At 35.5% G+C, this 72089-nt stretch overlaps 1 protein-coding gene and 1 long non-coding RNA gene across 26 annotated transcripts; both read left to right on the top strand.

Annotated features, from left to right (window-relative positions):
• The first annotated feature begins 5715 nt into the window (after positions 1–5715).
• LOC131646243 (uncharacterized) lies at positions 5716–7636 on the top strand. Of its 2 annotated transcripts, none has more exons than XR_009297363.1 (4): positions 5716–5952; positions 6496–6702; positions 7109–7188; positions 7282–7636. It is a non-coding gene; the product is annotated as an uncharacterized LOC131646243 (long non-coding RNA). The 2 variants fall into 2 exon arrangements; XR_009297364.1 differs by having other exon boundaries at positions 7109–7184.
• A 3544-nt stretch (positions 7637–11180) lies between these two features.
• Positions 11181–36390, top strand: LOC131651144 (nucleobase-ascorbate transporter 7-like). 24 transcript variants are annotated; one of them, XR_009298372.1, is made up of 10 exons: positions 11190–11731; positions 13273–13392; positions 14031–14203; positions 14283–14383; positions 14516–14559; positions 14654–14713; positions 14800–14973; positions 15060–15109; positions 15201–15295; positions 15384–15599. XR_009298372.1 is itself a non-coding variant. In XM_058920810.1 (8 exons), the coding sequence occupies exons 2-6, from the start codon at positions 33499–33501 to the stop codon at positions 35444–35446; spliced, it is 558 nt and encodes a 185-aa protein (XP_058776793.1). In that variant the 5' UTR covers positions 32433–32988; positions 33446–33498; the 3' UTR covers positions 35447–35671; positions 35763–35853; positions 35942–36390. The 24 variants fall into 24 exon arrangements, 6 of the variants coding, with proteins under 6 accessions (XP_058776798.1, XP_058776797.1, XP_058776793.1 ...); XR_009298374.1 differs by lacking the exons at positions 14800–14973; positions 15060–15109; positions 15201–15295; positions 15384–15599 and adding exons at positions 34829–35002; positions 35422–35465; positions 35616–35671; positions 35767–35853; positions 35942–36390 and having other exon boundaries at positions 11185–11731; positions 14283–14713; XR_009298371.1 differs by lacking the exons at positions 14800–14973; positions 15060–15109; positions 15201–15295; positions 15384–15599 and adding exons at positions 34829–35002; positions 35422–35465; positions 35616–35671; positions 35763–35853; positions 35942–36390 and having other exon boundaries at positions 11186–11731; positions 14283–14713.
• Positions 36391–72089: the final 35699 nt, after the last annotated feature.

Below are 72089 nucleotides of genomic sequence, written 5' to 3' on the forward strand. Positions count from 1 at the left end.
TTTAAAGCTACACTTATTCAAACCCCCCCTTTCTAAGTGTTTTTCTATCCTTCAATTGCGACGACCCTTCAACCTCCAAATGAAAGGGTTCCTGCCCTCTTATGGCATGGATAGACCCTTTCACCCTGAAAGGCTAAAAGAACTGATTTTCTACATTATTAAGGTAATTGCCCCTAATTGCGTTGCTCTGGCTAAAAACATTTTCATATTCTTTCTCATAAACCTTCAAAATGGCTACGCTCATTTAAGAGCTAAAGTCCATATTCACTTCTTCTACATTTCTGAACGAAAAAGAGCAAAGCAATTAAGAGCCCATGGAAAACCATGGATGCAAAGGATGCTTTTTAAACCTTCCTTTTGCATAAATTACCCCCCGAACTCAGTTTCTTTTAAAAGGTTTTTCCTGTTCTTTTAGCCTTTCTGAATATTTGGATAAAATAAAAGTCGGTGGCGACTCATGCTTAACCGCGACATTTCGATATAAAAGTCAGTTCACCGTATTACATTTACCATGAACCAATTTGATGTCATCATAGCATAAAGGGCCTTTTTTTTCCGTGAGCATCATCCTTAAATAAAACAATTCGCATGTGCTTTGAGGAACCCAAATAAGTCGAGCAATGGTATACCCACGTTTCCTTGGTTTCCAACTTCAGCTTCGTTTATGATCAACAAATTTAGAAACAAAGTCACCGTAAGTTAGTAATCTAGCTTCTTCGTAAGTTTTGTTAGCCTCAAACCAAGATGTAAACATTGACTCGGTTACACTTGGTTTGAGTAGAACATCACCAACTTGCTCATAGTCTTTGTAGTAAACAGATTTTTCACCTTCCGTGTGAAAGTACAATCTCTCTATGGCTGGTTTTCGATCGTGTATAGAATAAGAAAATATCCTCCAACATGCCTCACTCGGGGAGATGTATCGACAATCCAAATATTGCTTGATCTCGTCGACGTTGTTTTTGTCAGAACCGTGTATGACAACAGAAATTCGATCAGAACCTTTGTTTATGTATTTGAAAAGGTATTTGATAGAAGTACTTTGATTGCACCATTCCATGTTAATGTGGGCTTCGTACTTCAACAATAAACTTGGGTTGTGAGGAGCAACATGACCACTATGAAATATGACCATGTTTTTATCAATTGTGTAACCGTTGTTTCGTCTCCTATGAATAGGATATCCATCTTGGTCGACTATAGTTGTTGGCTGAAATTTTTTGGGGAAGTACTTGGAGCATTTCCTATCTTTCATGCAAGGTGAGTTAACATTTGCCAAACCCTAAGGACCATGAACCATATGAGATTTTACCAAATTGTACAACCTAGGTTGTGTTAATGGATTGGGCACTTCAGCACTAATTATCTTGTCAATGTCTTCGAGTCTTGGATATTTGTTTGAAGGATGCAAAAAAATTAGAATATGGGCATGTGGCAATCCTCTCTTTTGAAACTCAATGGTGTACATATCTAGCATTCATAGATATAAGAAAATTAGCATAGTATTGTAGTAGCAGTAGAACAACGAAGTAAAAGAGAAGGGAAAGAATAAACTCACAAGCAAGAACTTTTCCTAGTACACCTTTCTTGGTTAAATCGGTTAGCAATTGATCAAGCTAGATTTTGAAAATTCTTGAAATGATGTCCGGCCGATCTTGTGGTTTCAAATGAAGAGGACCAAGTACTCTTTAAATCTCAGGCCAATTTGGGTTGCAGGTAAATGTAATGAACAAATCAGGAAACCCAACTTTACAACAGATAACCATCCCATCATAGTACAATTGATCCATAAACCTACGACCACCGACAAAGGATGATGGCAAAACAACTCTTTTTCCTATGCTTGACCCAAGATTTTGACTCTGATCACCTTCCTCGTTTAGAGACTTATACTTGGAGACCCTAAGTTTTGGTTGATTTTTTTCTAAGCCATTCTAACTTTTCCGATTCTAGCATTGTGTAACCATCGCACAAAAATTGTTGGAACAACCTCCGTGAAGATAACAAAGTCTTAGCCTCACATAACCTGGTTTGAATGCCAAATGCAAGTCATTCTCTAATGGTAAGCCTATTTCTTATGTTGTTTTCATAGCTGGGCAAGTCTCTATGAGCTACATCAGGCCTATAACCATTCTCACCGTACGGAAAAATCAAAGGATATTGAAAAGCCATGTAACCTGCATGAAGCTCATTGATTCTCTGAAGTTGTCCTCCTTTTGTTTGCATTATGATATCCCTCATTTCTGCTGTGTCAATATCACCGACTACCAAGGCTGCAACTTCCGAAACAGTCGGTTTATTATATACTCTCCCATCTGTGGATCTATCGGAAATTAGTCTCAGCTTCAAGTTTTGAGTTTCACCATTATCCAACCATTGCCTTGCCATTTGAAAACTTATAGCACGAGGATTGCATTCATACAGCATATTAGATAATTGTTGAACAACCATTTCATCAATGTTTTTTGAGTTCCTGCCATGGCATATCATAATGGTAATAAATTCTAGGACAAATCAAAAAGAAAATAAGTTATTGATGAAAATTAAAGAGGGTAAAGTAGGAAAATTTAAAAGAGTTGTAATAAATAATATATAATAAATATAGAATTGCTTTTGGAGGAGAAGAATTGATTCTGAAAAAGTATTCAAACAATAGGAAAAAAAACCAATTATCAAGTTGAAGTGGACTAGAAGTGCTTTTGGAGCTTGTAAAAGTCAATTCAGACATGCACTAAGTTAGTTTTTAGCCGATAAACTTATAATGTATAACTTTTAAATCAGATGATAGTTGATTCCAAATAAGATAATTGATTGAATTTGTATTTTTTTTTAAATTAAATGTTGAACTAACTTATACTTATAGAATAATAAGTTTAATAATTTTTTCAATTAAAATAGTAACTGGAAGCTCTGGATCAAACTCATAATTTGGATTAATATTATTATTTGGCATCCCAGATTCAAGTTCCAGTATCTCAGCTTCAATAATCTTCTCTTGTTCATGCAAGTGCTCTATGTACTCAACTTTAATAATTGAAGCCTTGTCCATCTACAACAACAAAAATTGTCACCATTCATCTATGATTAGTAGTTTTAATTAATGGAGCACTAAAATGAATTAGCGATGTCTATTACCATGTATTGGCTGTGAGTCAATGTGTTGTAACAAATGTAAAAAGTTATTCGGTGAGCATCCATATTTTTGTCCTATTTAAACTATGGTGTAGGAATTACTAGTATTTATTAAAAAATTTCATTTAGTTCGGCACGTAGGTTGATAGAAACTTACATAAATAATGATACTAGTACTTGTGAAAATATTGTCATATTGTCTTCCAATTTCTAACCAACACATGAATGCTGACTGTAAAATTCAGTTGTCATTTTCACTACCTGCTTTAAACAAGTGGCTTCCAATATTCCAAACTCCAAAGCCATGCTTTATGGGAATGGATCCCCTGACTTTAGAGCGGGAAAGTCAGGATGACTTTGGATAGAATTCATTCGTTGGATCAATTCTGTGAACCATAAAGCAACACGTGTCATGTTATTTATTTTATTTTTGAACATCAAAACAAAACACATCACAGTCAGCAGTACCGCAAAAACATTGATTCAACCGATTTTTCTCTCAACGAGACTCTGCTGCTTCCTCAATGTGACTTGCACCGCTTCACTAACCTATGCGCCACCATCAACCTTCTGTATGTTGCCGACACATTGCCATCAACATAAGATCTACTGATTTTGTGTTCTCCTCTATTTTCTGTTGAAAATATTTGTTCAAAGAATAAATGGAATTGAGAAATATGGCACATCAAAAAATGAATTATAGTTTTATTTAAGGGAACAAATTGGGTCTTTCGTTTATAAACTAAATCAAGGATAGAGTTTATAATATAATCAAAAGAGAAGAAACATTACTGCAAACACATGAAAAAAAGCAGTTTTAAAACAACAAATACAAGATGCAGGAAGAATGAGTATAGAGTAGCTCTTGAAGTTAATCAAGGAACTATGAGAAAAACTTAAGAAACAATAAATTAATTCAAGCAGGATGGAAGGAAATAGGAACGACAACGTTTACTGGTAGAAGACGCAACTATTCCTTTTTTTTATTCAGTTTAAGTTATTTCATTGGACACGTGTTGCTTTGTGGTACACACAATTAATCCAACGGATGAATTCTACCCAAAGTCACTCTGACTTTCCCGCTCTAAAGTCAGGGAATCCATTCCACTAATGTTTGTCTGATAAAGTATGATAGCTAGTATTGTACTTCCTAATTTCTCGAGACTACAAATAAATATTAAATTATGTTTAATTGTTTTTTGACGTCCAAGATTTTTAACTCAATGTTCTCATCTGTTAATTTTTTTTCTTGGAAAGCTAAATGTATATTATTAACAACCCAACAAGCATAAGTAATGCTGAGGGATTAAATCCAACAAAAGCAGGGTGCAGCTACTTTGCATAGATAAAAATCTATGCATCGTGCATAGATTATTATGGACCCTTGAATTATTTGATCAAATTCTAGACATCAATTGTTATTACTCAATACTCAATGCTCAGCACTCAATACCCAATACTCAATACTTAATACTGGATTAAAAACATGATCCAATGACTTATGTAGGCTTATGCATGGTGCATAAGGAAAATCCTTATGCATATTAGTCAAAGCTCACACCAGTACAGAAGCAATAACCATACAGACTCATCATAAACACAACTTTCTTATAACAGAACACATCCCTAACCAAACCAGTTATACAACCTAATATCATCCTCCCTAATGCCCGTTACTGTTTTTTAAAACCATGGTTATATGAACTATTTAACACAACTGAAGCATTATCTCTTGTGTTTATAGAATTCATGATATCTTTCTTAATTTTAACGCTTACACAATGTCACGCAGTTGCAATCACAGTGATTTATCTTATTATAATAATATTTTCAAAGCATCATATTGTTAAGGGAAATGCTAACAAGTGCTCCAGAGGTACTCTTTAAGAGCTCAAAAAAGTAACTTTTTCTTGGAAATATACGTAATTAATGCATCGAAAATTGAAATAGTAAACTTTTTAAAGAATATTTTCTTTAAATAGAATGCTTAAAGAGTGCCCCTGGAGCACTCGTTAGCACGACCCTATTGTTAATGCTACTTTCTAATTAATCTGACTTATAATATAATATTGTTAGTCATTTTTATAAAGTTAATTACTAAAAAATTAAATTATATGACTTCAAACTACATTAAAATATAATGTCTTACGCGTTTCGAGTGACTTGTAATCGTCACTAATTGACTCATAACTAATGCGCTCGCACTAATCTCCCTTTCAATATATATTGTCATGCTATCTCCAAGAAACTAATCATCCATCTCCTAGAAACTAATTATCTATCTCCAAGATACATCTCCGAAAAAATACATGACAGTTAAATCCAACGTTTATTTTGAATTTTTAGTACTTTTGGAGATATATCTCCGAAAAAACCACAAAATTGATGTTTTCGGAGATTTATTTCCGAAATCTAAAAAAATCTGAATAAAAAAAACTTCGGAGATGCATTTCCGAATCTGAGATAGTTTTTATTTTTCAGCAGGGATTCTCCCTCGTAGAGGAGTCTAAAAAAAAAACTCTTTAATTTACTCAAAGATTCTATAAATTATGTAAATCCTAACCATCACTTTGGACCCGCATAAAATATGTTAGTTTACCTAAAATCTGTAAATCCCAAGTAACTTCTGAAAAAGGCTGAAACGTGTTTACAATTTACGAGGGCTGCCTTAAGCAAATTGTTACCGTTGGGCTGTACCAAATGCACTATATTATACCCATTGGTTTCACTTTCTCAACAGACCCATTTCTCCCATCTGCTTGCTCTCTATCTTTCTTCTCTGTTACCACTTCCTCTCTAACTTTCCCAGCAGACCCTAAGGTATCACTTTTTAATTTTATTTCTTTAATTAATTTATATATTTAGTTTGTATAAATTTATTAATAATCTTTATTTTTTGTTTTGTGATTTTAGATACTTTTAATATCATCTAAAGCAACTAAGAAATATGTTGTGTGTTCATCCAAGTACATATTTTTTCTATTTTTTCTTTAAAATGTTTATTTATATTTGTTGAACTGTGGTGTTGTTTAAAAATAAATTTGTATTGTACAATTATTTTTTGTTAAAATTTTGTAGTGACATTATATGTGTTAATATTCCATCATCATCTCTACACCAAGGGTCTAGTCTCCATGTTTGCTCTAGAAAATTTTCTAACGAAGAAGACACGTTATTTATTTTTTTTACCTTCATTCTAGATCTAGTTTCAACTTTCAACAAAGTAAAAAATTTATGTTTAACCAAAGTTTCAAAAGGATAGCGTTTGCGTTGTTTAGTTTTAAGTAATATCTTGTCTGATTCAGTTTGGGTTTAGGTTCATCTCTTTCGATTGACTTCTTTGTTTTGAAATGAGTTTTTTAGTTCTGTTTTTGTGAGTGTCACCCGGTGAACTCAACCGGTAACCTGCCACCGGAGAGAACCATCATCCGCTAGAACCACCATGTTTCTAAAAGTTACACTTCTCTTCGGTGAACAAGTTTTCCTTACATCTCAATTCAAGCAATGGGATCCAGGAAGAGAAAACAAAAGCTCTATTTACAGCAACTTTGATTTCCTTGATTAATGAAGGTTAGATTACAAAGTTCTTAGTATGGCTCTCTTTTTAATTGCTATTGGGATATTGATGCTGGTTTCTTTTTTCATTTTATCTAGTTTAAGAGTTTGTCATTTGAATGTTTGTTTTGAGATATTGATGCTGGTTTATTTTGTCATTCTCTAAAAATATATAACATAGATTTACACATAATTAATCATTTTTTTTTATTAATTAAAAATTGAAATAAAAGTATCACACTCCTCTATTAAACCAACCATCACGACAATTAAAAAGAAAATTAAATTTTAAATAATTTTTAATTTTCTTACTATTTATTTCTCACCATTGGTAAATATTATTAAGCTAGTCATTATAATAATTAATTAATTTCCGCTGTGAAACAAAATACTTACTATAAAGTGTTTTTCTTATACGCAGGAAAGTTTGGAGCTTTTTCTTTGCCTCCATCCCAACTTCTATACTTGCAGCAGTGTATTGTATTTTATTTATTTACGTGAGTATGTAATCAACTAATTTTAACAATCTTATTCTTATTAGTCTTAATTTTATCTATTTTATTTTTCATTTTTTTCTTTTCATTTTTAACACAGGTTCAGGCGGTGTCTCAACTTGCTTTTGTATTGTGATTTGAACAACTTTCGAAGCGGTTTATCTTGAGTTTCTCTCTGTTTATGGGTTTCTCCATACCACATTATACTGCATACCAAAGCTCGTTGGATATGTTTGCATTCTTTCATCGCCATAATTAGAGAAACCGAGACGCCAACTAGTGGGATCGATAACTGATAGTAGGATTGCCAAGTCTCTCCTTTTGTAGTGTTATTGTTGATTATTGTATTAAGCTTTATAGTGTTATTGTTGATTATTGTATTAAGCTTTATTTCATATGATTATATGTATATGTTACATTACTTGCAGTAGAATATATATTTACAATATATATTACTTGCTAGCTGTATCACTTATCCTATAAATTTAGATATGTTAATATACATTAATTCAATTGTGTTTGCTTCAGTTTTCTTCTGCATTATACACCAACATTTAAATATATGCATATTTTTCTACTATTTTCAAAAGCTCTTTTATTAACATTCAAGTCCTGTGTTTGCTTCAGTTTTCTTCTGCATTCTACACCAACATTTAAATATATGCATATTTTTCTATTATTTTCAAAAGCTCTTTTATTTAACATTCAAGTCCCTTATTAGTTAGAAACACTTTTTAGTTAGAAACACTTTTTTGTAAGGTTTAAAATGAAATTATGTTAATTTATTAGATTTTAACATTATGATAAACTATAATGTAAGGATTAAAATCAAATGTAATAAGGTTTAAACACTACTATAATTTCTTAACTTTAGCATGATAATAAAGTCTTTTTCATTATCAGTTCCTACAGAAGCTGAACCAACTTGATCACCAACAATAGGTATAGTAGTATGAATCATATCCCTGTCAATAAGTTTTCAACAGGAACAAAGAAGTGAGTAATTTCCTATGACTGAATTATGTGTGAATGAATGTTAGGCTACTTTGAAAGAGTAGTGTGTCAATCTCGGGGAATAGCAAAATATCCAACATGTGGCGTTGTGTGACGGTGTGTGCAGTCCCATGTTTTGATATATTATACTTTGGACATGATACATGTATTTTTTGATATGTCGAGTATGAGTATTTGTATCTGAACGATGTTTCATAGATACAATAGAAAACGAATTATACCTTAATCATATTGGTACTAAACTCATAATTATAATCGAACACATTACTATTGACAGAAGATAGTAAAATATGAATACAATTCCTAAGAAATCAACAAAGACAATCAATACAACATGTCATATTTTCATACATTGTTTAACTGTTTTTGAAACAAAAAAACTATGATGTCTTATAATCTTTTCAACCATAAGATTGAATGATATGTCCCTTAAGTATACAGTAAGACATAAACTCAGGTAAAAATTGGAAAAAACTCAATCGATTTGTGAACCTGACACAAACCTGACCAAGCTTAATGGATTTTCTAACACCCAAGCTGCCATTTTTTGTAATGAGTATCTCCATCAAGGTCCTGCAAGAGCAAGGAGATGTGTAAGAATTATTCATATATATAGCAATAATGACAAGGGATGAGCCCATTAGTAGGTATCAGAATGAAAATAGAAGAGATTAAAGATGTTACTACACAAAAGAGATTGATTAAAGAGAAAGAGCAACATATTTCATTCCATAAATCTCAAAGTCACCACGCCCCACCAAAAGCATTTCAAACAAGAACATTGGTACAACAAATCACACATTAAAAATCAAGAAGGTGACCCACCATTATGTACCTGTTACAAATACAAAGCCATGATGTATCTGTTACAAAATAGAAATATTCACACCAAACTCAAGCATTTGTCTTGGATAAAACTAGCTAGCTTCCCTTTGATGACAGGGAAAAAGATTCTTAAAAAGAACAAACTTGTAATCCCAACATTAACCCTAACAACACCAAACTAGCCTCTTTTTTTTTAAGTATAAGTGTATTAAACACTGGAAATGAGCATAAGTTATACAACAAAATGATAAGCTTTAAAATATTATTTAAAAAATATAAACTATGAAAACTTGTAAAATTTAAATTAGGAAAAATGAGATACTTGATGTTTCCGCTAAAATACTGTTTCCACTAATAATAATGTTTCCTCTAATAAATTCAATGAATTATTTATAGGCTTTGTTTGGTATAATATAGTTAATAATTAATAAGGGTGTGTTTGGATTGACGGTGGATATAATTGATTCTAAGAGAATTGAGTTTGGTAGAATTGATTTTAATATAATTGAGTTTACAACCTATTTAGGGAGAGAAAAGAGTTGAATTATTTGATAATCTCTTTCGGAACATGTTAATCTTTTTTTGACGTCTCATTTTAATTTTTCAATAATTATTAGGGATGGCATTTTGGCCCATCCCCAGTGGGTACCCAAAAAAAACCCATATCGGATAGGGTAAATAAATACCCATAAAAATGGGTATGGGCACGGGCACGGGTAATTACCCATTAAAATATGCGGGTATGGGTGCGGGCACGGGTACCTTACTACCCAACCCGCCCCATACCCACACTACATATTTCTATAATGTCATTTATATTATTATATAAAAATGCATGATTCTAAATTTTTTTAAAAATATATCGCTATTAAATCATTATACATTTTAATAAAAGTGTTTATTTGTTTCTTAACTCAACAATAACATACATAATTTTTTTAATATTGTTAAAAAGACTTAAATTATATGATATTTTGTAATTAAACGATTTAATTTTACTATAAATGTGGGTAAATGAGTAGGGGTATGGGCATTGAGGTATCCACAGGATACGGATACGGGCATGAATATTGATACCCACGCGGGTTAGAACTCGGGTACGGGAATTTTTTTAAACTGCGGGTATGGGGACGGGTACTATAGTACCCTGCCAAAACCCTGCCCATTGTCATCCCTAATATTTATATAGTATTATGTTAGAGTGTGATGGCACTTCATATTAAGATGAGTTAATTTTTTTATTTCTGAACAATAAGTTTAAAAATCAATTTTTTTAAAATCAATTTTTTTAAATAGAGATTCGATGGAGTAAAAATTATCATTGTTTTTCAAAATAAAAACCAATAAAATAAAAATATTCTAGTAGTATTAAATTGAAAAGAGACAAACACACACATAAGTTGATATGGAGGACCATGACAAAAACCACATCAGTGAGTCATCACATCATGTGGGTCACACACCCCAATGCAATAATTGATCCCTCATAATGAAGGATAAGGATTGTCTTCAATGAATATTTAATTGGAGGAAATAAAGTGGACATCCACCCCATTGATTTGTTTAAAAAATATTTTTATTGTACTTAAAAGAAGAAAAAAATTGAAAAGGTAGGATTTTACTGCAGATAAAAATTATGGGAGAGAATCTCCTCCCTATGATGAATGTTGGTGATATCAGGACCACCTATTCCTGTAAAAATACTCATTAGTTATTTTATGAATATTTTTTTTCCAACATATTTGATGAAAATTTTGATAAACTATTTTAAGTTTTTAAAATCTATATCTATACATAAAATTATAACAACAAATTTTATATCAAATTTTGATGCACTAAGTATTTTTTTAATCAAATTATTTATTAATAATTTTAGTTTTTACGGTTAATTACAAAAACTTTATATTTTAAGTTACATTTATAAAATAATTCAAAGGTGAAACCTAAATTTTTGTAAGTAAAAATAATTTTATAATAATAAAGAAGGAAAAGAAAATTATATATATATATATATATATATATATATATATATATATATATATATATATATATATATTTCCCAATTGACATCAAAATTATATATATTTGCAAAATGCCCTTTCTCAATTTTTATATTGACAAAATTTTACAACCAAAGAATACTTATCTACTAGATCAAATATATATATTCTTATTCTTATACCATCACCTCATGTTTTGTGATAGTTAATTCATTTGTTCACATGTGGAGCAACCTACCCTTTGATGTTCTATCCTCCATCTTCTCTTTTCTCTCCCCAGATTCCTTAGCAAGAGCAAGATCATCTTGGATCAAATTATTTACAGACTCATCATAAACACAACTTTCTTATAACAGAACACATCCCTAACCAAACCAGTTATACAACCTAATATCAACCTATTTTTTTGCGTTGTTTAGTTTTAGGTAATATCTTGTCTGATTCAGTTTGGGTTTAGGTTCATCTCTTTCTATTGACTTCTTTGTTTTGAAATCGAGTTTTTTGTTCTGTTTTTGTGAGTGTCACTCGGTGAACTCAACCGGTAACCCGCCACCGGAGAGAACCATCATCCGCTAGAGCCACCATGTTTCTAAAAGTTACACTTCTCTTCGGTGAACAAGTTTTCCTTACATCTCAATTCAAGCAATGGGATCCAGGAAGAGAAAACAAAAGCTCTATTTACAGCAACTTTGATTTCCTTGATTAATGAAGGTTAGATTACAAAGTTGTTAGTATGGCTCTCTTTTTAATTGCTATTGGGATATTGATGCTGGTTTCTTTTTTTATTTTATTTTATTTAGTTTAAGAGTTTGTCATTTGAATGTTTGTTTTGGGATATTGATGCTGGTTTATTTTGTCATTCTCTAAAAATATATTACATAGGTTTACACACAATTAATACATTTTTTTATTAATGAAAAATTGAAATAAAAGAATCTCTCATCTGTTAAATTAACCACCACATGATAGTAATTAAAAAAAAATTAAATTTTAAATAATTTTGAATTTTCTTAGTTTTTATTTCTCACCATTCATATATATATATATATATATATATATATATATATATATATATATATATATAGCCCTGAGCACGGGCTCGCGGGGCGGGAGTCCAGGGCCCCATAATTTTAGGGGCACCAAATTTTTGTATCCCTATATATATTAAAAGAGAATTTTCTATTATAAAAATATTTGCTAAAATTTATTTTTTTCAAAAATACTGGCTAACAAATATACAGGGGCACTACAAAGTTAAAATTAATAAAATTAATAAAAGAATTAAATGCTAAGGCTAGTGCTGAAAAGATTGGGAATGAAATGGAGATTGAATGTGTGTTTATTCAAAAACAATAAATTCATAGAAAACAACACTATGATGAAAATCCATCTCAACCCCCATAATTGAATCTTGAGTCCGCTGAAGAGTCTTTTCAAAATTACTATTTCTTATATATTGTAGATCAAACAATTGACTCACTTGATAGAAGATTTGAGCAGTATAACACATATGAAAATATTTTTGGATTCTTGTTTAGTATTGAAAGGCTTAGATTATTATCTGATAGGGACTTGAAAGCATGTTGTAAACATCTTGAAACTTGTTTAAAACATGACGATTCTCTTGATCTTGATGGTGAAATTTTGTTTGAAGAATTGAAAGTTATTAGAGAAGTTTTAACAGTTGAATCAAATCAAGTTGTATGATATTGAGTTCTTTAAAGACTTTTAATTGTTTTCCTAATGCATGCATAGCTTATAGAATAATATTAACTATTCCTATCAGTGTTGCATCTACTGAGAAGAAGAAGAAGAAAAAAAGTGTCTTTATAGTGGTTTATGTTTTGATGTAGTATAAACATTTATTTAAAGATCCATACTTGTATTCTTTTTGCACAATGTCAAATGAAAATGTGTTTTTCATCAAATTATTTCTTTTATTCTTATGTATTTATTGTTTAAAAAAAATTTATAGGGGCACCACTCTTTTGATTCGCCCAAGGCACCCAAATTCAAAGGACCGACCCTATATATATATATATATATATATATATATATATATATATATATATATATATATATATATATATATATATATATATATATATATATATATAATGAATTTGTAATTATTTAATTTTTGTTTTCACATATATATATAATAAATTTGTAATTATTTAATTTTTGTTTTCACATATATATATATAATAAATTTGTAATTATTTAATTTTTGTTTTCACACCTAAATCAAGATTTGGATTTGCCACTACTCGAGCCTTTTTATACACCACCACAGCAACAAAACGAGAACGCAGAAGCCATTGATTATGATGAAGAGGTTGTAGACTGTGACCTGACTACTCCTTAATGGGGTTAGTAGCTTCAATTATGCTTTGTTTTGATAAATTCTTCTTTTGCATATAGTCTTCATCCTATCTACTTTTCTTTGCATATACTTTGATTAAAACTCATGCTTATATAAGACCATATATTTCCTAGTAGTTGAAAATTTAAAGAAAAAACCTAAACATAATTAGATTTTCATTTAAAATAGATTCTCATTTGGTTGTGAATTTGGATCTGGAAATCCAAAATTTTGCATAATATGAACTGAACTCTCCAATATTTTCTAAGTAGCTTTTATTTTTGTTTAAGGGAGTTATACCTTTCTATTTATTGTGAATGTTGATTTTAAATTTTTGATGTTATTTTAGGAATGTATATAGTCTTAGGCTTTTATCATTATTTGGTAATGCTAAGGAAGACAGTTTTAATTCCTACAGTTTTAGTTCCTCTAGGGGCGCGATGTAAGTCTTTGTTGTTTAAGTTATTTATATATATATATATATATATATATATATATATATATATATATATATATATATATATATATATATATATATATATATATATATATATATATATATAAAAGAATCAAGATTGATTTTTGATGATGTTGTTTAATATTTTTAACTCTAAAAGCTTTTAATTTAACTTTTTTTTTAAATAGTTAGAAAAAGTTATGATGATTCATAGTCTATTGTCTTGGGAGCAACCACGTTTGTAGAGAGTTTTTTTGGAACTCGTCTACCCATGATCATCGGTGCTTCATATACATATCTATCCATCATCTTGTCAATTATCTTGGTGGATACTCATAGCGATATTGAGGATCCTAAAGAGGTTGGTTCATGATAAACCTTTTTATATATTTCATTAATTTGCTCTTTTTTTTTTACTTATTAATCTATCTAATGTGCAGAAATTTGTGAAAATAATGAATGCAACACAAGGTTCCCTAATGGTTGCATCGACCATGCAGATGGTTCTTGGATCCACTGGCGGTTGGTGCCATGTAGTCAGGTTGGTTCAGATGTGCATTTAAATACTTATTTTAGATGTTGTAAATATTGAGAATTATTTAGCTAAAAACATCTTTGTATAATCTGCTATATTTTTTTAAGTTTTTGAGTCCTCTCTCTACTATTCTCTTAGTTTCTCTATCAGGTTTTGGCCTATATCGGTTCGGTTTTTCCATGGTATAGTCTTATATTTACGACCTATGTTTTCATTCATTTACGAATTAAAATTTCTATAATTCATGTTTTCTTAATTGTGACTTTTAAATCTCAGCTCGTATGATGTGTCGAGATTGGACTACCTGAGCTTGTAGTATTACTGATATTCACGCAGGTTCATCTTTATTCTTACTTTTACTTTATTTCTTTCATATTTCACATGACAACTATATTCTAAAGTACTGATGTGTTTTTGAGCAGTATCATCCTCATAAGGAGAGGAGACCGACATATTTTTATCTTGGATCGCTTTACGGTCATATTCTCAATTCTAGTCGTGTGGACTTATGTCCACATTCTCACTTGTGCTAGAGCTTACAAGCGTTCACATTCTTATAAGACTGACAGTGCTGAAATTAATAGTGGTGCATTATGGTAAAAATCATGTCATATTTTTATATGATAGAGAACAATAAATTGGTATGTCAAAATAGGTGACATGTCTCTTTTAAATTTCATAGTAGGAAATTGTATCAGCAACTATAAGGGGGACTGGAGTGTCAACTTCTATGTAAGTTCTTTATTCAAACTACAATATATTTTTCTTATTAGAGTAGTATGCCCAAATAATTTTAAGAAACAATTTTTGAGTTTTCGCTCAGATAGAATGTGGGATTGCTGGCCATGACACGAGTTGGTAGTCAAAGAGTTGTTCGGATAGCAGCTGGATTCATGATTTTTTTTTTCTCCATTTTTGGTAAATTTATGAAGCTAGTCATTATAATAATTAATTTCCTCCTTTGGGAAATAAAATACTTACTATAAAGTGTTTTTCTTATCCGCAGGAAAGTTTGGAGCTTTGTTTGTCTCCATCCCAGCTTATGTACTTGCAACAGTGTATTGTATTTTATTTATTTACATGGGTATGTATAATCAATCACATTGGTACTAAACTCATAATTATAATTGAACACATTACTACTGACAGAAGATAGTAAAATACGAATGCAATTCCTAAGAAATCAACAAAGACAATCAATACAACATGTCATATTTTCATACATTGTTTAATGGTTTTTGAAACAAAAAAACTATGATGTCTTATAATCTTTTCAACCACAAGATTGAAAGATATATCCCTTAAGTATACAGCTAGAAAAAAAACTCAATCGATTTGTGAACCTGACCAAGCTTAATGGATTTTCTAACACCCAAGCTGCCATTTTTTGTAATGAGTATCTCCATCAAGGTCCTGCAAGAGCAAGGAGATGTGTAAGCATTATTCATATATATAGCAATAATGACAAGGGATGAGCCCATTAGTAGGTATCAGAATGAAAATAGAAGAGATTAAAGATGTTACTCCACAAAAGAGATTGATTAAAGAGAAAGAGCAACTTATTTCATTCCATAAATCTTAAAGTCACCACGCCCCACCAAAAGCATTTCAAACAAGAACATTGGTACAACAAATCACACATTAAAAATCAAGAAGGTGACCCACCATTATGTACCTGTTACAAATACAAAGCCATGATGTATCTGTTACAAAATAGAAATATTCACACCAAAGTCAAGCATTTGTCTTGGATAAAACTAGCTAGCTTCCCTTTAATGACAGGGAAAATGATTCTTAAAAAGAACAAACTTGTTATCCCAACATTAACCCTAACAACACCAAACTAGCTTTTTTTTAAAAGTATAAGTGTATTAAACACTGGAAATGAGCATAAGTTATACAACAAAATATAAAAACAGAAACAAAATTAGAACTCAAGCAAGTAAATACACTTAAAACAAGGTTTACAATCACATGCTGAAAGTGTAATATTCAATAGTTTTATCTCAACAACCAATTTGATGAGGCACCAAGTCCTCAATTCCCACAAGGCAATTCGAGATTCTAAAACATTAAACTAAACATACATTCTAATAGTAGTTGGAAATTAAGAAAAGTATGGCATTCACCTTCATAAGCTAATATGTTAAAATAATATATCATAAAATTAGACTCATAAAAAATACACAATTATGAAAATAAAACGAGAGAAACTAGAACTAACATGAATCATGGTTTGTTACTTTACTGTATATGAAATCACCTTGTGTTCTGTTCCAATTGGATCTCCAATTTGGATGGTGAAATCCTTCTGATCTGTATGAATTAGAAATTCATTTAATACTCAATTAGAACTATACATATTCCAAAATCCAAATATGTTAAAATAACAGAGAAAATATAACTGGAAGAACAAGGTCATATTAGTTTTAATTTAAATTTCCTTAATGTCAGAACAAATCATGAATGATATTCTCAAAAGAATGAGTGTACACACTGCAAAAGTTTATACCTAGGTTGGAATCGCAAAGATGGAGAGAGACGAGAAAAGATCATATCTAAACCTAACCTTAAATATGCATTTAACTAATAAGTAATAGTAAGAAATGAACAATACAAGATGAACATTGTGAGACAACTTACAAGAATCGTGAACCGAAAAGATCATATCTAAACCTAACCTTAAATATGCATTTAACTAATAAGTAATAGTAAAAATGAACAATACAAGATGAACATTGTGAGACAACTTACAAGAATCGTGAACCGCAAAACGAGGATCTGGAATGAGCACAAAGGGAGATATAAATGTGAATGCGTGATGAACAAGAAAGAATCGAACAAGGACATAAAGAATAAGGAGCCGTATGGAAAAAATGAAGTTAGTTACTGTACCGAAGAGAGCCTAAGCCACAAATGATGATCTGATCCTCGAGAGATAATAAACACTCGAAATGAAAGTATTTATATAGTTACGGGTTCATGAAGAGGTTGGGATCCAGTGATTTGGTGGCCGAAGAGAGGCGGATAAAGATGACAACGACGCTAGGGTTTTCTTTAGGGGAAAGAATGCTTTGTGTAAACAATGGATAAGAATTTTTTTGTGCGGTTAAACAATATGAGATTATTATTATTTTTTTATTTACTAACATATTTGAATAGACAGAAAATATCTTTAATTTTATGATTTAGGTTTCAACTATCTACCTAAGTACGGAGGATAGACATAAAAGATTGACTTTTGACCAAAATCTTTCTTATTGTTGTTGGATTCTGGCGTGGCAAGTAAAGTAATGGCAAAAGATTTGATGTTTCAAATTGGAAGTCTTGGAGGAATAATTTTCAAATTGCTTTTGAAAGGAAGAAAAAGCTAAAATCTATTTGCACTACAATACAAACTTTCAGTCTTGTCCAAAAGAATCCAAATTCCATTCAACATTCATATCATTACATGTTTAAGAAGCTATTACAAGAAGTTTTCATCTTACAAACTAAAACGGAACAAGAAAGCTAGCATAACCTGTACATGAAACTCCAACCAAACTGATTCAGCAACTAATGGACCATTCAAGTTTATCCAGCACATGAAGCTTATCCTTCAAACCACCACCGATTCAAAATACAATCCTGCACAGAGAACCAAACCAAAACCTGCAGAGTAAATAAAACCATGAAGAGACAATCAACTTTCAATGACCATACATAATAAACCTAACCTAAATTTCAGTAACCCTTAATCTGTTACATCCTAAAAGCTAACTAGCTTTGTTTTAACCTAACCCCTAATTGCAACCTTTCAAACCCATATTAAAAAAACCTCATACACCCAAGCAGATCCACCCTCCCTAGATCCAGCGACCAACTTTGGAGTGTGGATTTCAACAAAGCTTTCAGCTAATAAAAATGGTCCGAACGCATTTCCAACTAGAGACTGGATGTAGAAAATTCCTTGATTAGCCGGTGTTTGTAGGTCATGTACTCTAAAGTTCAACCGTGTATCCTAATTCACACGAACAAATTGTTCCCCAGCCTGAATAGCCTTCTCGATTTCAGCTTCACTTCGGGCAGCATCCTCAAGATTAATCAGCAGGCCTTACTCACACAGTACAGTTTGCTAACTTGACTTTCAACTTTTTGCTGCATCAGAAAACAAGAAAGTGAAGAGAAATAGATGAAGTAAAAATTCTGCAGCCATAAGGGAAGCATTCAAACACAATACAAAAAAATATGCAATTCCGCAGCACCTATAACAACATGAACCGGATAACCGTCGCCCACAACATCTTAGAATGTTGAACTCGAGCCAAACTTCTGACTCTTCTAACCTGTTTAAGCTAAGTCACCACATGCACTTAACCAAGCTACACGCACCTCAGTTTCCTACTATTTACCTTCGACTAACGGTTTTAGTTAATTAACATTCATTCATCCTAAAGTAACCTACTGACATAATTTATAACTGCTAAACTATCAACCGACTCGATTCATAAACTCACTCTAACTAACTGAGTTCCATGTAACAAACTCTCAATCACACTTCAAGCGACTCATAACGGAAACACTCCCTCTATACAACAACTTCATCATCACAACGACAACTCTTCACACCATTCTGCCACTATCATACTCAATTCAACTCTTTGCAACGCACATTCCTCAACCGCATCCATCACCATTTTCACGCATCAGCAAAAGCCTCTACTCTCACCATACTCTCCTATTCCTTCATCCTCAAGTAGCAAGAACGCAACAACACACCATCTCAGCACAGAATAAAAAACGCAAAAAGAATTTGAGAAGAAGGGGAAGGAAGAAAAGGAAGTCCTCACCTGAAGCATCTATAATCTTTATCTCTAGGTTTCTGGTGATTTCGCAGCCGTTGAAGCACCACAGGAGTGTCTCCGGTAGGTTTCGGTCGAGATTGAGGAGATTTGAGGGTCGGATGGATAAAGGAGGAGGATAGGGTTTTAAAGATAAGAGTTTAGTGGTGATAGGAACTCCGCCCCCGCCTGGACGATTCCCGACCGACCTGGGAAAGAAGAAGAAGGTTCGTGCGTTTCGCAGAAAGATGGGGCCTTTCTCATCCCTTTGCCCCTCTTTGCTGCGCATATGGGCCTTGACCCATTCAACCTCTCTGGCCCAAGGACAGTGCACCTCTCTCATCTCCATCATTAAGAAAAGACAATTTATTTATCCACCCTTCTTGGATGAGAACCACCGCTTAAAATCTCATAATACTTCTGACTTCGGAGATGCATCTTCGAAGTAATTTTTTTCCATATTTTCACAGAATTCGGAGATGCATTTCTGAAAACACTCATTTCCACATTTCTATTTATTTCGCAGATGCATCTCCGAAATATGCTCTGAGATTTTCTTTTTATTCAAATCAATGATTAATCTCATTTTTTAAATTAAACCACAAAATAAAACACGTAAATTAGAATAAAATAATAATATTATAAATAAGAAAAATAGTTGTACGAGATCGTGCTCAGTGTCAAAATAATAATACAATCCGAATACAAAAAAGTCAGTAATAAAACATAAATAGGAAACTGCTACTGAGTATGCCTAACCCTAACTCCCTAGGACCTCCTCTGCCGCCTATTCGCCGCCGCACCAGCCGCGTCACTGACCATCCTCTCCATAATAGCAACTGCCTCTGGACCGCCCTGCTTAATAATACTTATGTCCAATTATTAGCTGAAGATTTTGACAAGTAAATGTTCTTGTAAATGTTTTAAAATTGGCTGCGTTTTATGGAAAAAATTCCTGTTGTATGTGTATGGAATTGTGCAGGATTGTATGGTTGAGCTAGTACAAGTTTTCGTTGGATGTCATGCTCGACGTCATGACATATGTGTCTGACAGCAATAGCTGTTACTTTTTAGTTATGATGTTTTCTTATTTTCTCAGACTACTATTTAGGAAACTATATATTGTGTGCTGTATGATTTGTGCTAAAATATCTCGGATTACAGCTTATGAGAACACCCTGATGATGTGGAAATTAGGTTAACTTGGTTAACCCTAATTTATGTGTGGAAGGCCTATGGCCCAAGTCCTGCTGACTATAAGAAGAGTGCAAATCTTACTTTCAGAGGCAGAGTTTTTTGAGCGTGAAGATCATTATACTCTCTGTGTTTCCACCGTGTGTGTTTTTATTGTTACTTGTGATCCAAGCAATTATCACGTAGATGATTGCTTTGGAGTAGGGTGTCTTTGAGGTTTATGTACTTTGTCACTTTAAGCTTTTAAGCACGAGTGTGTGTCTCTTGATTGAAGCTTTTAAGCAGACTAAGGTGTGTTTTTGAAGTATGTCTTCTCTCTAATTTGTTTAATGTTTGTTTGTAATCACTACTGTGATTGAGGGGGAGTGAGTGGAGATACTCAGGTCTAGGAATAAATTGTAATTACATTGGGTAGGTCTTAAGTGAGGAGTTGTAAACGGGGGAGTTTAACTCCAAATTAATTCTGCTTATATTGGATTCCTTCCCTGGCTTGGTAGTCCCCAGAGTAGGTATTGTTGTATAACGAACTGGGTGAACAATTTTTTGTGTTATTTACTGTTTTTATGCACTTTTGTTTTAACGTGTTGTTATGTGTAATTGTGGATGTCATAGCATCCAGTACGACATTGCGTGTGAGTTACTAGAATTTTCAATTGGCATCAGAGCAGGCACCCTGTCTGTTTAATCTGGGTGAGATCTAGGGAAAACAAATTTTGGTACTATGGACAAGAATGAGGGAGAACTGGCTTTAGGAAACTCCTAGACTATAAATGCGATGTTCAATGGAAACGACAAAAATATACTCAGACGTGTGCAGCACTGTGATCTGGCCAAGGATGTGTGGGATATTCTCAAAATAAATCATGAAGGCAAAGGGATCCAGTGCCATGGATGTGAAGGCTGTGGGCACATTAGAGCTGAATGTTCCACCTATCTTAAAGAGCAAAAGAAAGGGCTAACTATCACTTGGTTTGATGGAGACTCTAAGAGTGAGTTTGAAGAAGAAACTGCACAACACATCACATCACTAACTAGTGTTTGTGCATCTGATGATGATTCCAATGAAGATGAACTGACCTTTGATGAGCTTGCAGCCTCATACAAAAAGAGTTATATGTCAAGAGTGCTAGAGTGTGTAAACAATTGGAGAAGCAAAAGAAGCTTATAAAGGAATTGGAAACTGAAAAGAAAGAATATCTTGCAACCATAGACTCACTCAATGGTGAAATTAGCATGTTGAACTCCAAGCTTGATCAAATGTCAAAATCTATTAGAATGCTGAATTCTGGAACTGACTCCCTGGAAGAAATCATGCAAGCTGGACAGAGATTAGGAGACATGTCTGGAATAGGATATGTGGGCAGATCAGATTCCATCTTAGGACTCAAGAGTCCAAAACCTGAAGTCCACATGCCACTACTGTAGAAAATTTGGTCACATAAAACCTTTTTGCTTCAGACTGTATGGTTATCCTAATCAGACACTTCAAAAAGGACCTAAGCAGACCACCATAGTCAAGAAACAACAATGGGTTGCAAAAGGTACTGCCTTAATAGCTCACACTCCCCTGCGGGTGTCATCAAAAGAAGACTGGTACTTTGATAGTGGTTGCTCAAAGCACATGACTGGTACAAAGAATCTATTGGTAAATGTCATTCCTTATTCCTCTAACTATGTGATGTTCGGTGATGGAGAAAAAGGAGAAATTCAAGGGATTGGAACACTAGAATATCCAAAAGCTCCTAATCTGGACAATGGTCTTCCGGTAAAAGGACTGACTGTAAATCTAATCAACATCAGTCAACTATGTGACCAAGGCTTCAATGTCAAATTCACCAAGAAGGAATGTATCGTCACAAATGAAGAACATAAGGAAGTCATGAAGGGCTATAGGTCTAAAGAAAACTGTTACTTATGGGAGCCTAGAATCTCTAAGTACTCCTGTGAACCTTTTTTGACCAAAGTAGAGATTGAGGACAAGCATCAAGAAAGATCAGTCAAAACAGTGATAAAGAATGTTGTTGAAGACATGAATGAATTGGATAAAGAGACATTTGTTAGCGAACTCACTGCTAGTGAACTTGCTACTATTCTCTCTGAAACCTATCTAAGGAATGAAAGACTATGTGCAAGAGTGTTGGAGTATAGAAATGCCTATACTCTCCTACAAGAGGAAAACACAAGTCTCCGGTCAAACCTTGAGGCTCTGGAACTAAAGTTGCTTAATATATCACATAACAGAAATTTAGAAGTAAGAAACCAGACTTACTTGATGGAGCAGAGGATGCCTAATCAAAAGATCCAACATAAAAGAAAATATCAAGAAAGGAGCACATGTCTCTCATATTAGAGATGCTATCAATGTGGCAGGATAGGTCACTTGAAGTCCACATGTCCTGAAGCTCGTGCACTTACCAAAAGGATGATCTATCAACAAAGAAAGTTTTCTAAAACAGAGACATCTCGTCTCGAGCTAAGTGATGAGATTGAGTATTCAAGTTCTGTCTCAAATACAAAGATCTCTAGAGGCAAAATAAGAAGTGTTAAAAGAAGAAGACCATATCAAGCATCTAGAACTTGGTACGAAAGGATGGCTAGAAATGGTTACAAGGAAGGAGAGATAGTCAAGACCTTCTTTGTGAAGATTGAAGGTGAAAAACTCATGATTACTCGAATATTTGTGGATGATACAGTTCTTGGTGAGATATTAGAAAAACAAATGTTGTCTGAGTACAATGTCACTCGGGATGTCATGACAGTGAACTATGACAATCTAAATGGTACTAATATGTTAAATAATCCTACTCAACTCATCAGAACCAAGCATATGGATACTATACACCACCGCCTAAGAGACCATGTGAATAACAAAGTAGCTACTCTGGAGCATGAGGCCACTAAACTACAAATTGCTGATATCTTTACTAAAGCACTAAATGCTACTCAACTTGAAATCTTGAAAATCAAATTGGGTATTTACCTCTATGAGGAATTATAGCAATTACAGTTCCTTGGGAATTACTTTTTGAACAAGAAAAATAGTTCAGATTTTATGATTAGTCAGAATTTAAATTTCCCTCTCCTAGTGCAATCATTTTCTTTAAACTTCTCAACTCTCTACCATACTTGCTTGTTTAGTCTCTTGCACTTCTCATATCTCGCCTACAACCACAAAAACAAAAAGATCTCTCAATTGCCTCCAAAGTCTCCCTCAATGTCTCAACAGTCAAACCCTCAATCTCCCTCGAAAGTGTCTGCTTCCTCTACTCATGCTCAAGATGATACGGATGTCCCCATTAACCCTAATGTGATTCTTGAGGTCACCCCTTTACAGATGGTGACTCCATACAATCTTGTGGCAAAAAGGCCAAGGACGTCACATGCACGAAGAACCAAAGAAACAGCAAGGAGACCTAAAAATCCAAATTATGATCCGATTTCTGAATCGTCTATTCCTCCCTCTAGGGAAGAATTAACTAAAGAAGTTTCTAGGTATGATCACAACGCCATTGTTAAAAATGTTACCCATATCCTAAATGAGAAAAATGTTATACATGGGATCTCTATTCCTTTAAATTTTGTGCTTCCTGAGTCACATGACAATACGCAAGTTATTGACAATGTTGATAACTCTGTCCAAGAAAATGATGATAGGAATATGAATGTTAATGAAGAAAATGTTGTTGATAATGATGTTGATGATGCTGTCAATAGAAAAGATGCTGTGAATATGGATGTGCATGTGGATGACAATAATAATAATGATGATGTGGAAGAGATTGTTGGTAAAGACAATGTTATTGCTGATAATGATCACACTGAGGTCCCTGTTGATGATGTGTATAATGAAGAGGTACCTAGTAATGTTTCTGTTGATAAGGATGATAGCCACACTGAAGATGGACAAACTAAAGAAAAAGAACCTAAGAAGACCCATGTTGATAAAGTAATCAACCTTGATGATTTCCCTGATGATGACTTGGTTGCTTCTATCAATCCAAGCATAGCCAAAAGGCTTATGAGGAGGAAAGGGAAGCAAGTCGTGGCTGAGGACTCTCTGAATAAAAAAGGTTGTGGTTAAGCCCACTTCTGTTGGACCCAAAAAATCATGGAGCAAAGTGGTGCCTAAGAAGAGAAAAGCTATAATCATTACTAAGAATGAGTCAGATTATGATGTTGTTGTGAATGTCAATGACATCCATCCCAAGAAGAAGGTCTCTACTAGCAAGCTTGCTGCTAGTGTACCTGCAGTACCTATTAATAATATTTCTTTTCACTATCCATCCAGTGTACTCAGATGAAAATTTTTCTATCAGAAAAGACTGGCCTTAGAAAGGGAGCTTGCTCATAATGCTCTTGAGTGTGAAGAGATTGTGAATCTCATTCATGAAGCTGGATTGATAAAAACTGTGACTCAATTCTCTAAATGTTATGAAGTCCTTATGAAGGAGTTCATTGTGAACTTATATGAATATTGTGGCAATAAGAAAGCTAAGGATTACTTGAAAGTATTTGTCAGGGGAAAATGTGTTAATGTCTCCCCCATTGTGATTAACAAATTTCTAGAAATATCCAATGAAGCTCAACCGGAGCTTGAAGTATCTGATAATCAAATGTGCAAAGTAATTACTGTTGGACAAGTAAAGACATGGCCTGTCAAAGGAAAGTTGAATGCTAGCAAGCTAAGTGTGAAGTATGCTATACTTCACAGGATTGGAGCTGCCAACTGGGTGCCAACTCAACACAATTCTACAATTTCTGCTATCCTAGGTAAATTCATCTTTGCTATTGGTACTAAGACCAAAGTTGACTATGGAACTTATATTTTTGAGCAAACTTTAAAGCATTATGGTAGCTATAGTGTTAAAGGCCCCATTGCCTCCGCTTCCTTTATTTGTGGAATCATCTTGAATCAATTTCCTAATATCCTGAATGACAAAGATTTTGTGTGCAAAAGAGCAAGTCATTTACTCCTTCATCATAAGCTCTTTCAAGGAACACTTATTCCTGACGTTGTCACAACATCAGTTGGAACATCCAAAGACAGCACAACTACAAGTAAAGCTTCTATGATTGCAATACTCAGAGAAACATGTAAGGAGCTAGAGTCCATAAAACTGGCTCTTGAAAAATTGATCAGCTACCTTAAAACGGATGAAGGAGCTGAGTCTGCTGAAACTGATATGGCTGAACAGGGTGAAGAGGATGGTGAATCAGATAGCGAGATTGAAAAAGAAGCCAGTCCTGATGACGGCACTGATGACGCTGTTGGACTCGGCAGCTCTGAGTCTGAAGACTGAAGCGGCTGTGTATGGTGATTTGTTCTAGCTTATTGTTTTGTTTTGTTATATTTCAAGGATGCTTTGGCAACATTTCTGGTAAAAAGGGGGAGTAGAAGTAGAAATGTTATGTCACCCCAGACAGATCACCTAATCTGTTTTTATCTTTATTTTGGACTACTAATGTGTGTGATGGCATAATATGGTAAGCTGTATTAGCTACTCCTGCAAGTGTGATGCGTGCTCTAGTTATATGTTGTGTTTGTTTTTCTTTTTCTACTGCAAAGAATCTCTGATAATATGGTGACAGGTTGTTTTAGCCAAAAATTTGCCATAGGGGAGATTGTATATGTTTTGAAATTGGTTGCATTTTATGGTAAAACATTCCTGTTGTATGTGTATGGAATTGTGTAGGATTGTATGGTTGAGCTAGTACAGGTTTTTGTTAGATGTCATGCTCGACGTCATGACATTTGTGTCAGACAGCAGTAGCTGTTACTTTTTAGTTATGATGTTTCCTTATTTATCTCAGGCTACTATTTAGGAAACTATATATTGTGTGATGTATGATTTGTGCTAAAATATATCAGATTACAGCTTATGAGAACACCCTGATGATGTGGAAATTAGGTTAACTTGGTTAACCCTAATTTATATGTGGAAGGCCCATGGCCCAAGTCCTGCTGCCTGCTGACTATAAGAAGAGTGCAAATCCTACTTTCAGAGGCAGAGTTTTGTGAGCGTGAAGATTATTATACTCTTTGTGCTTCCACCGTGTGTATTTTTATTGTTACTTGTGATCCAAGCAGTAATCACGTAGATGATTGCTTTGGAGTAGGGTGTCTTTGAGGTTTATGTACTTTGTCACTCTAAGCTTTTAAGCACGAGTGTGTGTCTCTTGATTGAAGATTTTTAAGCAGATCAATGTGTGTCTTTGAAGTGTATATTCTCTCTAATTTGTTTAATGTTTGTTTGCAATCACTGTTGTGATTGAGGGGGAGTGAGTGGATATACTCAGATCTAGGAATAGATTGGAATTGCATTGGGTAGGTCTTAATTGAGAAGTTGTAAACGGGGAGTTTAACTCCAAATTAATTCTACTTATATTGGATTTCCTCCCTGGCTTGGTAGCCCCCAGAGTAGATATTGTTGTATACCGAATTGGGTGAAAAATTTGTTGTGTTCTTTACTGTTTTTATGCACTTCTATTTTAACATTTTGTTCTGTGTAATTGTGGATGTCATAACATCTAGTACGGCATCGCGTGTGAGTTACTAGAATTTCCAGTTCTAAAATGAGTCTTGTGCTCCGAAGAAGAATGGCTTTATAAGGTTGTTTTTGAGTTTCTTTACGATTGAAGTTTCTCCTACATCGAAGTAAGGCATGGGTTATAATATCTTTGAGGTAGAAAGGTCGAAAAGACTTAGGATATTTCGAGATATTTCTGAGAAATACTTGTTGGCAAAGTCGTGTTGTTTCGCATTTCAGAGCTTTAAGCGGGAATGTTTTGAATTTCAAAGTATTTTATTTGGTTAGAAAGGCACGTGGAAGCGTCAGAAAATTGAAACGCATGCAAAGAACAACGTGGCGCTTTATTAGCGTAAGACCGTTAGGATCGAATTATTATAAATAAGGATCTTGGTGGTAGTATTCAGAGGTGTTCATTTTGTACAAGTCACTTAAAAAACCGCTCAAGTACCAAGTGAAAGAGAAAGAGTTTCATTGAGAATGTACGTGTAACACCATTTGTATTTTTACATTCAGTCTCAATTTTATAAATTCAAGTCATTTAAATATACTTTGTCTTTCGAGTCTTGTCCTTTATCATTACAATCGAAGTCGTTTAAGTCTTTTATTTAGATTTTGTCTTTACAATTTGTATTGCCTTTAAATATGTTACACATTTAAGATATACCTTTAGAATTTGAACTCAGTCATAAAGATTATAAACTTTTAGACACATGTCTTATGATCAATCTAGTCGTATCCTGTAAGTTATCAAAATATATTTAATAATTTGGAAGACTAGCGGTTGTTTTACCAGAAATCACTGTAAACAAATTGGCACGCCCAATGGGACTAGTGTTGAAAAATTTAAAGGTTCATAAGTTTCATTTATATCTTCTTGTGTCTTTTAGGTTTAGATTATACCAAGACCTTGTATGAACCTTAGGAGTGGTAAATCTACTAGCAGTTTACAACCAATTTCTAAAAGAAAATATAACAGAAAAATGGCTAATACTGCCAATGATCAAGGAGGACAAAGTCCTTCACAAGGGTCAGGCACGGTTGTTACAAGTTCGACCGATGTTTCGACTTCTATGCTTGGATCTCAGGCCATGCCTACATCTACTAGATCTATGACTGTGAATAACTCTCAGGCCATACCCACATCCACATGATCGATAGCTACAAATAATTCTATACCAATGTCCACAGAGACTGTACCCACAATTAGTTCAACCACAGTGCCTCCTTTCGCGAGTGCGACATATATTCCTTCAAGTACTCATGTTGGCCCTTTTTTAGTATATCTTGGAAACCAGGCACAACCGTCAACCCCTAGGCCACCAGGTTTTTAGAGTTTTAAGCCTTGGAGGGAACAACCATACGGAATGCCATCCTCTTATATGGCATGATTACATAATGGCTGAAGGCCATGAATGATGAGATGAAATCTCTTCATGATAATCACACCTGGGAACTGATAAAGAAACCTGTTGGAGCAAGGTTAGTCAACTGTAAATAAATTTTCAAAGTTAAGGAAGGAATCAAAGGAGTGGCGTCGAAAAGATACAAGGCAAGGTTAGTTGAAAGGGGTTTCACTCAGAAATAAGGTGTCGACTTCAATGATGTGTTTTCACTTGTTGTGAAGCATAGGTACATTCGAATATTACTTGCCATGGAGGCACGGTTTGACCTTGAACTGGAACAAATGGATGTGAAGACTATGTTATTGTGTGGTGATCTATATGAAAAAATCCTGATGAGGCAACCTGAAGGATATGTCGAAAATGGGAAGGAAAAATATGTGTGCAAGCTGAAGAGATCCTAATATGGATTGAAACAATCTCCTCGACAGTGGAATAGGATATTCGACAAGTTCATGGCACGCATAAGTTTTGTTAGAAGCCAGTTCGACCACTGTGTTTTCTTCAGATTTCGACCTGGTAATTCATTTGTTATTTTGTTGCTTTATGTAGATGATATTATTATAGCAAGCAATAATGTCGAAGATGTAATGAGGGTGAAGGCTGAACTCAATAAGGAGTTCGATATGAAGGATCTGGGAGATGCTTCCAGGATTCTTGGAATTACCATTTGAAGAGATAGAAAGAAGTCGAAGCTATGCTTATCTCAAGAGGCATATTTATGAAAGACTCTCGAAAAGTTTGATATGTTAAATTCGAAGCCAGTTGTGACTCCGAAAAACCCTCAATTCAAGCTAAGTATTGATTAGTGTCCCAGTACTGATGTCGAAAGAGCCTATATGAATAGAATCCTATATGTTAATATAGTTGGTTCTTTGATGTATGTTATGGTCTGTACTAGATCCGACATAACATATGTAGTAAGTCTTGTAAGCAGGTACATGGCGAATCCTGGAAAGGCTCACTAGCAAGCATTGAAGTGGATTTTAAGGTACATAAATCGGTCTCTGAACAGGGTCCTATTTTATGGTGGAGCCTTAGGTGAAGATAGTAAAGCAGTAATCGAAGGATATGTCGACTCTGATTATGCAGGTTGTATGGATTCTAGAAAAACTATTTCTGGATTTGTTTTCACTATGTTTGGCACAACAATTGGTTGGAAAGCAACACTTCAGAAGGTTGTTTCTCTATCAACCACTGAGGCGGAGTATATTGCCCTAACTGAAGTTGTGAAAGAAGAATTGTGGCTTGAAGGTTTTGCGAAGGCGCTGAAACTTCAAGGTCAAGGTATCACTGTTAAATGTGATAGTCAAAGTGATATACACTTGTCGAAGAACTCAGCATATCATGAGCGAACTAAGTACATCGATGTGAGGTTGTATTTCGTCAGAGGAGTAATCGAGCGTGGAGAAGTCCAGGTGCTGAAGGTTTCGACAAATCACAATGCTGCTGATATGATCACCAAGTCATTGCCGAGTTGCAAGTTTTTCCACTGTATGCAGTTGATCATGCTGCATGAAGAAAGCTAGTTTGTTCCCTTGATGTTATAGAGTTAGGTCCAAAGTGGAGATTTGTGAGATATTGGATCGAACTCTAGTATGGTCGAATGGTAGCTTCTTGGTTTGACATGATTAATCATGAAGTCGAAGGTTGTTCACATGCTCGTGTCGAAGATGCTAGGGTTGTTAGCATGTTAAATTAGGTTTTAGTGTTTAAATCATAATTTGTTAAGTTAGCTTGTTTATTAAGTTGGCTTGTATAATGGGCCTTGTGGAAAAAGTCCATTAGTTAGTATGTTATATTTTATTATAAATAGCATACCAGTCTCTCATCATTGCATGTGTGTAATATGAAGCTTTACAAAATCAAAAAAATGTTTCCACCCATATGCACTTAGATGTCCAACACCCATGAACTAAATCTTTAGTTAAATTCACGTTATACATCAATCTTCTATCCTTAACGACTTTTATATATTGTTAACTTGATTTTTAATAGACAACCACAATTTTAATAGCACTTTGTGTTGCACTATCCGCTTCATTATGCTTGTCACCTTTATCACAAACCAATATTATTTTGTTGTTTTTCCATCTCTTTCTTGTATTGGTATCTAATTGTTTAATGACAAAGTCATTTTTACGCCTGATTCTAACCTTCCTAGCCCACCTCATTAAACCTTATAGTATCAAATTTTGGTATAGTTAAGAATGTCAATGATATTTATACATGACTGATTTTTATGGCATAGTAGAGAGATCTCCATATCTATAAACCATAAAAGAATTAAGGACACGGCGGATAAATGACACATCTTTTTTAACCAAACATGATAAGAATGAGGATAAATTTAGCAAGTTAGGTTTTGCAGTATTTAAAGATGATCGGTCAATAATATTAATTTATTTTTTGGGAAATTTAATTTGTCACCAAAAATAAAGTTATTGATAATTTGATCCAAGTAGAAAATTTTGCACCTTAAATAAACATGAAATGACAAGCTTTAAAATATTATTTAAAAAATATAAACTATGTAAACTTGTAAAATTTAAATTAGGAAAAATGAGATACTTGGGGCCTGTTTGAAAGGCTTTTTAAAAACTCTATTTTAATTTTTGAAAATTTAAAAACTAAAAACTTGTTTGAATATAATATTTTACAAATGTGTTTTTAAAAACTCTTCACAATTTTTCAGTTTTTAAAAGCAAAAAACTGAAATGGCTAAATTGTGTTTTGATTTTTACTTTTCAGTTTTTAAAAACTAAAAACAAAAACTATTTCAAACAGACCCTTGATGTTTCCGCTAAAATACTGTTTCCACTAATAATAATGTTTCCTCTAAATTCAATGAATTATTTATAGGCTTTGTTTGGTATAATATAGTTAATAATTAATAAGGGTGTGTTTGGATTGACGGTGGATAGAATTGATTCTGAAAGAATTGAATTTGATAGAATTGATTTTAATATAATTGAATTTACAACCTATTTGGGGATTTGGGGAGAGAAAAGAGTAGAATTATTTGATAATCTCTTTCGGAACATGATAATCTTTTTTTTTGACGTCTCATTTTAATTTTTCAAGAATTAGATAGTATTATGTTAGAGTGTGATGGCACTTCATATTAAGATGAGTTAATTTTTTTATTTCTGAACAATAAGTTTTAAAATCAATTTTTTTAAGTAGAGATTCGATGGAGTAAAAGTAATCATTGTTTTTCAAAATAAAAACCAATAAAATAAAAATATTCTAGTAGTACGTATTAAATTGAAAAGAGACAAACACACACATAAGTTGATATGGAGGAACATGACAAAAACCACATCAGTGAGTCATCACATCATGTGAGTCACACACCCCAATGCAATAATTGATCTCTCATAATGAAGGATTATGATTGTCTTCAATGAATATTTAATTGGAGGAAATAAAGTGGACATCCACCCCATTGATTTGTTTAAAAAATATTTTTATTGTACTTAAAAGAAGAAAAAAATTGAAAAGGTAGGATTTTACTGCAGATAAAAATTATGGGAGAGAATCTCCTCCCTATGATGAATGATGGCGATATCAGGAGGACCACCTATTCCTGTAAAAATGCTCATTAGTTATTTTATGAATATTTTTTTTCCAACATATTTGATGAAAATTTTGATAAACTATTTTAAGTTTTTAAAATCTATATCTATACATAAAATTATAACAACAAATTTTATATCAAATTTTGATGCACTAAGTATTTTTTTAATCAAATTATTTATTAATAATTTTAGTTTTTACAGTTAATTACAAAAACTTTATATTTTAAGTTACATTTATAAAATAATTCAAAGGTGAAACCTAAATTTTTGTAAGTAAAAATAATTTTATAATAATAAAGAAGGAAAAGAAAATTATATATATATATATATATATATATATATATATATATATATATATATATATATATATATATATATATATATATATATATATATATATATATATATATATACTTTCCCAATTGACATCATTTAATTGACATCAAAATTATATATATTTGCAAAATGCCCTTTCTCAATTTTTATATTGACAAAATTTTACAACCAAAGAATACTTATCTACTAGATCAAATATATATATTCTTATTCTTATACCATCACCTTACGTTTTTTGATAGTTAGTTCATTTGTTCACATGTGGAGCAAGCTACCCTTTGATGTTCTATCCTCCATCTTCTCTTTTCTCTCCCCAGATTCCTTAGCAAGAGCAAGATCATCTTGGATCAAATTATTTACAGACTCATCATAAACACAACTTTCTTATAACAGAACACATCCCTAACCAAACCAGTTATACAACCTAATATCAACCTTTTTTTTTTGCGTTGTTTAGTTTTAGGTAATATCTTGTCTGATTCTGTTTGGGTTTAGGTTCATCTCTTTCTATTGACTTCTTTGTTTTGAAATCGAGTTTTTTGGTTCTGTTTTTGTGAGTGTCACCCGGTGAACTCAACCGGTAACCCGCCACCGGAGAGAACCATCATCCGCTAGAACCACCATGTTTCTAAAAGTTACACTTCTCTTCGGTGAACAACTTTTCCTTATATCTCAATTCAAGCAATGGGATCCAGGAAGAGAAAACAAAAGCTCTATTTACAGCAACTTTGATTTCCTTGATTAATGAAGGTTAGATTACAAAGTTCTTAGTATGGCTCTCTTTTTAATTGCTATTGGGATATTGATGCTGGTTTCTTTTTTCATTTTATCTAGTTTAAGAGTTTGTCATTTGAATGTTGGTTTTGAGATATTGATGCTGGTTTATTTTGTCACTCTCTAAAAATATATAACATAGATTTACACATAATTAATCACCTTTTTTATATTAATTAAAAATTAAAATAAAAGTATCACTCTCCTCTTTTAAACCAACCATTACGCAATTAAAAAGAAAATTAAATTTTAAATAATTTTTAATTTTCTTATTTATTTCTCATCATTCTCATATATATATATATATATATATATATATATATATATATATATATATATATATATATATATATATATATATATATATATATATATATATATATATATATAATAAATTGTAATTATTTAATTTTTGTTTTCACCCCTAAATCAGGATCTGGCTTTTTATGATGAAGAGGTTGCAGACTGTGACCTGACTACTCCTTCATGGGGTTAGTAGTTTCAATTATGCTTTGTTTTGATAAATTCTTGTTTTGCATATAGTCTTCATCCTATCTACTTTTCTTTGCATATACTTTGATTAAAACTCATGCTTATATATTAGAAAGTTTTCATAAACAAAAGCGACGAAAATAACATAAGACCATATTTTCCTAGTAGTTGAAAATATAAAAAAAAACCCTAAACATAATTAGATTTTTATTTAAAATAGATTCTCATTTGGTTGTGAATTTGGATCTCGAAACCCAAAATTTTGCATAATATGAACTGAACTCTTCAATATTTTTTAAGTAGCTTTTATTTTTGTTTAAGGCAGAGTTATACCTTTCTATTTATTGTGAATGTTGATTTTAAAATTTTGATGTTATTTTAGGAATGTCCATAGCTTTAGGGTTTTAGCATTATTTGGTAATGCTAGGGAAGACAGTACAGTTTTAGGTCCTCTGATGGGGGCGCGATGTAAGTCTTTGTTGTTTAAGTTATATATATATATATATATATATATATATATATATATATATATATATATATATATATATATATATATATATATATATAAAAGAATGAAAATTGATTTTTGATGATGTTGTTTAATATTTTTAACTTTGAAAGCTTTTAATTTAACCTTTTCTTTTTAAATAGTTAGAAAAAGCTATGATGATTCAAAGTCTATTGTTTGTCTCGGGAGCAACCACGTTGATAGAGAGTTTTTTTGGAACTCGTCTACCCATGATCATCGGTGCTTCATATACATATCTGCCCACCATCTTGTCATTTATCTTGGCGGATATTTTGTGATTAATGTGCAGAAATTTGTGAAAATAATGAATGCAACACAGGGTGCCCTAATGGTTGCATCGACCATGCAGATGGTTCTTGGATCCATTGGCGGTTGGCGCCATGTAGTCAGGTTGGTTCAGATGTGCATTCAAATACTTATTTTAGATGTTGTAAATATTGATAATTATTTAGCTAAAAACATCTTTGTATAATCTGCTATATTTTTTTAGGTTTTTGAGTCCTCTTTCTACTATTCTCTTAGTTTCTCTATCAGATTTTGGCCTATATCGGTTCGGTTTTTCCATGTATAGTCTTATATTTACAACCTATGTTTTCATTCATTTATGAATTAAAATTTCTATAATTCATGTTTTCTTAATTGCGACTTTTAAATCTCAGCTCGTATGATGTGTCGAGATTGGACTACTTGAGCTTGTAGTATTACTGATATTCACACATTATTCTTACTTTTATTTTATTTCTTTCATATTTCACATGACAACTATATTTTAAAGTACTGATATTTTTTGAACAGTATCTTTCTCATAAGGAGAGGAGACCAACATATTTTTATCTTGGATCGCTTTACGGTCATATTCTCAATTCTAGTCGTGTGGACTTATGCCCACATTCTCACTCGTGCTAGAGCTTACAAGCGTTCACATACTTGTAGGACTGACAGTGCTGAAATTATTGGTGGTGCATTATGGTAAGAATCATGTCATATTTTTATAATAGAGGACAATAAATTGGTATGTCAAAATAAGTGGCATGTCTTTTTTAAATTTCATAGTAGGAAATATAATAAATGTAAAGTATAATTACAATAGCTATTGTCAAAAAAATGTAGTCATGCTGCAAACTATCTAGTGGCGCGTATTTGGTAGCCAAATACATTTCTTGTATTAGTAATGCACAAAGCATTAAATATTCCAATGAGCATCCACCATTGATAAACTTTAACATATTAATCTATAATTAATCATATGCTTCTTTGTTATCATATGCAAATGGACACTAGTATGCGAAGTATGCATTTTATACTAATTAGATTAGGCAAGAAGGAGTAGGGTTAGAGTTTTTTTTATGATACTACTTGGTTTAAGCAATAGAGGTATGCGAGTGCAGCTCCGTTGCCACCAGCAATACTTAGCCGCAACATCGGCTGGCAGGTAAATATAATTTATGAATTGGAAGTATTTATTAAATTGCTTTAAAAATGACATAAATTCATATTTTGTTTGTTATTTTTCTTTTATTTTCTCATTTTATATTTGTGAATTATATATGATCATGATTGATTACTGTAACAAATGTATTAGGGGATAGGGAATTTTGTATCAGCAACTATAAAGGGGACTGGAGTGTCAACTTCTATGTAAGTTCTTTATTCAAACTACAATATATTTTTCTTATTAGGGTAGTATGTCCAAATAATTTTAAGAAACAATTTTTGAGTTTTCGATCAGATAGAATGTGGGATTGCTGGCATGACACAAGTTGGTAGTCAAAGAGTTGTTCGGATAGCAGCTGGATTCATGATTTTTCTCTCCATTTTTGGTAAATTTATAAAGCTAGTCATTATAATAATTAATTTCCTCCTTTGTGAAATAAAATACTTACTATAAAGTGTTTTTCTTATACGCAGGAAAGTTTGGAGCTTTGTTTGTCTCCATCCCAGTTTATGTACTTGCAGCAGTGGATTGTATTTTATTTATTTACGTGGGTATGTATAATCAAAAAATTTTAACAGTCGTATTCTTATTAGTCTTAATTTTATGGTCGTAACTTGCTTCAGTGTTGTGATTTGAACAACTTTCGAAGCAGGTTTATCTTGAGTTTCTCTTGGTTTATGGGTTTTTCCCTACCACATTATAGTGCGTACCAAAGCTCGTTGGGTATGTATGCATTCTTTCATCGCCATAATTAGAGAAACCGAGACACCAACTGGTGGGATCGATAGCTGATAGTAGGATTGCCAAGTCGATCCCTCCCTTTGTAGTGTTATTGTTGATTATTGTATTAAGCTTTATTTCATATGATTATATGTATATGTTACATTACTTGCAGTACAATATATATTTACAATATATATTACCAGCTAGCTGTATCACTTATCCTATAAGTTTAGATATGTGAATATACATTAATTCACTTGTGTTTGCTCCAGTTTTCTTCAGCATTCTACACCAACATTTAAATATATGCATATTTTTCTACTATTTTCAAGAGCTCTTTTATTTGACATTTAAGTCCCTTATTAGTTAGAAACACTTGTTAGTTAGAAACACTTTTTTGTAAGGTTTAAAATGAAATTATGTTAATTTATTAGATTTTAACATTATGATAAACTATAATGTAAAGGATTAAAATCAAATGTAATAAGGTTTAAACACTACTATAATTTCTTAACTTTAGCATGATAATAAAGTCTTTCTCATTATCAGTTCCTACAGAAGCTGAACCAACTTGATCACCAACAATAGGTATAGTAGTATTGCCACACCACTACTGTAAGTAGGGAATGAATCATATCCCTGTCAATAAGTTTTCAACAGGAACAAAGAAGTGGGTAATTTCCTATGACTGAATTATGTATGAATGAATGTTAGGCTACTTTGAATGAGTAATGTGTCAATCTCGGGGAATAGCAAAATATCCAACATGTAGCGTTGTGTGACTGTGTGTGCAGTCCCATGTTTTGATGTTTCAAATTGGAAGCCTTGGAGGGAAGAATTTTCAAATTGCTTTTGAAAGGAAGAAAAAGCTAAAATCTATTTGCACTACAATACAAACTTTCAATCTTGTCCAAAAGAATCTAAATTCCATTCAACATTCATATCACCACATGCACTTAACCAAGCTACACGCACCCCAGTTTCCTACTATTTAACGTTGACTAACGGTTTTAGTTAATTAACATTCATTCACCCTCAAGTAACCTACTGACATAATTTATAACTACTAAACTATCAACCGACTCGATTCAAAAACTCATTCTAACTAACTGAGTTCCATGTAACAAACTCTCAATCACACTTCAACCGACTCATAACGGAAACTCTCTCTCTATACAACAACTTCATCATCACAACGACAACTCTTCACGCCATTCTGCCACTATCATACTCAATTGAACTCTCTGCAACGCACATTCCTCAACCACATCCATCACCATTTTCACGCATCGGCAAAAGCCACTACTCTCACCATACTCTCCTATTCCCTCATCCTCAAGTAGGAAGAACGCAACAACACACCATCTCAGCACAGAATAAAAAACGCAAAAAGAATTTGAGAAGAAGGGGAAGGAAGAAAAGGAAGTCCTCACCTGAAGCATCTATAATCTTTATCATCTTTATCTCTGGGTTTCTGGTGATTTCGCAGCCGTTGAAGCACCACAGGAGTGTCCCCGGTAGGTTTCGGTCGAGATTGAGAAGATCTGAGGGTCGGATGGATAAAGGAGGAGGATAGGGTTTTAAAGATAAGAGTTTAGTGGTGATAGGAACTCCGCCACCGCCTGGACGATTCCCGACCGACCTAGGAAAGAAGAAGAAGGTTCGGGCGTTTCGCAGAAAGATGGGGCCTTTCTCATCCCTTTGCCCCCTCTTTGCTGCGCATATGGGCCTTGACCCATTCAACCTCTCTGGCCCAAGGACAATGCACCTTCCTCATCTCCATCATTAACAAAAGACAATTTATTTATCCACCCTTCTTGGGCTTAAAATCTCATAATACTTCTGACTTCGGAGATGCATCTTCGAAGTAAGTTTTTCCATATTTTCACATAATTTGGAGATGTATTTCTGAAAACACTCATTTACACATTTATATTTATTTCCCAGATGCATCTCCGAAATATGCTTTGAGATTTTCTTTTTATTCAAATCAATGATTAATCCCATATTTTAAATTAATCGACAAAATAGAATAGAATCGACAAAATAAAACACGTAAATTAGAATAAAATAATAATATTATAAATACGAAAAATAGTTGTACGGGATCTGCTCAGTGTCAAAATAATAATACAATCCGAATACAAAAAAGTCAGTGTCATACCCCAAAATTTGCCCAACATATTTATTTATATTTCAGTCCACCTGACTTTCAAAAGCTCAAAGATACACAAGAAGGCAGCATGCAGTCTCTCTCCTAAACAACAACCTCTAAATTAGGGTTTCTTATTTAATTAAGGAATTTGAACTTCTGATACCTCAAGTGGATTCCATGGTCTCTCATATGATTCAAAGTACCCTCATGCCAAGTTTCAAGCCTCGATTCAAAAGATTGCTCACACAATGGCCCAAACGATCAATAATCGACCGGTTGACCTAAAAGTCCAACTGTGGTCAAAGTACAGTCAAAATTCATGATTTTTGGTCAACATACTTATTCTGAAGTATTATTCACCGTTTGATCAAGGATTGATCATGACTCATCAAAATATGTCAAGATTCAAAAGTTTCCATATTTGGAAATACAGATGAAAAGTTAACTGAACTTTGACTGGCTCCAAAATCTTCACATTTCATCAGAAATTTTCCATCCAAGGCTTATTTTGAAGAGAATTCAATTCTCTACAAATCCATATGTCACAAGTATATGTTGGAAATCATTTTCTTTAAAGATACAAGTCAAAACATTATAGGTCATTTTGAAAAGTCAACCAAAAGTCAACTTTTTCAAAAGAGCATATACGGAGCATAGAAAAACATTTTGACATGGAACCAAAAGGGTTGATTAGAGGACTCTTCAAGCTTTCCAAAAAGTCCAAGGACATGGAAAAATGTTAAAGTATGAAGAGATGGCAAGATGCACAAATTCACCAAATTTCAAGGGATGTACAAAGAGAGATATTGCCCAAAATGCACTTTTTTCTAAATGGGCTTGAATTCTTTTTATATAATCTTTATCCAAAGCCCATCCACGCCCTAGAAAAGTATATTTCAATTTTTTTATTATTATTTTATTTTATTTATTATTTCATGGATTCAATTCATTTTATTCATGATTTAATTAAATAAAATAGTAAAAATAATGAAAGATATGATTTGGATTTAATTTGGATCAATTAATCAATCAAATATACTCAGCCAACCATCTCAAATTTGTTCATGACTTGGTGATCAAGATTTGAGACAATTTTAGCAATTTTGGATGGATATTTCAATCAAATATTTTCCCATGAATGCAATGTATTTTCTCATGATTTCTGACCTAATAGAATTCCCTATATATTCATAATACATTTAGCCCTAGGGGGGACGAAAATTAGGAGAGGAGAGTTAGGGTTTCCATGAACAAACTTTCAAGAAACTAGGGCAAACGTATATTCTTTGTTTTAGGCCAAACAAAGGGCAAGCAAACGTTCCATTCTACTTCTGGGATATCAAAAGGTAAAGCCAGGTGGTAGGTAAGCTTTGCTCACGTGTGGAATTCATACATCATAGTTAAAAACTTCATGCATGTTTTTCAATTCTTGTTTCTTGCTTATCATCGTATTTTATTATGAACTAATGGCATGGTTGAGTTTCTGTCACCAATTAGACCAAGTTTGAGCCATTGGATCGAAACTCTAAAGCCTAAATCAAGAAGCGCCATTGATAGGGCATAAACGAAGGTGTTCTTCGTTTTCGTATGTCCAGGACGTTTCAGTGGGAATAAAGTGCATATTCTTGGCTAGGAGATAATTATGAGAGGATCTGGGCAGCCCTAGTGTGCGTATGGTCATGAATTCGCAGGTTCCAAATGGTAGCCATGGAAGGAGGAAAAACTGCGGAAAAATCCGCAGGTAAATGCGAAGCAATTTCCATGGATAATTTCGCAGGTACCAGGTTGGGGATGATGAACAGTAAAATTGACTCTTTGACTCGCCGGTGTGGCACGGAGAAGCGTGTTGATTTGGCCATCCAGCAATGCGTGGGCCCGGTCTTTGACTTGTGATTGAAACGCATTTAACCCAAGTTTTTTATATTTATTTTATTGAATGTATTACTTCTACAATTAAAATTGATGGTGTAGTTGGTAAAGGGCGTGTGAGTGTTTAGTGTTATGGTCTGGGTTCAATTCCTACCATAGACACTTTTATTTTTCTTACATTTACTTGTTCTTTGTGTTATCTATATCAGGTGCAGCTAGTCCACGCAGGTCCATGGCGCGTCCTCAGATATCAGCCATCAAGTCTTCAGCGAACATAGATCCAACGTCCAGGAACCTGCAGCACACCATGGACCTCCAAATCCTCACCACACTGAATCGACGCCACGTTCCTTCAAAATTTTTATATTTTTTTATTGTTGTTTTTTTGTTTTCTTTTTTTATTTAAAACTTTTTACTAATTATTGTGTAAACAATTTTAACCTTTTTTCTCTTTTTTTTATAAAAATAAGAATTGGTTTAAATTAGTTTTATTTTTAATAATTTTAATTAGGTTAATGATTTCCAATAAATTAATTAGTTTTATTTTTAATAATTTTAATTAGGTTAATGATTTTCAATAAATTAATTAGTTTTAATTAGAATTGTTTTAATCAATTTTAGGCTAAAATCAAAATTAATTTAATTAATTAAATAATGTTTAGGTTAATCAATTTAGGCTTATTTTTAATTAATCAAGTTTAGCTTTTAATCATAATCATATCAACAATGTAGGAGTTGTCTATGAACTGTAAGATTTAGGTCTCCCCTTTGGGTTTTGCCTTTAGGTTCCTTTTTTAGCCATTAACCTTTAAGGTTTAGGTTTGCCTTTTGTAATCAAATTGAATTTTTTTTCAAAAGCGCGATATCTCTTCTCATCCCAAACTCCAATGATTGTCGAATGCTTTTATTTAATTTCGGTTTTTATTAAATTTTGCCTTTATTTAATTATGCCATTTATGTTATTCAATTCCTGTTATTTAAATTCTAGAAGCTGTATAGGTTACAATTTTGGTGATGTAATAGTAATTAGGATTTTATTTTCTCGCACTTTACTTTTCGCATCCCCCAATTTTTGGTTATGTACCCCCTAATCCCGAAGCTCTGTAATAGCGTAGGATATTTACTTTCCGCAATTTATTTTCTGCATGATATTAACTGCTATGGTTAGTAAAATAGGGAGTGACAACTAATAATTGAACGTAACTCATAAACTGCAAAGATAAATATTCAAACTGAACTCACATGATTGGTGCACATACTCACCTTTAAGGTAACCACTCTTACGTTGCCTTCTCGATCAAATAGTCAAGTCCCATCGAGCGTAGGGACTCCTAAGCCTGTTTCCTTCGATAAAATCATCATAGTCCCTCGATATAAAGATCATAGTCCCTTCGAGTTGCCTACGATACATATGATCTCGTCCCTCGATGTTGCCTCGATAAATGATGATTGTCCCTTCGAATGTTAAGGAGTCTTTACATGTTGCCTAAAAAGACTATTATATGCTTCCCTTAGACTACCTGCCCTCTTTATGGCAAGGGACATTCTTATGGCGAACGATACTTTTCTCGATGACCCTCAACATCCAATTGAAAGACTTCCTGCCCTCTTATGGTACGGATAGACCCTTTCGCCCGAAAAACTTAAAGAACACGAAAGACAAACTTAGGGTAGGTAGTTCTCAATTGCTTGCTCAATTCAAACAAATCCAAAATACTTTTCACACCTCGTTTTCAAACAATTTCAAAACAAGGCTACGCTTATTTACAAGCTAAAGTCCTTAACAAAGTTTTTACTATTCATACACGACACTTCAAACAATTCAAACAAGGTGAGCTAAGCAATTAAGAGCCCATGGATAACCATGGATGCAAAGGGTGCCTTACACCTCCCCTTTGTATAACCTACCCCCGAACTCAAAATCTTTCAAAGGTCTTTCCTGTTCTTTTTGCCTTTCCAATTGGATAAAATAAAAGTCGGTGGCGACTCTCTTGCTTACCGCGACATTTCGGATAAAAAGTCAGTTCACCGTATTATAGTCAGTAATAAAACATAAATAGGAAACTGCTACTGAGCCTAACCCTAACTCCCTAGGACCTCCTCTGCCGCCTATTCGCCGCCGCACCAGCCGCGTCACTGACCATCCTCTCCATAATGGCAACTGCTTCTGGACCGCCCTGCTCAATAATACTTATGTCTAATTATTAGCTGAAGATTTCAACAAGTAAATGTTCTTGTAAATGTTTTGAAATTGGATGCGTTTTATGGTAAAACATTCCTGTTGTATGTGTATGGAATTGTGCAGGATTGTATGGTTGATCTAGTACAGGTTTTCATTAGATGTCATGCTCGACGTCATGACATATGTGTCTGACAACAATAGCTGTTACTTTTTAGTTATGATGTTTCCTTATTTATCTCAGGCTACTATTTAGGAAACTATATATATTGTGTGTTGTATGATTTGTGCTAAAATATCTCGGATTACAGCTTATGAGAACACCCTGATGATGTGGAAATTAGGTTAACTTGGTTAACCCTAATTTATGTGTGGAAGGACCATGGCCCAAGTCCTGCTGACTATAAGAAGACTGCAAATCCTACTTTCAGAGGCAGAGTTTTTTGAGCATGAAGATCATTATACTCTTTGTGTTTCCACCATGTGTGTTTTTATTGTTACTTGTGATCCAAGCAATTATCACGTAGATGATTGCTTTGGAGTAGGGTGTTTTTGAGGTTTATGTAATTTGTCACTCTAAGCTTTTAAGCACCAGTGTGTGTCTCTTTATTGAAGCTTTTAAGCAGATCAATGTGTGTTTTTGAAGTATGTCTTCTCTCTAATTTGTTTAATGTTTGTTTATAATCACTGCTGTGATTGAGGGGGGGTGAGTGGAGATACTCAGGTCTAGGAATAGATTGGAATTACATTGGTTAGGTCTTAAGTGAGGAGTTGTAAACGGGGGAGTTTAACTCCAAATTAAGTCTGCTTATATTGGATTCCCTCCTGTCGCGGGGAAAAATCGTTGTTTTTCTAAATGAGACACCTGATGCCTTCTTTGGGCTCGAGTGCTCAAAAAATGATTTTTCTTTTGTACGGACCAAACTTTTTATTGTTTCCAAAAGAGGAAAAGGAAAAAAGCTGCAATAACCTTAAAAGTGGGGAGAGATCTTGGGTAAGAGGGTTGGTTATACGAAGGGAAGGTATTAGCACCCAACGTATCTATAGTACTCTATAGGTTTCTTTGCTTTGTTTATTCCATTCTTGTTATGGTGGAGGTTCTTGTGAGAAAGAGGTGGGACCTAAGGTGTTTGTTTGATTATGCTCGCAAAGATCATCGCGATCCTCTGCATACATATCCCTTAGAGGGAATCAGAGCATCTGTAGCTCAAGGTCTACGGGTGCTAAGGTTTGAGTGGTTTGAGGGAGAAGTTTTGCTCGCCAAGGATACGACCTTGTGCCTACGTATTCTCAAAGGGATGTTGAGAAAGTCAGAGCAATCGTAGTTCCCACTTATGCTAGTGGAAGCAAAGGAAAATAGACAAATGTCATCTAAATGTTCGATGTATCTAATCTATATCATCACATACATCTGTTTGATTTTTGTTTGAAAATCTTTTCATTATAAGCCCGGGGCTGTGCCACTTATGGCGCTTAGAATGATAAAGATGTTTTTGTTGTTTAACCAGCCTTGTGGCAAAAACTTCAATGAAGTCAGCCTTGTGACAAAAAGTTTTGATTAATCAGCCAGCCTCGTGGCAAAAAGTTTGATTGATTGATTGTTTGTGATGATATAGAAGAGATACTCCTATCATAGAGATGAAAAATGTCTAATCTCCTAGGGTATTTGATTTGGATATTGGGGATGCTTATAAGAAGCCCGTGGGTCCTTGTACGAAGCCCAAGAGGAGGCTATCCGAGGGTCCTTGCATTGTAAGCCCAAGAGGAGGCTATGGGAGGGACAATCCAGGGTCCTTGCATTGTAAGCCCAAGAGGAGGCTATGGGAGGGTCACTCGTTTGTACAAAGCCCAAGGGGAGGCATGGTATAGTTGGTTTGAGCTCTTAGAGCGATTTCACCGGGAAACCATACTCTATGTCCTAACCTAAACTAGTGGAGATTCTTTGCACGAAGCCCAATAGGAGGCTATGGGGAACCTAGTGTTGTACTAAGTTGAACAGGCACGTATAACACAATCACAAGTATGAACAAGTACGAGCAAATATGAACAAGTACATGAACAAATATGAACAAATATGAACAAGCACATATATATGACAAGGTGTGTGTTACAATGGAGTTTATGAAGGAAATATACCTGTAAGCATGATCCATTTGTATATACGGGGCTCGGGACTTATACTCGAGGAGAGGTCCACTTGAGTTTATTCAAAGCTATGTAAATAGGTATTCACAAAAAGGGCTTGGGACTTATACCTACGTGGAGGCCCATGGTATATTTTTGGGAAGATTTAAAGAAACCTTCATTTTTGGTTTGTTATTCAAAGTTTAAAAAAACGCATTGATTGAGATATGTACAAAAGGCGTACAATGAAATACCTAATTTCATGTACTGGAATGGGTATGTACAAAAGGGGCTTGGGACTTATACCTACATGGAGGTCCGTCTTTTATTTACAAGACATGGTTGATCGTTTTATTTACAGACGCGTTGTTTGAAAAAAAACTGCTTGAAAGTTTGTTTTTTGAAAGAGTTTTCTGTATAAAGAAAAATTGTAAAAGGAAAAAGGAGTGGGTCTTATACTCTCTAATATTCGAGAGGCCCCACATCGTTTTGAAAATCGATTGATCAATTAAAAAGATTTAATCAATAGTTTCAAAAAGAAATGGTTTATTGTTTTGAAAAGAAATAAACGTTTGTTTTAAAACAATTTGAATTCGACAAAAGTCAACTTAATTAAGTTAAAATCAAATTTTAATGCTTAATTAAGACCTAAGTGATTAGGGTTTGATCACAAAAATATTTACAAGTGATTAGGTTTGAAAATTAAATGAAAAAAACAATATTTAAAGTATTTAAAAACACTTAAAAATGTATCATTTTAAACCTAATTAAAAGCATATTAAATAAATCTTTTTTTGTGATTTTTTTTTATATTGTCAAAATATGTATATTAAATAAGAGGTGTGTAAAAAATGAAGAGAAAATGAATTAATTTGATTGGTTAATTAATGGGTTAAAGTTGTAGAGAAAATAGAGAAAAATGGTGATAAAAAATTGGGTTTTGTCTACACAAGGGCTTGAACCCACGCCCTCTCTCTCACCGGCCAAAACACTTACCAACTGGGCTGCGCGCGCAGCTTGTAAGACACACGCGTTCAATTGATTATATTTTAAACCTGATATTTGAAATTTCTGAAACAAAAATGGCGCCAAGAACACACCTTCAACTGATTTTCAAAATTCTTCAAAACTGTGTTGTTTTGATCAATCAAAGGGTCTATCTTACTCGGTTTTTCACGAGGAACATGATGGTGTCCTCATAATTCATTTATTTTCACTCTAAGGGGATCAATTTTCGCATGAACATGAAGAACCCTAGAACTGAAATTCAATGTGAAATCGTGTATATGCAAGTTATGATGCAATTGATTGAGGGTTAATGATCCTCATAGGTGCAGAAACAAGATGGTATGCTCACATTTCATTTATGATGCGTGCAAATATGAGTTTGAAGTTCAAGTGACTTACCTTCAAAAACGGCCAAACTGGAAATCGAATTCTGCAAATGAGGGCTCCCAGATGTTGTTTCTTGATCTGAACACCTTCAATGAACCTTAGGAAACATGTTTGAATGCTTGGAACTGTTTGGATTCATCTGTGTAAAGCTATGGAACCCGATCTGCAGTATGGCTCAAGTGAGAATCATGCTATGTGATTTTGGAGTTACAGGTCATGGATGATGGTTGGAACAGCTCATATATGGTATATAGGATGTGTTTGGATGATTAGCTTAGACAGAAATGAGCTTGGGTGAGATTTGGCATGATAAGGCTCAATATGTGTTCATATGGAAGTGAGGTAGTGATTTTGAGTTCTTGGTGTTTTTGGGGTGTATGGATGGATCAAACAACTTCCAAATGATGTTTATGAGTTGTGGGAAGCATCATTTTGCTCAGAATTTCAAAGGTTTAGAGGTTGAGCATTTTACCTCTTTGAAACTTAAGAAACTTGCAATTCAAGAAAGAAGAGAGAAAACCTATAATTGTGAGGTTTTGGTGTGAATTGAAGAGTGATTTGCACCTCTATTTATAGGCCAAAGTTTCTGAATACAAAGCTCTTGCAAGTTGATCAAGAATGATGATTTGGCTTAAGAGATAAAAAGGAATCTTTTACATTTAATGCAAAAGGGTTAAAGTGACCAAACCATGGTTAAAACTCTAGCTTCTTATCCTCTTCCATTCTGATCTTCTAATATGAGAATATCTCTCAATTATTGCTTCTATGCATCATTGCTTGGATTATAGGTCATGTAGTCTTGAAACTTAGTGAAAAATGGTGAAAATTCAAGTGAAAATGATCACTAAATGCATAATTCAAAACCATAGCTACACCCCATATTTTTTCATGTTCTTGGACATTTTGGAAAGCTCATATTACACACTTCAAAACCCTAGTTGAAAGTTTCTTCAAGATTCTTAAGGAAGTGGGTGAAAAAGATCCATGAACTTTGAGAAAAATGAAGTTTCAAGTGAAATTTTCCAAAGATGCCAACTTTGAAGCTCCATATCTCTTAAATGGTTGATCTTATGGAAAAAATTTATATGTGTCAAAGTTGTTTATTGGATCAAAATCTACAACTTTCATGTTGGAAGTTTTTTTCAGTTTGTAGGTGAAATTTTGAGAAATTCCCTTCCAAAGTTTGGAAAAAACCATGAAAAACACTTAGAAAATTTTCTAAGTATGGAAAGTCAAACTTTTGACTTTTTGATTCTTGATTGATTTTCTTGATTTTTCTTGATCAAATGACTTCATATATCATATATTGATGATTTTTAACTTCAAAAGTCATGGTTGACCAAAATTCCCCAGAAGTCAATGGTGATCTTGTACAGTTGACTTTTTCAGACGAATCGCGTTTCTGGAGATTTCAAATGAAACAGGCTATCCTCACCATATGAATGGTATGAATGGATCACATTGAAGCATTAGAGGATATTGAGCCATATTTTGAGTTGTGGCACCATGTCCTGATTAAAAAGTCAGTGGTTCAGTGAATTAGGTCAAAAACCCTAATTGTCGACCTGATGAAATTGATGACTGTGGATCTTGAATTGAGACACAATTTTCATTGGATATTGTCATAGGGATTATTTGAAGATGATTGAAACCTTTGATTGACTTCCTGGGGATTTTTAGGGTTTCCCAAATGTGATCCCTGATTTTAGTCCCTGATAGTTCAAAACCCTAATCTGATGATTTGAAATTTCACTGTTGATCAATCCTTGTGTAGGAGATGTCTTGAGTCAATGGATTAGGTCAAAATGATGCACTTGGGGTCTTGATATCATGTCCCAAGTCATTAGGTCAAATCCTGAGCAAAAGTCAGGAGTATGCTAGCTTCAGTCAAAACCCTAATCTGGTTGATTCAGAGCCTTTGAGCTTGTTGAAAATGAATCTCTGAGGACCAAATGTTGATTGTTGATGAAGATGATTCATTTGAAATGAAGGGAGAACAAAACCCTAATTGATTGTTGCTTGTACTGATGAGTGATTTCTTGATTAAATCCTGCTGAGCACAAGTAGCAAACACAAGCTATGCATTTTGTTAGAGATGCAAATGATGCATATGCTATGATATGAGGTGGTATCTTAGGTAAAAAATTGGGGTATGACAGATGCCCCTATTTAAGTTTCTTCAACCTGAGATATGAAGATTGAAAATCTTCGTTTTGATAGGGTGGAAGAGACTTAAATATCAGAAGACGCGAATTTTGGACCTAAGATACCAAAATTGCGAAATAATGCAAGGATGCCTTTACCGAGGGGATATCAAAAACTGACTCCACTGGGGACAAGAGATTGGGAAGGACGTCTCAGTCCGTTTTAGGAAGAGAGTCCATTTTGTCTTTTCGGGAAAGCAAGTGTATGCTTCACCGGGGAATGATAGCTTTGTAAGAAAAGCTTACTTATCGACATTATCGACTATCAGCATGGTGATAGACTTGTTTAATAATGCGAAGGTGAAAGGTATGAAACTGTATTACCGACTATACGCATGGTGATAGACTTGACAAGGTAAAAAGAGTTTCAAAGGTTCGGTTAATATTACCGACTATCAGCCTTGTGATAGACATGTTAAATAATATAACCAGAACAAAAGGTTACCGACTACTGTCGCACGCTCGCGAAAAATGAACAGAGTCGCCACCAATATATTTATCCCATAAGGGAAAGGAATATCAGAAAACCTAACAAAGGAAGGAACAGGGTCTTGCGACCAGAGAATCAAGGTACGGGAGTCGGTTACGCGAGGGGAAGGTATTAGCACCCCTCGCGCCCATCGTACTCGATGGTATCCACCTATGTTTGTTTCTATCTAAAGGGTGTATAACTATGTCTATGTCTAAATGCGAAATGAATGCAAAATGTAGGGAAAATAAAGAATTGTACTCGCACAGGCCCTACCCCGCTGCCTACGTATCCTTTTCAGGAATCAGAGTTACCGTAGCTCGGCTAAAGATTTTCTGCTTGTTTTTGTGTTTTTTAATTGGGCGGAGTTAACGCTCGCGTTCTTGCACAAGGGGACAGCCTAGGATGCAATGGAACGGAGATAACGATGCCCTTAAGAAGAAGAAAGAGATTGGTTTGTGTCTTTTAGGGTAGATGAGTGATGAACAGTACCCAATACCGGGCCACTCACCACTTTCTCTACTTTGCTTTAGTCTGAACCGTTGTTATGTGTTTTATGCGTTTTTTTGGTTGTGTATTTTTTTAAGGGAATTTACTTCGCGATCCGAATCACATAAAATGTATAATGATCGAGAAGCAGATTAGGGAATGAATCCCACTCACTTCCATCCCATTATGTAATGTTTGAGAAACAGATTAGAGAATGAATCTCACTCATTTCTCTCCCATTAATTAATGTTTGAGAAACAGATTAGGGAATGAATCCCACTCGTTTCTCTCCCATTAAGTAGTGACCGAGAAACAGATTAGGGAATGAATCCCACTCGTTTCTATGCCACTAAGCGATTGAGAAACAGGTTAGGGAATGAATCCCACTCATTTCTCCATCACTTTCTTAATGTGATTCGCATCTTCCTTTTATTAAGTATTTTAAAAGTTGAAAAGAAAAAGAAAGCAATAGGGAACTATATCTAAATTCTAATCTAAGTTGTCTATACAAGTCTAAATCCTAATGTTAACACGGGATAGATTCTAAAAGAAGCATTAAAATGGTATCAACAAAATAGGCCAAAAATATGGCCTAAAGCTAAGCAACAAAGTCACACAACAACTATACAAAACGAACATGGAAATAGTGCAAAAACAATTCAAGCATTAGTACAAAGTGAAATTGAAAACTACTACTTTTTATAAGCTTTTTATGGGGGATTCCTAATTCAAGTCTAAATTGCACTACTAGTATTTTTATTGTTTTTATGAAGGAGAAGTCAAAAGATTAATGTCAAAATCAACCTAAAAAATTCTACTATCCTTATGAGTTTTCTAATGTTAACAATTACCAAAAAATCGAACCAAAATCATGATTCTAAATGTTAGTGTTATCTAAATATTAGAACAAAACTATGATTAAAACAATTAAAGTCTAACAAGCAAAATATTTACATGTTTTTGTATTGCATTTTCATATGGAAATAATAGAACAACTATGTAACAACAATTAAATCCTAACAAGGTGAAGATTACATGTTTTCGATTATCTCTCATCATGCTAAAAACTAATCAAAATTAATTGATTTTATGCCATTTTATTCACTAAAGAAAATAGGAAAGCAAACTAATTAAAACAATTAAATCTAAAGCAAAAAAAATATGTACACAGGGGGTTCAGATTGAAATTGATGGTGCAGTCAGGAACAGGGCGCAGGCCCAAGGGAGTATGGCCCAAACAGTTTATTTTTGTACAGTTTTTTTGACATGGAAATGGGGTGTATAACCTAGTAGAGGGCGCTGCATCCCAAACAGTGGCCCAATGTATTGTTTTCGTTCAGATTTTTGCACTGAAAGGTGGTGTAGCGATGGGCTCAGAGAATTAAGGCCCAAGCAGATTTTTGTGTGCAAATTCAAGAGAAAAAACGAGAGGCGCATGGGCCTCCTTGGGGGTGTGATCTAGCAATTTCGTGTGGGAGCCCAATGACAGATTCAATCAATTCATGCTTTCTCATTTTCTTCAAAAAATAAATAATTAAAACGAAAAATAAATAAAAGTGTGGAAAGGGTGAAATTAGGGTTATACGTTCCTCTCTCGTTTTCTCAATCTCTGCTCAGATTACTGCGGCCGCCGGAGTGGCTACCGGAAATCGCCTCCGGCGGCGCTCTTCCGTTAAATCGTCAATCAAACACCAACTCCGATTCGCCTCTCCTCACTCATCTCTAATCTCAAATTCATTATCCCTAACCTCTCTCGTCCTCTTAACTCAACACAAATAGACGTAATCTAGAAATCTAAATCATGTAAAGATGCTGAAGATTGAAGCTAAAGGAGATATCAAAGAAGTTTCACTAGCAACGATATAAATGAAGAATGAGGCTTACCGGTCGGAGTCCGTCCGACGCGGCTTCGACGTTGGCAGCGGGAGTTAGACAACCATAAGCTCCGAAATAGTCAGGTACGTAATATTAAGCATCCTTCTTCCTTTACTCCTTCTCTTCTTCTTTTGCGATTTGATTTCTGTTCCTGATTTGCCTCGCGAGTTTTCTCCTTCTTCTCTTCTCTTTCGATTCGCGAAATTCTGAGCTTTTTGAGTTGTTCTGAATTGAATGTGTGAAGAATGGATTGAGGTCTAGCTCTATCTCTATGAAGTTTCGATGTGAAACTTCAAAGGATATGTTGAAGGAGCTTTGTGTGAGTGAGGTCAGAGAGGGTGATGGAGATGAAGATGGAGAGAATTGAGGGATTAAGAAGGTTCAGAAAGAGAGAGGTAGGCTCAGAGAGAGGATTTTGCAGAGGTGTGGAGGTTAAGGGATGAAGATGATTGTGGAGAGATATTGAAGATGGAGGAGGGTGAAGAATTGGTGGAGAAGATGGAGGAGATGGCGTGTGATGATTATGGCGTATGCAGAGGGTGAAGAATGAAAGTGGGGGAGAGTGGCGTGTGAAGAAAAAAATGGTTGAAGAAGTTGAATTGTGGAGGGAAAGTGTTTATATAGAAGAGGTGAGAGCTAGGTTCGGGTGCTGACTAGGATAGGAGTGAGGAATGGTCTCAGTTACTTGTGGTTTGGAGTCTGTTAAAGAGGTTTGGAGTTAGCTAGGATAGACTCACTGAGTTAACTGACAAACTCAGTTAGTTATGGTGAGTTGAATTAGTTACTAGGTTAGTTATTATCTGGTTTTTCTGTTATGAGTTTGTTAGTGAGTGGGTTTGAAAGTTAGTTATGAGAACGGAGGGCTGAAATTGAATTGGTTGAGGTCGGAGGGTGAGGATGATTGGTTGAGAATGGGAGTTTGTCATTTCTGTTTTTGATGGTTGTTATGATTCAGTTAACGGTTAGAAGTTTGTTAAAAATTGGTTAGAGGTAGTTGTTGACTTGTTAGGTGGTTAGATTGGTTAGAATTCTGTTTTGAGAGTTAACTGATTTTGTTAGTTGTTAGGGTGGGTTCTGAGTGTTAGTTATAACTGGTTTAACAGTTAGGTTGGTTGAGTTTGGTGATTAGAAATTGGTTTGTTAAAAACTGTTTTGGGTTGGTTACAGTTAGAGGCTGAATTGGTTAGAGGTTAAAGACATAACTGTCAGTTAGTCAAATGGTATGGATATTGAGAATTTAATGTTAAATAGTGAGTGTGTTCTATTTGTGTATGCGGACTGCTGAAATGTTGAATGGTGGCTCTGAATATATGTATTGCAGGGACTGAATATGATGGTGTTTTGATGCTGCTGTGTTGTGAATGGATTTTTTCCAGGAGATATGCGATGATGCACTGCCATGTGAAACCAAGAACTCAACTATACATATGATGATGAAGATCGCCAAGGCTGACCTCAAGACCAATTGCAAGTAGAAGCGAATCCGAAAGGCCATTCGACTACTTTTCTTATAACTGTTGTAGGTTTCTTTTTTTCGTACAGAGTCGATATATGGTGCTAATGAAATTCCTTTGGGCTTCTCTGTCTTTCCCTTCTGCCTGGCAGTATGTATCGCAAGTCACGGGAATCATCTTGTACAATACACCGGTATTACGACTTGGCTGGATGTTGGCGCGAGTATGGCAGCAAGGTATACTTAACACACATTTATTTAGTAAAGCTTCTTCATGATGCGAGCCTGCTCGATTTCTACATACCGCGTGCATTGAATAGTTAAGCATAGCTTATACAGATCTTTTTTTGGTTTTTCTTTGTGTATCACTATATGTATGAATTTGTTTTATGAGATATGGAATGATGTTATGTGGATTGAATGATTGTTGAACTGTTCCGATTTTCTGATGATGAAATATGTCTTGCACTGCAGGGTTATGATGAATGTAGTGCTCCCCATGTACAAACCGCTGCCACTGCTGATGTTGGAGCCATTGTATTTTTCTATTTTGATGTAGGTTGGGTTGACGCAGGGCTGGTACAGGCCTATGAGCACTAGCATGGTTTGAAGACAACATGGCTAGAGCTGGCATGATTACCATGTGGGAGGAAACCAGGCACAGTTTGTCTTGAAAGAAGAAATGGAGGAGTCCCTTTTGGCATAGCACGGTTCCGGCGAGACGCAGTTATGATGAGGTTGTAACACTACTTCCATTTTGTTGTTGCAGTAGCTGTTTCAATGTATGCTTTGGACTGAATAGTGTTGGTCATATATGAACTGAAACTGTTTTCGTGTTGAGTATAGGAATAGGCACATTGATTTTGGTATGATAATACCATGGCTGGACTGTTTTTGATTCATGCAGGTCTGTTTTAATTTGCAGGTAGCAGCAGGCTTTGGTGTCAGATTTGGCTCTCATGCATATCGGCTCATGGTTATTTGGAGGCATACTTTGGATATGAACAAGACATAAAGATTGGTGTATATGGAAGTAAAATCATGAAACTGAAGTAGCAATGGCTTGATGGAAACAACTGAATCTGACTTGGAAACAGGATGGGACGAGGATAGGCGTTGACTTTGGTCAACTGTTTGACCAAAAAGTCAACAGTTGACCAAAAGTCAACTGTAGGTCAAAAGCTTGATTTTCTAGTACTCTTTGTAACTGATTTTTGTGTATTTTCTCTTGACATAGTGATGGACTTGGATGTATAATGGAAAGTATATTTTGTATGGGATTTGAATGTATGTGAATGGTATTTTGTAATGAACTTGGGCCCCTTTGAATGTAATTTGATCACCCTCTCCAATTATTGACTTCTATTTGAATTCCCAATCCTTTCTTGCAATACTGAATCATACAAAATCTATGAGATGACAACTCAAGGTAGTTTATTATGGTCTTTGGCCAAAAAGTCAACCACACATGGTTGACTTTGACTAAAAGTTCACAATTGTACATATGATCTCCATATGTCTCTTTTCATCAATGTGTCAATGACCACACCCGTGTTTGAGATAGAAATCTTCAAGTTCTAAGTCAAGGGACTCAATTGTATGGCAATATCTCCTTTCCAAGCAAGCACATTAAGAACCTCAATCCACTTATTCTTTGACCTTTAAAATCAAATCAAACACTTGTAATATAAGAAATCTACCCGAGCGAGTCAAAGTCTTGAACTACTGTCTGACCATTGTAACAAAAGACTTGATGAGATGCGCACGAGCTCAAAACCCTAATTAAAGAGTCTTGATTCAAATGACCAAGGAAATAAACCATAATCCATGACAAATGATCCCATGCTTCGTATATGTTTATTTGATGAATGAATGCATGATGCGTTATATGACCTAATGGGAGGTATGTACACGAGATTATGAAATTCATAAGTCTAAGCCAGTTAGAAGTAAAGGGTAGGACAAATTTGGGGTATGACAGCTGCCCCTATTTAATCGTCTTATACTCGAAGGTGAGATTGGCGCCAGCCTTTCGAACATTCGAAGTAGAAGAAGATTAAATACCAAAGACCTGAAATTTGTCCCGAGGAGATAGAGTAGTCTTTATTCTTTACTTTTGTTTTGATATCTGCTGGGGAAAGAGAGGAATTTGTTTTTCTGGTGGATATATTTACAGTGAACAATGGATTTGGATGGAGATGGCTTATAACGTGGTAGCGGTGCCGACACGGGGTTTTCAAAGAGAATGGTTGTATGAAACAATGATCGAAAGAAAAAGGCCTCGTGCGATTTACGACTCAACGTCAGGACTGAAAGGAACAAGATCTCGTAGCGATCTTACGACTCCACATCGAAAGGAAATCTCGTGCGATTTTCCACACTTTGGAAAGGAATAAGATCTCGTAGCGATCTTATGACTCAACATCAGGACTGAAGGGAATAAGATCTCGTAGCGATCTTATGACTCAACATCGAAAGAAAATCTCGTGCGATTTTCCACACTTTGGAAAGGAATAAGATCTCGTAGCGATCTTATGACTCAACATCAGGACTGAAGGGAATAAGATCTCGTAGCGATCTTATGACTCAACATCGAAAGAAAATCTCGTGCGATTTTCCACACTTTGGAAAGGAATAAGATCTCGTAGCGATCTTATGACTCAACATCAGGACTGAAGGGAATAAGATCTCGTAGCGATCTTATGACTCAATATCGAAAGAAAATCTCGTGCGATTTTCCACACTTTGGAAAGGAATAAGATCTCGTAGCGATCTTATGACTCAACATCAGGACTGAAGGGAATAAGATCTCGTAGCGATCTTATGACTCAACATCGAAAGAAAATCTCGTGCGATTTTCCACACTTTGGAAAGGAATAAGATCTCGTAGCGATCTTATGACTCAACATCAGGACTGAAGGGAATAAGATCTCGTAGCGATCTTATGACTCAACATCGAAAGAAAATCTCGTGCGATTTTCCACACTTTGGAAAGGAATAAGATCTCGTAGCGATCTTATGACTCAACATCAGGACTGAAGGGAATAAGATCTCGTAGCGATCTTATGACTCAACATTGAATCGACATCGAGGGACGGAAGAAGACATTGTGTCAGACACTCATCAGAGATTGAAGATACCTCGCATCGGCACCGTGGTTGGAAGTGTTTGTAGTATGATAGCAGATATCAGGCAAAGTTTGTACAGGTAACAACTTGAGAGGATGGGTCATTGTTCTGATTCAACATTGGCTCCTATTATCTGGCTTATGCTTTGTATGCATGTTTGAGTTTTTACGGCGTAATGATCCATTGTAATGGATATGCTACGCTTTTGAGGATGCAGTGCTGTATGCAATGGATTCTATATGCAAAGAGTGCCAAATAAAGGCCCTGGTGGAGTAAACACCAGGGAGAATCCCCTTAGTGTTAAGGACCATGTGGAGGTGCCACTAGATATTGGACTTTGATTTGTAAGATGCACTTTTCTTTGACTTGAAGAATGATTTCTTACTTCTCACCATGTGCCACGCTTGGAGGATTTTCAGCTTAAGGAGATTCCCTTGATTCACCATGTTGGGGATGAGAAATCCAGATAAGGAGCCTTGATTAGGGAAGTAGGACAACTCCTAGGAGAAATAAACTCCTGTGCTTGAGGAATGGAACAAACTCTCGGGAGAAATTAACTCCGTGTTTGGGGAGAGACCCAGTTTCCAGGAGAAATAAACTCCTATGATTGGGGGATGGATCAAACTCTCAGGAGAAATAAACTCCTACGCTTGGGAGAGACCTAGTTTCCAGGAGAAATAAACTCCTATGATTGGGGAATGGATCAAACTCTCAGGAGAAATAAACTCCTACGCTTGGGAGAGACCTAGTTTCCAGGAGAAATAAACTCCTATGATTGGGGAATGGATCAAACTCTCAGGAGAAATAAACTCCTACGCTTGGGAGAGACCTAGTTTCCAGGAGAAATAAACTCCTATGATTGGGGAGAGAACAAAATAACCCAAGAGATTGTGCCCCAAGCTTCACGACCCATGAAGGAATTTGCACTATAGAATCCTTGGAGAGATTTGTCGAATCTCGACGTAATTGCCCCAGATTGGTCAAACTCAAGAGAGATTCCTCGACTTGATTGCCCCAGATATGTTGAACTTGAGAGGTCAAACCTCGACTCAACTGCCCCTGATTAGGTACATCTTACTAGAATCCTCGAGCTTTCATTGTCTTGAAGTCAAACAAACATGGAAACAACTTTACCACGCTCAACGGAGTCTTCAAATTCTTCCTCTCAAGGTAATCAAGGAAAGCATTAACTGTTCATGCCCAACGGAGTTCTTTGGATAACTTGCCCCTTGATGGTCACCATTTGAGATGATTAGCTTTTCCTCCTCGGAGTTCTCAAGTCTCTTGTACTTTGACATGATCAAGTTGCTCACTGATTCTCATCCTAAAATTTCTTTGATGTTTAAGCAGATGTTTGTATGCAAAAGAATGTTAATTCTAGGAATGATAATTCTAATGCAAAGTGTGCGTTAGTCTTGAAGTTTAAAGAAACTTTTTATTGAAATGAGGTTGTGACCTCTTGTGACTGAATCACTAGTTGACACAACCTCGATTTTTGCATATAAAAGATAAAACAAGCATACGATACCAACATGGATATGTGTCACGCCTCATTGGGAGTCAGTTAAACGCTATCTCATCGGAGTGTGCTTTCGAAATAAACCCTACTTCAATTAGGACTTTTAAGGGTTGTAACTTGGCCGGGTTCACGGTTTTTTAGAAAACAAAGGATTTTTAGGCTCAAAATTATTTGTACCCACCCCCTTCGTGATGTTCTTCATTCCTATGTTCAGTTAACTCGACATGAGTGTTCATTCCTCACAAGGAATTTGGGATGGTTGAGGAATCAATGAGGTTTTTTGGACATGACGGTCGCTCACCTTTTATTCTTCTGATTCATTGTCACACGACTTTGTTCTTGCTTGGCAATTTCATCATCTTTTTTTCTTTTGCCATTTTCTTTTCATCTTTTTTTTTATTTTCATTATTTTTTGCCATTTTTTTTTTTGCTCTCTTTTTTGAACAAGTCGTGTGACCTCGCATAGTCTTTGATTCGTAGGAGGTGATTGCGACCGCCTCACTCCTTTGATTTGATGAAGGATTACCATTGTGGTATTGTCATCTCTTGATCTCTTGATGGAATAAGGATAGTCATTACGGTCTTGACATTCCTCAACCTCTTAGAGGATAACCATTGTTGTATCCTTAGATGCATATCCTTTTGGTGAGTTTTGAACACTCAATCAAGTTAAATAAACACTACCCTGCCCCAAGGTTAAAATAAGGGTTTTTTATGATTAGAAAAGAAACTCCTACTTCAAGGCTCAAAAGGGGTTAACGAGGGTCTATCTCCCTTATATCTCCGGTGTTTGGGGATTTGAAATGATGCCTGTACATCCTCAGTAGGGTTTTTATTCAAAAACACATGATTAGAGATTTTGCATTTTTATTTTTCATCATTCTCCCTCCGCTCTTTGCCTAAGCAAGGGATTAATAAAGTTGGTATCGTAATGCCAAAAAAAATTTTATGAGTGATAACGAATGGATTACTTCAAGACAAACATAGACAATGTATTATGATTTTCATTCAGAAATTAACAAGTTTTTACATGCTATTGATGCTTAAACACACAAATGAAAAATTACAATGAGAATGCAGTAAGAAACTAAATGGGTGTCGTTGTTGAGGAGACTTGACTCCGTCTGGACTTGTTGAGCTTGAATACTTTCTGCAGTTCCTTCCAAATACTTTAGATTACTCCAAAAGAGAACTTCAACGAAGTCACCCATGAGTCGTAAACTTTTGCCTTGCTTTAGGGATTCGAGCAACGCGGGTGGTGCAATGCTCAAGATAAGGGTACGTCTTGCTTATCCCTCGTGCGGGAGCCCCAAGCATAGTTGTTAGAGTAGTGATCGCCATCATAAATGGGAAGAATCTTGTATGATCATCAACTCAAGAGAGCCACTTGTGGTGAAGAAGACCCAATACTAGAATCTTAACCAATTGTGATTCCAACAAGCGAGGAAGCAACTGGGCATAAGGCCATCAATTTGTTTCTTATATTTTTCTCTCTGTTAACTAGCAAGGCCACTGAGAAGGAGATCCTGAGAAAGGCAACTGATATATGAAGTAGAAACTTGAGGATGAGAAGCATTATGAAGAACACTCTTGATTACCACACGGAAGAAGATTCTGACGAAGTCACCCAGGAATTTGTAATGCTTTTAGGGATTCGAGCAATGCAAATGGCGCAATGCTCAAGATAAGAGTACGTCTTGCTTATCCCTCGTGCGGGAGCCCCAAGCATAGTCATTGAAGAAGTATTTGCTATCAAACATGGAGGAACCTTGCATGGTCACCAAACTTAGAGAAGCTACTTGTTGCAAGGAGAGCTCAAACACCAACTGAAACACCAACCTCCGCAGATATAACTGAGCACAAGAACCTTGAGAATGAGAGATGCTTCTACATAACATCTTGATCTTTTTTTTTTTTTTTTTTTTTGGAAAAGATTATGACGAAGTTGCTCGAGAATTTGTGGTGCTTTTATTATTATCATACCAACGAGTTCAAGGAAGCAGCTTTCTACAAAACAGGAAATACTTGAAATGAGAACACAGAAAGGAAATGCTGATTGCCATAGTTGAGGAGACTTGACTCCTTCTGGGCTTATTTCTTTTTGTGACACTTCATGGAATACGGACATTCACTTGGGCACGGGCATTCCGTTCACCCACATGCTTCCTCCTTGAAGGGTTATATGTCTCTCGTCGATCAACTGTTGCACCTTGGATTTGAAAGCGTTGCAGTCCTCGGTTGAGTGCCCTACTGACCCAGCGTGGTACCCACATTGCACATTAGGGTCATACCCAGGTGGAAAGGGACGTGGTGGAGGCTTCAGAGATTTGGGAACCACCAATGAGCTTTGAACTAGATATGGCAGAAGTTTAGTGTATGTCATAGGAATCTGGTCCAGAGGAGCATTTCTTCGTCCCAAATTACTTCTAGGTGGGTATTCATTCAGATGACCTTGTTGATGATTCTGTTCAGGTGTCTTCTCCCTTTGATTTGGTTGTGAAACAATCGGAGACTGATGAAGTGGGAAACCTGGAACCCAAGATGGTGCATTTGAAGTAGATCCGACATAGAAGCATGAATCAACCTTTCTTTCCACCACATGTGGAACCCTGTTTCCTTGAACAATCATACCCTCAGGGGTGAACAAAATCACTTTTGAATCAATGAGATCTTGAACTTGATGTTTCATCGCCTTACAATTCTCAATGTCATGGCCAGGTGCCCCAGAATGGAACTCGCATCGAGCATTGACATCAAAGTTGGGAGGAAGCTTTTCAGGCGTAGCCAAATCTCGTAGCTCAATCAACTGAAGTTCCAGCAAGCGAGGAAGTAACTGAGCATAAGGCAACGGGATAGGATTGAGAACTCTCTGAGGTATCTTAGGCCTTTTCCCACGCATTTGGTCTCCTTGATTCATTCTAGGGGCATGAACATTTTGACGTGGAGGCAATGGCACTTGAAATTGAGGGAGAGCTCCCTGAGGCATCCCATGAGTGAAAAGAGATCCTATTGGAGAGAAGGAATCAACAACTTCTGTTGCAGCAACAGGAACAACATCACCTTCCTTCCTTAATACCGTCTTCAGAACTTCCATGACCAAGCTCAATTGAGTCTTCAACTGACTATTTTCCTCCTTTAGTGCATCCTGATTATGGACCAAGTCTTGCATCTCCAACATAAGATGACCCATTTGTTCCCTCATCTCATCCATTTCCTCACGGAGTTGTTCCATATTTGATCTTGGAGTTGTGGCAGTGAGAAGTCAAATCTGTTGTTGATCTTGAAATCTGGATAGAAATGGTCCCATAAGTCTTTGAAAGAAACATGAAATGCATGATAGTATGAATGCATGTTTCATTTATGAGAGATCCTAAAGTCTTTTCTCACACTTTCATCTTTCTTTTTTGGAATCAAAGCTTCTCTTTTGTATAGAATATCTTTTCTTTTCTTTTTTGCTTTTCTATTTCCTCTTCTTTTACATATCTTTTCTTTTCTTTTCTCTTTTTTTTTGGAAACAGACTTTAGGATCTTTCATAAATGGAGTGGACAAAGCAATGATGTTATACAATGCAAAAGCATGGGATCAACGGTCCATATAATCTTAGTAACCACTGTACAATCCTCTGAATAACTGATACAGGTCAAATGTCACAGGATCAAAGGTCCGACACCTTTTTGAATACCAGGAAAACCAATAGTCACCAACAGAACATAATAGTCACCAACGGTACCTGTCATGTATATCCCACCCCACTCACAGGTGAATCTAGGTCAAGGTAGGTCAATGGCTTCCAGCGTTATCAGTTCTCCTGAAACACCATCATTGTCGCAAATACATGCCAACAACGGTATCTCATTTGAACCTCGGCTGGTCGTGGGTCTCATGATCGCAATCAACAGAACCTGACATTCTGTTGGCGTCATGACTATCCACTCTGTCCTAGGTATCCTATGTGTCACTCTGGCCTGGGTATTGGGCCTTTTACCTCATAAAACATCCCACCCAACCTGCAAAACAGAACAGAAGACCCCAAGGAACACAGAATATAATCCATATGCATGATGTGCAAACAGAAATAAACATGATATGCAAGCAGAAAAGTAAACATGCAAACATATATACAAGGTATAGACATAAAAACAAATAAACACCCAGTAAAATAAAACAAACAAAGGCTAGGATCGACTTGCTTAGGTAATCCCCAGCAGAGTCGCCAGCTGTCGCACGCTCGCGAAAAATGAACAGAGTCGCCACCAATATATTTATCCCATAAGGGAAAGGAATATCAGAAAACCTAACAAAGGAAGGAACAGGGTCTTGCGACCAGAGAATCAAGGTACGGGAGTCGGTTACGCGAGGGGAAGGTATTAGCACCCCTCGCGCCCATCGTACTCGATGGTATCCACCTATGTTTGTTTCTATCTAAAGGGTGTATAACTATGTCTATGTCTAAATGCGAAATGAATGCAAAATGTAGGGAAAATAAAGAATTGTACTCGCACGGGCCCTACCCCGCTGCCTACGTATCCTTTTCAGGAATCAGAGTTACCGTAGCTCGGCTAAAGATTTTCTGCTTGTTTTTGTGTTTTTTAATTGGGCGGAGTTAACGCTCGCGTTCTTGCACAAGGGGACAGCCTAGGATGCAATGGAACGGAGATAACGATGCCCTTAAGAAGAAGAAAGAGATTGGTTTGTGTCTTTTAGGGTAGATGAGTGATGAACAGTACCCAATACCGGGCCACTCACCACTTTCTCTACTTTGCTTTAGTCTGAACCGTTGTTATGTGTTTTATGCGTTTTTTTGGTTGTGTATTTTTTTAAGGGAATTTACTTCGCGATCCGAATCACATAAAATGTATAATGATCGAGAAGCAGATTAGGGAATGAATCCCACTCACTTCCATCCCATTATGTAATGTTTGAGAAACAGATTAGAGAATGAATCTCACTCATTTCTCTCCCATTAATTAATGTTTGAGAAACAGATTAGGGAATGAATCCCACTCGTTTCTCTCCCATTAAGTAGTGACCGAGAAACAGATTAGGGAATGAATCCCACTCGTTTCTATGCCACTAAGCGATTGAGAAACAGGTTAGGGAATGAATCCCACTCATTTCTCCATCACTTTCTTAATGTGATTCGCATCTTCCTTTTATTAAGTATTTTAAAAGTTGAAAAGAAAAAGAAAGCAATAGGGAACTATATCTAAATTCTAATCTAAGTTGTCTATACAAGTCTAAATCCTAATGTTAACACGGGATAGATTCTAAAAGAAGCATTAAAATGGTATCAACAAAATAGGCCAAAAATATGGCCTAAAGCTAAGCAACAAAGTCACACAACAACTATACAAAACGAACATGGAAATAGTGCAAAAACAATTCAAGCATTAGTACAAAGTGAAATTGAAAACTACTACTTTTTATAAGCTTTTTATGGGGGATTCCTAATTCAAGTCTAAATTGCACTACTAGTATTTTTATTGTTTTTATGAAGGAGAAGTCAAAAGATTAATGTCAAAATCAACCTAAAAAATTCTACTATCCTTATGAGTTTTCTAATGTTAACAATTACCAAAAAATCGAACCAAAATCATGATTCTAAATGTTAGTGTTATCTAAATATTAGAACAAAACTATGATTAAAACAATTAAAGTCTAACAAGCAAAATATTTACATGTTTTTGTATTGCATTTTCATATGGAAATAATAGAACAACTATGTAACAACAATTAAATCCTAACAAGGTGAAGATTACATGTTTTCGATTATCTCTCATCATGCTAAAAACTAATCAAAATTAATTGATTTTATGCCATTTTATTCACTAAAGAAAATAGGAAAGCAAACTAATTAAAACAATTAAATCTAAAGCAAAAAAAATATGTACACAGGGGGTTCAGATTGAAATTGATGGTGCAGTCAGGAACAGGGCGCAGGCCCAAGGGAGTATGGCCCAAACAGTTTATTTTTGTACAGTTTTTTTGACATGGAAATGGGGTGTATAACCTAGTAGAGGGAGCTGCATCCCAAACAGTGGCCCAATGTATTGTTTTCGTTCAGATTTTTGCACTGAAAGGTGGTGTAGCGATGGGCTCAGAGAATTAAGGCCCAAGCAGATTTTTGTGTGCAAATTCAAGAGAAAAAACGAGAGGCGCATGGGCCTCCTTGGGGGTGTGATCTAGCAATTTCGTGTGGGAGCCCAATGACAGATTCAATCAATTCATGCTTTCTCATTTTCTTCAAAAAATAAATAATTAAAACGAAAAATAAATAAAAGTGTGGAAAGGGTGAAATTAGGGTTATACGTTCCTCTCTCGTTTTCTCAATCTCTGCTCAGATTACTGCGGCCGCCGGAGTGGCTACCGGAAATCGCCTCCGGCGGCGCTCTTCCGTTAAATCGTCAATCAAACACCAACTCCGATTCGCCTCTCCTCACTCATCTCTAATCTCAAATTCATTATCCCTAACCTCTCTCGTCCTCTTAACTCAACACAAATAGACGTAATCTAGAAATCTAAATCATGTAAAGATGCTGAAGATTGAAGCTAAAGGAGATATCAAAGAAGTTTCACTAGCAACGATATAAATGAAGAATGAGGCTTACCGGTCGGAGTCCGTCCGACGCGGCTTCGACGTTGGCAGCGGGAGTTAGACAACCATAAGCTCCGAAATAGTCAGGTACGTAATATTAAGCATCCTTCTTCCTTTACTCCTTCTCTTCTTCTTTTGCGATTTGATTTCTGTTCCTGATTTGCCTCGCGAGTTTTCTCCTTCTTCTCTTCTCTTTCGATTCGCGAAATTCTGAGCTTTTTGAGTTGTTCTGAATTGAATGTGTGAAGAATGGATTGAGGTCTAGCTCTATCTCTATGAAGTTTCGATGTGAAACTTCAAAGGATATGTTGAAGGAGCTTTGTGTGAGTGAGGTCAGAGAGGGTGATGGAGATGAAGATGGAGAGAATTGAGGGATTAAGAAGGTTCAGAAAGAGAGAGGTAGGCTCAGAGAGAGGATTTTGCAGAGGTGTGGAGGTTAAGGGATGAAGATGATTGTGGAGAGATATTGAAGATGGAGGAGGGTGAAGAATTGGTGGAGAAGATGGAGGAGATGGCGTGTGATGATTATGGCGTATGCAGAGGGTGAAGAATGAAAGTGGGGGAGAGTGGCGTGTGAAGAAAAAAATGGTTGAAGAAGTTGAATTGTGGAGGGAAAGTGTTTATATAGAAGAGGTGAGAGCTAGGTTCGGGTGCTGACTAGGATAGGAGTGAGGAATGGTCTCAGTTACTTGTGGTTTGGAGTCTGTTAAAGAGGTTTGGAGTTAGCTAGGATAGACTCACTGAGTTAACTGACAAACTCAGTTAGTTATGGTGAGTTGAATTAGTTACTAGGTTAGTTATTATCTGGTTTTTCTGTTATGAGTTTGTTAGTGAGTGGGTTTGAAAGTTAGTTATGAGAACGGAGGGCTGAAATTGAATTGGTTGAGGTCGGAGGGTGAGGATGATTGGTTGAGAATGGGAGTTTGTCATTTCTGTTTTTGATGGTTGTTATGATTCAGTTAACGGTTAGAAGTTTGTTAAAAATTGGTTAGAGGTAGTTGTTGACTTGTTAGGTGGTTAGATTGGTTAGAATTCTGTTTTGAGAGTTAACTGATTTTGTTAGTTGTTAGGGTGGGTTCTGAGTGTTAGTTATAACTGGTTTAACAGTTAGGTTGGTTGAGTTTGGTGATTAGAAATTGGTTTGTTAAAAACTGTTTTGGGTTGGTTACAGTTAGAGGCTGAATTGGTTAGAGGTTAAAGACATAACTGTCAGTTAGTCAAATGGTATGGATATTGAGAATTTAATGTTAAATAGTGAGTGTGTTCTATTTGTGTATGCGGACTGCTGAAATGTTGAATGGTGGCTCTGAATATATGTATTGCAGGGACTGAATATGATGGTGTTTTGATGCTGCTGTGTTGTGAATGGATTTTTTCCAGGAGATATGCGATGATGCACTGCCATGTGAAACCAAGAACTCAACTATACATATGATGATGAAGATCGCCAAGGCTGACCTCAAGACCAATTGCAAGTAGAAGCGAATCCGAAAGGCCATTCGACTACTTTTCTTATAACTGTTGTAGGTTTCTTTTTTTCGTACAGAGTCGATATATGGTGCTAATGAAATTCCTTTGGGCTTCTCTGTCTTTCCCTTCTGCCTGGCAGTATGTATCGCAAGTCACGGGAATCATCTTGTACAATACACCGGTATTACGACTTGGCTGGATGTTGGCGCGAGTATGGCAGCAAGGTATACTTAACACACATTTATTTAGTAAAGCTTCTTCATGATGCGAGCCTGCTCGATTTCTACATACCGCGTGCATTGAATAGTTAAGCATAGCTTATACAGATCTTTTTTTGGTTTTTCTTTGTGTATCACTATATGTATGAATTTGTTTTATGAGATATGGAATGATGTTATGTGGATTGAATGATTGTTGAACTGTTCCGATTTTCTGATGATGAAATATGTCTTGCACTGCAGGGTTATGATGAATGTAGTGCTCCCCATGTACAAACCGCTGCCACTGCTGATGTTGGAGCCATTGTATTTTTCTATTTTGATGTAGGTTGGGTTGACGCAGGGCTGGTACAGGCCTATGAGCACTAGCATGGTTTGAAGACAACATGGCTAGAGCTGGCATGATTACCATGTGGGAGGAAACCAGGCACAGTTTGTCTTGAAAGAAGAAATGGAGGAGTCCCTTTTGGCATAGCACGGTTTCGGCGAGACGCAGTTATGATGAGGTTGTAACACTACTTCCATTTTGTTGTTGCAGTAGCTGTTTCAATGTATGCTTTGGACTGAATAGTGTTGGTCATATATGAACTGAAACTGTTTTCGTGTTGAGTATAGGAATAGGCACATTGATTTTGGTATGATAATACCATGGCTGGACTGTTTTTGATTCATGCAGGTCTGTTTTAATTTGCAGGTAGCAGCAGGCTTTGGTGTCAGATTTGGCTCTCATGCATATCGGCTCATGGTTATTTGGAGGCATACTTTGGATATGAACAAGACATAAAGATTGGTGTATATGGAAGTAAAATCATGAAACTGAAGTAGCAATGGCTTGATGGAAACAACTGAATCTGACTTGGAAACAGGATGGGACGAGGATAGGCGTTGACTTTGGTCAACTGTTTGACCAAAAAGTCAACAGTTGACCAAAAGTCAACTGTAGGTCAAAAGCTTGATTTTCTAGTACTCTTTGTAACTGATTTTTGTGTATCTTCTCTTGACATAGTGATGGACTTGGATGTACAATGGAAAGTATATTTTGTATGGGATTTGAATGTATGTGAATGGTATTTTGTAATGAACTTGGGCCCCTTTGAATGTAATTTGATCACCCTCTCCAATTATTGACTTCTATTTGAATTCCCAATCCTTTCTTGCAATACTGAATCATACAAAATCTATGAGATGACAACTCAAGGTAGTTTATTATGGTCTTTGGCCAAAAAGTCAACCACACATGGTTGACTTTGACTAAAAGTTCACAATTGTACATATGATCTCCATATGTCTCTTTTCATCAATGTGTCAATGACCACACCCGTGTTTGAGATAGAAATCTTCAAGTTCTAAGTCAAGGGACTCAATTGTATGGCAATATCTCCTTTCCAAGCAAGCACATTAAGAACCTCAATCCACTTATTCTTTGACCTTTAAAATCAAATCAAACACTTGTAATATAAGAAATCTACCCGAGCGAGTCAAAGTCTTGAACTACTGTCTGACCATTGTAACAAAAGACTTGATGAGATGCGCACGAGCTCAAAACCCTAATTAAAGAGTCTTGATTCAAATGACCAAGGAAATAAACCCTAATCCATGACAAATGATCCCATGCTTCGTATATGTTTATTTGATGAATGAATGCATGATGCGTTATATGACCTAATGGGAGGTATGTACACGAGATTATGAAATGCATAAGTCTAAGCCAGTTAGAAGTAAAGGGTAGGACAAATTTGGGGTATGACAACTACCAGCCTCGTGATAGCGGTTTTGAAGACATGATCAATTATCAGCCAAGTGATAAAATGATTCTGGAGACTTTGCTAGGGAAATTACTGGTTATTCAGCCTTGTGAACAGTAATAAGGCCCTGATTGTCACATGGTCTTCATGATTGATTTCCTTGAGAGGAGAAGTCTTTTGAAAGAGACATAAGCTGCTCAGATGATGAGGCTATTGCTTATTGTCTGTTTTTCACAACTCTATTTGAGGAATCGGAACTTGAATCTTTGGTAAAGACAAAGTTCTAACCATGAATGAATTGGAAAGAAACAGTCAAACAAGACTTTGTACTCAATGAGGAATGAACTCAAAATGGGATTTTCTCCTTTGTTTTGAGAGGAGAAACTGAAGCAACCTTCTTCCACGAGGAATGATCTCAGTGGGGAATTGGAGAAAGAAGATTTTATTTCTGCTTATGGGTGACAACCTACTTGGAGAGATGACACGCCCATACTGTTTCTTTTTCCTCTTTTTTCTTTCTTCTTTTTTCCTTTTTTTCTTTCTTTTTTTTTTCTCTTTTTTTTTGAGGATAGATATATCCTAAACAAGCGATTATTGAAAAATGCAAGAATGCATAAATGATGCAAATATGTATGAATGATGAATGTCAAGGATGTAGTATGCATACTGACAATACTGACAGACAAAGAAGTGTATACTGGAGAAGGACCGACGTCGCAATACAACCAGATACTTGGCAAATGTTTTTCAACACGTTGTAGATAGCACGGGTGATGAATGGTGTTGCGTGCTTTAAACTTCTCTGGGGAAGATAAACATCTTTTCTTATTGGGATGGAAGAACCTTGTTTACTGGAGATGGAAAATCTTCGTCACTGGGGATAAAAGACCTTCTTCACTGGGGATAGAAGAGCTTCTTCACTGGGGATAGAAGAGCTTCTTTACCTCGAGGATAGAAGAGCTTTTCCTATCATAATCTTTGATTCATCCTATGGAGACAGCTGTTGATGTTCCTTCTGTTGTTCATAACTCAAAGGAAAGTTTCGCTTTTATTTTGAAAAAGAAAAGTGAAGTAAATTCATTTAAAACTTATTTTTTTTCTTTTTTCAAAAGTGAATAACACAATTAAAGCGTCATTTTGAAAGCTAAAAGAAATTAGAGATTGCAAACAAATGGGCACAAGGCTCAAATTTATTTAATAGGATGGTAATCAGCTAAAGGCGTGATTCCATAGAGTATTTACAAAAGTTGGAAATGGCAATTATGCGGAAAAGGCTACATTGAAAGCAATAACCACTATTCCCTTACAACTTTGAGTTACAACTGTGCTTGTCGCTTCAGATTTGGCGACGATTTGATTGAAGATCCTTTGATGAGAAAGACTCCTCAGGTGACGAAGTATGGACTGATGCAGTTACTTTGTCATAAATCCCTAATTTTTGCCTAGATTGCCCTTTCAGGTTTTCAATCTACCAGGATGAATTTTTCTATTTATTGTCTCTAATTTTTGCCTGGACCGCCCTTTCAGGTTTTCAGTCCACCGAGACGCTCATTTTTGCCTAAGTCGCCCTTTGCGGGTTTTCGACTTACCGAGCTGTTCTTTTGTATTTTTTAGACAAAGTATTTCTTGACTGCATCAGCATTCACAGGATGTGGGAGTTCATCACCATCCATGGTTGCAAGAGTCATGGCGCCGCCAGAAAATGTTCTTTTGACAACATACGGGCCTTCGTAATTAGGAGACCATTTGCCCCTAGAATCTGGTTGAAAAGACAAGATCTTTTTAAGCACGAGGTCACCTTCTTGAAATTCACGAGGTCGAACCTTTTTGTTGAAGGCTTGTTTCATCCTTGCTTGGTATAACTGTCCATGGCATAGAGCAGTCATACGTTTTTCTTCGATTAAGTTCAACTGATCGTATCTGTTTTGACACCATTCAGCCTCTGATAACTTAGTCTCCATGAGGACTCTCATTGATGGGATTTCAACTTCTACGGGGAGCACAGCTTCCATGCCGTATACCAGAGAAAAGGGAGTTGCCCCTGTTGAAGTACGCACTGAAGTACGGTACCCATGTAAAGCAAATGGCAGCATTTCATGCCAATCTTTGTAAGTGACGACCATTTTCTGGACAATCTTCTTAATGTTCTTGTTGGCGGCTTCGACGGCGCCGTTCATTTTTGGTCTGTAAGGAGAAGAGTTATGATGCTCAATCTTGAATTCCTCACACAGTTCTTTCATCATCTTGTTGTTCAAGTTTGAACCATTGTCAGTAATGATCTTGCTGGGAATACCATATCGGCAAATGATGTTATTCTTGATAAACCTCACAACCACTTGTCTTGTAACATTGGCATAAGATGCTGCTTCGACCCATTTGGTGAAGTAATCAATGGCTACCAAGATGAAACGATGACCGTTTGAAGCTTTCGGCTCGATCATTCCAATCATGTCGATACCCCACATGGAGAAAGGCCACGGAGATGAGAGAACGTTGAGTAGAGTCGGTGGCACATGGATCTTATCTGCGTAGATCTGGCACTTGTGACATCTCTTCACGTGTTTGTAACAGTCAGATTCCATTGTCAACCAATAGTATCCTGCTCTTAAGATCTTCTTGGACATTGCATGCCCGTTTGAATGAGTTCCAAAGGACCCTTCATGCACTTCATGCATTAACATGTCTGCTTCGCGTCTAGCCACGCATCTGAGCAAAACCATGTCGAAGTTTCTTTTGTATAGCACATCTCCATTCAGGAAGAAACTTCCAGAAAGTCTCCTTAGAGTTTTCTTATCTTTGTTTGATGCCCCAAGCGGGTACTCTTGAGTTTGAAGGAAGCGCTTGATATCGTGGAACCACGGTTTATCATCGATGACTGCTTCAGTTGCAAACACATAGGCGGGCCTTTCAAGGCGCGTGATTCTAACTGTAGGCATATCGTTCCAATGATTGACTTTGAACATGGAAGATAGAGTAGCCAAGGCGTCTGCCATTCGATTCTGATCTCGAGGTATATGATGCAATTCAACCTTGTTGAAGAAAGTCAACAGACGTCTTGCATAATCTCTGTAAGGAATCAAGCCAGGGTGGTAAGTTTCCCACTTGTCTTTTATTTGGTTGATCACGAGGGCTGAATCTCCATATATGTCGAGGATCTTGATCCTTAAGTCAATGGCTTCTTCGAGACCCATGATACAAGCTTCATATTCTGCGATGTTGTTGGTACAATCAAATAGCAGTCTGGCGGAGAACGGGATATGAGTACCCTTGGGAGTGATGATGATTGCCCCAATTCCATTGCCAAAAGCGTTTACTGCTCCATCGAAAATTAGGCCCCATCTTGATCCAGGATCAGGACCTTCTTCTGGTAATGGTTCGTCACAATCTTTCATCTTCAAGTACAAGACATCTTCATCAGGAAAGTTAAACTTGAGAGATTGATATTCATTAATTGGTTGATGCGCCAAATGATCGGCGAGAATGCTTCCTTTGACTGCTTTTTGAGCACGGTACTCGATGTCATATTCAGATAACAACATTTGCCATCGGGCAATCCTTCCTGTTAAGGCAGGCTTTTCAAAGACGTACTTGATCGGATCCATTTTGGAGATTAACCAAGTAGTTTTGTTGATCATGTATTGGCGGAGACGTTTTGAAGCCCAAGCCAAAGCACAACATGTTTTTTCGAGCATGGAGTAACGAGACTCACAGTCTGTGAATTTCTTACTCAAGTAATAGATGGCATGCTCCTTCTTACCGGTTTCATCTTGTTGTCCAAGCATACAGCCCATGGATTCTTCCAACACAGTAAGGTACATGATTAATGGTCTTCCTTCAACTGGAGGAATCAATATTGGTGGTTCTAACAGGTATTCCTTGATACTGTCGAACGCTTTCTGGCAATCTTCAGTCCATACAACCCCTTGATCTTTGCGGAGAAGCTTGAAAATTGGCCCACAAGTAGCAGTCATTTGAGAGATAAATCTGGAGATATAGTTCAATCGTCCGAGAAATCCTCTTACTTGCTTTTCAGTCTTTGGTGCAGGCATCTCTTGAATAGCTCTGACTTTGTCGGGATCTACTTCAATACCTCTTTGGCTGACAATGAAACCCAAGAGTTTTCCAGATCTAACCCCAAAAGTACATTTGTTAGGATTCAAGCGAAGCTGATATTTCCTTAGTCGTTGAAACAACTTCAAAAGGTATTCAATATGTTCTTCTTCTGTGCTGGACTTGGCTATCATGTCGTCCACATAAACTTCAATTTCTTTATGCATCATGTCATGAAAGAGAGTAGTCATTGCCCTTTGGTAAGTTGCGCCTGCATTCTTTAATCCAAACGGCATCACTTTGTAGCAAAAGGTACCCCATGGGGTGATGAAAGATGTCTTCTCCATGTCTTCGGGAGCCATCTTGATCTGATTATAACCGGAGAACCCGTCCATGAAGGAAAAGACGTTGAACTTAGCGGTGTTATCAACCAGCATGTCAATATGTGGTAATGGAAAGTCATCTTTTGGACTGGCCTTGTTCAAGTCACGGTAGTCAACACACATTCTGACTTTGCCATCTTTCTTTGGAACTGGCACTATGTTGGCCAACCATTGAGGATACTCAGCGGTGACTAGAAAACCTGCGTCGAGCTGCTTTTGAACTTCTGTTTTAATCTTGTTAGCCATATCAGGGTGAGTCCTTCGCAATTTCTGCTTAACTGGCGGACATTCTGGCTTCAATGGCAAGTAATGCTGAACAATATTGGTATCCAACCCAGGCATGTCTTGGTAGGACCAGGCAAACACGTCAACATATTCTTTGAGAAGGTCTGTCAACTTACTCTTGATATCAGCATCAAGCAGCGATCCAATGGTCACTTCTTTTTTGTCTTCTTCAGAACCCAAGTTGATCTTTTCTAAAGGCTCTTTGTGAGGCAGAATGGCTCTTTCCTCGTGCTTAAGTAATCGAGAGATCTCGTCCGGAATCTCCTCTTCTTCCTCTTCCTCGGCTTCGAAC

Source organism: Vicia villosa, linkage group LG2, assembly GCF_029867415.1.
Source record: "Vicia villosa cultivar HV-30 ecotype Madison, WI linkage group LG2, Vvil1.0, whole genome shotgun sequence".
NCBI lineage: Eukaryota > Viridiplantae > Streptophyta > Magnoliopsida > Fabales > Fabaceae > Vicia > Vicia villosa.

Excerpts from the sequence above, each read along its gene's own strand:
- LOC131651144 (XM_058920810.1), top strand. Across the intron at positions 33,973-34,155 it reads TCCTCTGATGGGGGCGCGAT|TTAGAAAAAGCTATGATGAT; the intron begins GTAAGTCTTTGT and ends CTTTTTAAATAG. Across the intron at positions 34,424-34,828 it reads GGTTGGCGCCATGTAGTCAG|TATCTTTCTCATAAGGAGAG; the intron begins GTTGGTTCAGAT and ends TTTTTTGAACAG.